This window comes from Adiantum capillus-veneris, chromosome 2, assembly GCF_014529385.1.
Source record: "Adiantum capillus-veneris isolate H3 chromosome 2, ASM1452938v2, whole genome shotgun sequence".
NCBI classification, from domain to species: domain Eukaryota; kingdom Viridiplantae; phylum Streptophyta; class Polypodiopsida; order Polypodiales; family Pteridaceae; genus Adiantum; species Adiantum capillus-veneris.
This window is the reverse complement of record NC_140932.1, coordinates 140,413,095-140,485,183: the sequence shown is the minus strand read 5'-3', so window position 1 is coordinate 140,485,183 and position 72,089 is coordinate 140,413,095. Positions and strand designations below refer to the sequence as shown.

General features: G+C 42.3%; 3 protein-coding genes across 3 annotated transcripts; all 3 read left to right on the top strand.

The window, feature by feature from the left end:
• The first annotated feature begins 31,715 nt into the window (after positions 1–31,715).
• Positions 31,716–34,438, top strand: LOC147463743 (heat shock cognate 70 kDa protein 2-like). Its single transcript, XM_086490588.1, has 2 exons — positions 31,716–32,016; positions 32,550–34,438. Exons 1-2 carry the CDS (start codon positions 31,809–31,811, stop codon positions 34,286–34,288), a joined length of 1,947 nt encoding a protein of 648 aa, XP_086346714.1. The 5' UTR covers positions 31,716–31,808; the 3' UTR covers positions 34,289–34,438.
• Positions 34,439–43,387: 8,949 nt separating this feature from the next.
• Positions 43,388–46,605, top strand: LOC147463742 (uncharacterized). The gene is made up of 6 exons (XM_086497342.1): positions 43,388–43,409; positions 43,521–43,611; positions 43,664–43,716; positions 43,821–43,967; positions 44,138–44,323; positions 45,017–46,605. Exons 1-6 carry the CDS (start codon positions 43,388–43,390, stop codon positions 45,052–45,054), a joined length of 537 nt encoding a protein of 178 aa, XP_086353468.1. The 3' UTR covers positions 45,055–46,605.
• Positions 46,606–48,237: 1,632 nt separating this feature from the next.
• On the top strand, positions 48,238–50,125 carry LOC147463741 (uncharacterized). The gene has a single exon (XM_086529475.1). It carries the CDS (start codon positions 48,854–48,856, stop codon positions 49,517–49,519), a length of 666 nt encoding a protein of 221 aa, XP_086385601.1. The 5' UTR covers positions 48,238–48,853; the 3' UTR covers positions 49,520–50,125.
• Positions 50,126–72,089: the final 21,964 nt, after the last annotated feature.

The following is a 72,089-nucleotide window of genomic DNA, read 5'->3' as shown; positions in this document are numbered from 1 at the left end:
TTAGGAGGTAGCTCACAAGGGATATCGTCAATAAAGACATATTGAAACCCCTTGAGAAAATTGGATAACTCTAATTCCTTTTGATCGTGTATATTTTCTTTTGCTAAAACATTAGGTTCATTTTGAGAATCTTTAACAAAAATCTTGTACATAGAAATAGAGCTCTTTATTGACTTGTTGAAAGCTTGTGTATGTACAATGGGTATAGTGTTACCCATTTCCTTAGCATCTATATACATATTTTTTTCCCTGAACATAAAAGAGATTCTCCTTTCAAGGAATTTAACATTGGCAGCCATGCGATCAAACCATGGTGCCCCTAGGATTACATCCCCATGCTTGAGAGGAGAGGTAAAGAAGTCCTCTTTGTCCACATAGCTTTGGACATGGAGCCTCAATTTCCCAATTAAGGGAGTGACTGAAGCTTCTTGCCCCTTGAAAGCACTGTCTGCGAGTAGGACATCTCCCATCTCGTAGGCTTTTATGCCTAGCTTGGTGGCCAACTCTATAGATATAAAATTGTGAGTAGCACCAGGGTCAAAGAGAATAAAAGCTTCATGTTCTCTTACCTTTCCCCAAGCATGACATAGAGGAGATCCTTTGTGGTAAATTTCCTCCTCTTGGATTTTGACCAAGGTAGCTCTAGGAGGTTCATGGTGGGTGTTATTTTGGGGACAAGTGCGGTACGTATGCCCATGCTCGCCGCACTTGAAACAGCGGTTATCCTTGCGATAATGCTCAAGCTCTTCAAGTGAGAGTTTATTTTTGCCTTTATAAACTCCCTTCTCTTTAGCTTTGTTGGAGTTGCCCTTAGGAGACTTTTGGACATTGTCCTTCCCCTTAGGCTCATTGGAACCTTTGTTTTCCGTGGGCTTAGAATTTTTTTTAGCGCTGGTTTGAAAATTGATTCGAGAGGCCACCAGAGTATGGTGTATAACCGCTGATATGGTGCGTGGCCTTTGGGAGTTGACATACTCCGCCATTTCTTCAATTAAGCCCGCACAAAATTGTTGCTTTTGCTCTCCAAAATCCAACTTTTTGAAGACAGTGGCTTTGAGTTGTAGGTCCCAAAACTTGTCTACATATTTGTGAATGGATTCGTAAGGAGAGAGCTTTAAGCTTCACCATTCGGTGAGTACTTTGTCTTTGGCATCGGTGGCCAAAAACTGCTTCATAATGGAAGCTCTTAAAGCTTTCCATGTTTGTGGAGCTTCACCGTTGGCCCATAGGCTAGACTACCATTGCCTAGCGGACTTTTGAAAGTGCATAGCTACATGGCATAGCTTAGAGGACTCCATGAATCCCTCATCTCCAAACGCCGCATTGAATTGTTGGATAAAGGTCAAGACTTTGTCCGTAGCACCAAAAGTGCCATCATAGGTAAGAAAAGAGATGCTCTTCCCTCCCTCTTTGAACTTCTTGAGCTTGGATGACCTCTTCCACGGGCATAGGATTTCCTATGGCCTCTTCTTTTTTATGGTTCAAAGGTTGCACCATCACTTTCTTCAGAAGATGAATAATTTGAGGAAGATGGAGAAGAGGGTGACCTCTTTCTTGCCTTTTTCTTGCCTTGATCTTTGTTGTCTTCACCATCACTTTCATAAGAGGAAGAGGATGAAGAACATGGAGAAGAGGGTGTCCTCTTTCTCGCCTTTTTCTTCTCTTGGTTTTTGTCATCCCTCTTTGAAGTATGGTGTGGAGAAGTATGCAATGGTCTTCTTCGTTTTGGAGGCGATGGAGAGAATTTAGCCCGCCGTCTTCGTGGAGCCATCTCCGCTGAGGTGGCGGGAGACTCACTTCTTTCTCGTTCCTTTGGTGGAGGCTCTTGATTTCTCCTTTGAGAAGGAGATGCGTCATCAAGGAGAAAATTTTTGAGCCCTTCATATGGATTCTCTTCTTCTTCACGAATTAGAGAGAGACCTCTTTTGGAAGTCTCGCAAGGAGGCTTCCTAGGTGCTCTCTCGTCATGGTGGGGAGCTTGGAGAATCCCATGAGCACGAAGCTGCCGTTGCACTTCACTTTGCAGGGATGGATTGCCCATGGCTTGTTGAAGCCTAGAAACAAGATAGTTAACAAGCATTGGGGCATCATTAGTAGCCTGCTCATTAGCAAAATCAAAGTTATCAACATTAATTTCACTCTCTTTACTATTGTCAGCCATTCTAACAACTTTTAGGTATAAACTTTTTAGGTGTACTTTGGCACTTCAAGCCCTAGTTGCTACTCCTCTTTACCCCTTTAGAAAAAGCACTCAAGCTATTGTACGCGTGGCTCGAATACCATTAATTGCAAGGAATAGAAGAGAGGGTCGTTCAACACCAAAACAACACCGGCTCCTGTCAAGCTTCTAATAGCTCAATAGTGGTTAAGCCGTAGGCAAAGCCACGTAGGACTCCACTATTAAGACCGTAGCTCTCGACAGTGATGCCCCGTTAACTGCACAAAGGCAGGCGCACTGCAAGGCTGAAAAAATCCCTATTCTACTTACTCACATGCAATTAATAGTACCAACCATTTATAGCTAGCTTGAGGACCTCCCTTCTTGAGCAAGAAAAGAGAAACCTTGTGCTTTGATACCAATGTAACATTTAATGGCCTAGTAACTTGTGTGTAGCGGAAAATAGCATGAACATAGTGAGCATTTCATTAGAATAGATTCCTAAATGAAATTAACAAGAGTGCTTGGGTGGAGAGAGCAACAAAAAGCATAACACCTAGTTAGATAGCATGAACAATACTTCAAAAGAGAGAGTAATTAAGCAATTGACAACAGTTGAGGACCGGATTTGCATGGAGCCGGTCCCCCCTCCAAAAGGCTTTGTATTATGGTTTCTCCCATCAAGAGAGACATTTTACAATACAATTCTTTGTGTTCCTTCAATACTAGCTAGTGCAATGAAGATGGAAACTTCATGCACTAAGCAAAACACTTATCAAACACAACATCAATTCCCTCATGGTCTCAGACCCAAGACCTCACACACCTTCGAAGATGGTGAGAGCTAGCAGGATATGAGAGTAGATTGAAAGGAAGAAGGAGTATTCTTACGAGAAAGATGTACATCTCCTCACATAATCGCTCATATTAGCATAGCTTAGCTTAGTAATTAGCATGGTAGAGGAGATGAGTATGCATTGAGGCTTGGCTCTTGGTTGGATTTGCATCACAAAGCCAAGAGTTGTTGGTGTAGGCATCCCTTCTCACAAGCTTGGAGTAGGTGGTAAGCTTTCCATTAAAGCTTGAGAAGGAGAGAGAGTCTTCTTTGCTTCACACATGAGATTGTGTGAGTGTGTGTGTGATAATGCCTTGCAAAAATCAGCCCCCTCTCTCTCTCTTGGTCGACCTCCCTTGCTAAATGCTCATGCTACAGCCCTATTGGACCTCCCCAGGCCTAGCCAATGGAAATTAAGCAGCATAAGTGATAGCCTTCTGGCATGTGTCCCCCTTTCCCCTTTTGTGAGAGCTTTAGGTAATTAATAAATGCAACTAAACTCTCATTGGACCCCTTTGCCTCCTGGCCAATAGGAATCAGGAAAGCCATTGGGGTCTTCTAGAGAGCTTAATTCTTATTGGTTCTTTTATTAAGTGTTTTTAAATTAATTAAACTAGATTTACTCTAGCCTAATTCTCATTGGTCCACCTCCATGGCCATCCAATAGGATTTGAGTACACCTTGTGGGCATCTGGCCTAGGGAGCTGACATGTGTCCCTCTTTCCCCTTGTGTACAAATGAAGCTTGTGAGTGTGTGTGTGTGGGTGTTTCTCTCTCATCCCCTACTTATTGGGCTCGCCCCCTCCTATGTAGGGCTTGACAAAGACTTTTTGGGACACACACAAAGCATCTAATTCCCCTAAAGTTTGACCTTTGGACACAACCTTTGGATTTTGGAACCTTAGCATTTTGGAAATCTTAATGGGCTGAACCTTAGGGTCTTTTGAGCCCATTGTTGCACATAGCTCTTTTGCAAATGGCCCCCCCTTTGGATCCCTACTGTGGCCGGTCTGCTAGCTTAACAACATTCTAGCTTTTTCTCCCCTGGCACTTCCCCATATTAAATGATCAGTTTAACATGAGAAAATCATTTAGGAGAATTAGATACTGATTATTATGACATTACCTCTCTCTTGAAATCATAGTCGTCCTGGACTATGGGGTAGAGAAGATAAAGCATATTCATTAGTCCTTTTCATAGTGGGTAGAGGATCCCTATGTTACCCTATGACATCGTTCCAGAATGGATGACTAGTCCATTTGGCGCTTGAGAGCCTACGCTGCCGCAAGCATGTCTGCACATTAGTCCTATCAGTCTTCCATAGTAGAGTGACAAGCTCTACTTGGTGTTTGGGAGACGTCGTCTCCGCAAACTTGATCTAAGCATGCATACTAATTCATTTTTGTAGCTGGACTTGATGGGATCGTGCTATAGCTTGGAGGATTTTTCATTTCTTCTCGTGGCATGCAAGTCGAGCATGGTGTCGTGCACTGTGAGCAACTCCATCTCCTACCATTGACTCCATGTTCTAGAGCTTGGTGTCTACCCACCAAGTAGTCTCAAAGCTTGGGCACCCTAGAATTTTTAAGCTTTAGGGTGGGTACACACCCACCAACCGGTGCAGCTTAAGCAATGAGCATGTGTGCCAAAAGATGGCACCAACAATAGAAAGGCATCGAACTCATCTTGTTGTGCAAAGAGCCCATAGTAATCTAAGTTGAGCATGCATAGTGCAGGGGTGTTGAGGCTCGAGAACAAGTAGGTATGGTTTCACATGCTTCAAATTGAATCAGGCAAGGCCCTTGGTAGAGCAAGAAGTAAGAAATTATGGTCATCAATTCAAAGTATACTTGAATTCTAGAAATTAATTTTGGCAAGGTGTCGATAATGCTTTATCATTTTAAGGTACGCTTGGTTGATAGGCACTCTGTGGGACGCATGTCTAACCTCACCACCTATCTTATTGCAGTATTAGCGAGAACCACGATTAATTTTTCAAACCATGGGACGAAGCTGACTCGACTAGTGCATAGAGGCTACAAGAGGTTGTCAATCTCTTGGAAAACAACTAACAACTCGCATCTAACTCAGGCTACACTCAAGTGACTGAAATCACCAAAAGCCAATCGCTCATCGGCAAGCAAATCACATCCGTTACAGCATCAAATGACATCCAAACGTAATGAAACTTCTAGGACAAGTTTATAAGACCTAAGCACACATGCCTATGGCCTCAAACCCCACTTTAGGTCAAGTTCCAAAATCACGATTATTAATAGCAATGGAATTTTGACCTAGTTGTTTTCGACCCAGAATGCATCTAAATGCTTAGCAATGATGCCCCAATACCCCACCTATGCTTAGTTTTTGATTTGGACATGTAAATTCCTAGTTATGATGAAATTAGGCCGCGGGCCGGTGACGCCAAAAGCTGCGAAATACTATGAATGGCTTATGTCAATGCGTAGAGCTCTTACCTGCGGTTGCAATGCAACAAACGCATTCGCAATGTGACAACCGGAGAGGGAGTAGGAAGCGCGAGAAGGAGAGAAGTGAGTGCCGTTAGCACGCGCTGTGTATTTCTTATCCAAAAACTTATAAAAAAACTTACAAAAATTGGCTTTTATACCCTAGCCAAGGTTTTTGGGTGGTCAAAAGTGATAATCTAGAGTTCTACCAAAGCTGGGAATTGAATGGTTGATACAATCTGTAAGCTTGTAGCCCCGGCTCATTAATTACAAGGTTTATCAAGAAAACAGGAGTTATAATATTCCCGATTTATCAAAATAATATTTTTTTTTACAAGGAGAACTTCGAAAAATGGTGTCCACGTTAGCTTGCTGCTAACATTTCCCCCCTCCTCGCCTGTGTCGTCCCTTGACACAGCTTTATGGACTGAGGTAATCTTCGGGTTGACGGCGGGCGAGGCAGTCCTTCAGTGCTTCTAGTGCTTTTCCATATCTGATTTTGCGTTCTTTGTCTGGCACCTGCAAAAACTGGATGGTGACTTTGTTTTTGAGTTCTACTGCCGAGTAGCCAACAAATCTGGCTGTGAGGTTGCTTCCAAAAATGAGAGCCATGGGGCTCCTGTCTGCTCATGATCATTGAAGACTTGTATACAAGTAAGTAGCATCCTACAGATTTTGTAAAGCATTGCGCAGGAGAGATCTGGCAGACTTTTGAAGAATTTCATGGCCCCCGTTAGGGTTTTCACCATGTATTCTTCTGTTGCTTGACCTCTCTCGGGAGCTGGCAGCCTGGGAAAGTGTAGCCATGTTGGCCTCTTCCTCTGCAGTGCTTCATGCGCTTGCCATGTCCTTACTCGAGGTACAAGACAAAATGTTGGATCTTTTTGTACGGCCACAGGTGCTCTCGTGAACAGAATCAAGTATCTTGGATTCTTGTTCAACCAGCTTAGCCCCCACTTCGGGTGGTCTTGATCTACGCCATCTTCTTGCATATCTCGGTATACTGCAAGAGTTCAACCTTGATGAGAGGGTATGGCAGGGATTGTTGGTGCCATTGGGCATTGATTTGATTGGGAGTGAGTTGTGTGACGTTGATAGAGTGTAAAACTCTCAACTCCCAATCTATAGCTGCCTTCCACTGCTCATCTACCTCCAAGAAAATCTTCTCTTTTAATGCATCTTCTTCAGCCTTTGACAGCTGGACCATCGGCATTGTGTCTTCTTCTGTGACTGGGATTTGAAAATCTTCTTCCCCACTCGTCTCTACTGTAGATTGTGTCTCAAAGTCAGCAAAAGAGACCGAGGGAATTTCCACGTGGGGCGGCTCTGAAGTGCCTGCCTCCTCCTATATATCTGGCTTTCCATCTCTGAGGAGTTGGTTTACTCTTTTCAATTCTGTAATCTCTTTAAGGAGCTTCTCCTCTCTTTGGAGAGCACCAAGTCTCTATGTTGTGACTGCTCTAGCTTCAACTCCAGCTCTAAATCTTTGTTTTTCTTTTCAAGTGCTTTATACACCTCATCTGTACCCTTGATCGAGGCCATGGTTGGATTTTCTCTTAATTGCCGCAAGAAAGTGGCCTGATCATTAATCTTCTGTTCCGAATACTGCAATGATGCGTTGGCTACATCTAATTGTACTTGAATCTTTTGAGCAGACAGAGAAGTGGTGAGAAGTTCATTTGTCACTTCTGTCAACTACTCATCTTTCAATTTGCAGGCATCAGATAGCTTAGTCAGGAGGTCACCCAACTCCTCCATTTCCTTCTGCTAGCTGTCTCGTGCTATCTGATGATGTTCTGCTTCAGTCTTGAGCTCCTGTACTTGCCTTTGGAGATCTGTAATTGTAGCCATTCTGTCGTCGAGCTCGCCTTGAAGAGCATCAATGACCATTTCTAACTCTTTGGCCTTAGTACTGTGGTTAAAGGTTGTTGAGCGGAGTTTCTCCGTCATGATTTGCATCTGCCTTGCATACTCGTTCACTTGTACAATGACTTCATCATTAGACTGCCACTCCTCTTGTCTTGCTAATTCGGATGTGCCGGCAGCTTCTTATGTTGTTTCTTGCTGTGTTGTTATTGATGGTGTTTCTTTAGAGGTGGTTGCTTCTCCTTTTCCATCTTGAGGGTTTGAAACCTCGGCAGTTTCTAGCTCAGTGGAGACATGCTGTGTGGTCTCAACCCTTACCGTTTCTTCAATTGTAGGCCTCCCTGCCTTCTCAATGTCGGTTTTTTTTTGCATGTGTAGTGGTTTGCTTCTTTCCTTTATCTTTCTCTTTATCAATTTCATCTGCCGGCTTGTGAGTTTCCTCGGCTGTCTGTTCTCGTTCTGGTTCGGCTTCCTTTTCTTTATGTTGTTCGGCGTGGTCAGTTTGCTGTTTAGCTTCAGTTTGGTTGGTGAACTCAAACTCTGGTGCCTTGTCAGTCTCGGCCTCTTCAGTGGTCTCTTGGCCTGGCGGTGATGATGGTGGAGTGGGCATGGGTTGATCCTGTTGTTCCGGCAACGGTGAGGTGGGTCGGGGAGATGGTTGGCTTTGCTCTCTAATTGCCGCGTCTTCAGCTTCCTTAGCCGCTTCTTCAGCTTTCTTAGTCGCTTCTTCAGCCTCTTTCAGCTTCAAGGCCTCTGCCTCTTCGTAGATTCTTTCTAAATGATCCTTAGGATCCTTGATGTCTTTCCTTGAATGATGTTTTGTTCGCGGTCCCTTCAAGCCGGTAGGTATCCACTTTTCTGGGTCTTTTCCTTGCGCTTGCCTAGTGCGCTGATATGCCTGTTTTTCTCTTTCAAATCTCGCTTGCTTTTGAGCTGGCTCCTCTTGGTGAGCAGCCACAGCTTTTCGCTTCATTTCTTCCCTCCTAGCTCTTTTCTCTTCGTTGTCAGAGCTTTCACTGCTATGCTACTCGGATGAACTGTCATCGGACTCATCACCTGATTTAAATGATCGTTTACCATGTCTTGTAGATCTTGGAGAGGGTGGAGCTGCCAAGATCGGGGCCAAGATCCATGTGTTCTGATCCGGGGCAGGCGAAAGATTTTCGACCATGCCGATGGCATGATAGGCTATTCTGGTCAAGACTTCAGGTGCGCCCAAGTAGGTTATCTTTCCCTCCTTCTTGGTGGCCTTCAGCATTGTCAACGCATATTGCACGTGGTCCACAGGTTGTCTGGTGGTTGACTTCAGAACTTGTGTAAAAGTGGTGGCCACGGCATGATTTGGTGTAGTGTACCTTGGTGGCCTTTTCGCCAGGAAATGGAAATTTTGATGGTACGGACGGGCTGGCTCTTCCACCTGCTTGTGGATGAGATCGGAAAATGTAGCCACAGCTGTTTCCTTTGTAAACGTGCCAGATGTTTTCCTATCTCTTCCCCGCATAGTCATCCCTTCAGTGGGCAATTTGAGTGCCTCTACCACTATTTCCTTTGTAATCACAACCTCTACCTTATTTCCTTGGTTGTCTGAGATTTGAGCAGTTCAGTCTTCCTTGATGGTGGACAGAAGCTCATAAGCCTTCTGAAAGTCTACTCCGCAGGGCTCTTGTTCATAGAAGTGTCGGAGTCCTAACCTGCGGTTAGCCTCTTTGGTTTCTGGCTTTGTTGCGACATCATAAACCTCTTTGGGCAAGATCTGCAACTCCACTGGATGCCCTTCTTCACTCTTAAATCTACCCGTAAAGACCGTGGTGTGGTGTTCTTCTAACTGCTCCTTAGAAAGATAAGATGCCTTTGCTGCCTTTATTGACACGGGGTCCAGTTGATACGGTGGCAGTTCTTGCAGTTTTTCCTTTTGGTTTAACTTCTTCTTGGACTTCTCCGCGGCTTGCATTGCTCCTGTTCAGTGAATAGAGTGCAAAGTTAGCGGAGTTGTCCGATTTTTCTCCAGAATGTCCTTTTATACAGAAATACTGATAATCTGGTCCAAATTGCTTCAAATCAATTTTTGAACAAGCACAGATGCATAAAATCATGCAAGGAACAAAACTGTATGGTCAAAACAAAAATTTGCATCCAAAGTAAATAATCGTGCTGTGTGCCTTTCTCTGCAACCCTAATTCCAACAATTGGTATCAGAGCAGGTTACGTCCTCCCGGGCTTAGTCGCTAGCGGCTCTAGCACGCGCCTGCTCACTTTCTCCGATTACAGTGAGGTTTGGCGAGCGTTTCGCAGGTCGACAAATATTTCGGATAAGCTCGTAGAGCTTAGTCTGCTCAGATTTCTGATTCGGGTTCATTTCGGCCTTCGGTTCCACTACAGGCAGGTCTACACAGGCAATTTTGTCATTTTGTGCAGAATTTTTGTCAGTGCCAATTTTTGCATAACATGTGCCTTACAGTCTTCTACAGTTTGTGCTATATAGCATGTGTTGTTCCCGCTCTATTTCTCCAATTTTTGGGGAGTTTTCACATTAGGTGCAGCATTTACCATGGCTGACAACAACACAGATGTCTTCAAGATGTTTGCTGCTGAGGACAGGTTGGATGGGGACAATTACCCTATGTGGGCTTATATGATGCAACACGTTCTTGTGTCAAAGGGCATCTAGAATATTGTGCAGGGCATTGATGTACGTCCTGGTTCTGAGGATGTAGGCAATGTTGAGGATGTTACAGGTCTTGCTGCAAGAATTGCTGCTGTTAGAGTTGTTTTGCCTATGACAGAACAAGCTCGTTGGAATGTAAAGGATGCGCAGGCTCATGCATTGATTGCGTTGTCCGTAAAGTACACCATTGTTTCTCACATCCGTTCAGCAAAATCTGCAAAACAGGCTTGGGATATTTTGGCTGGTCTTTATGCAAGTCGCAATGAGGCTAAAATTGCTTTGCTGCGTAAAGAGCTGGAGTCAAAGATTATGCATGAGGAAGATGATATGGACACTTTCCTTGCTAGTGTCAAGGATATCAATGAGCAACTTATTTCTGCAGGTGAAGTCATTTCAGACAGTTCCCTTGTGCAGACTGTTCTTGATGCCTTACCAAATTCTTACCAGACTTTTGCTAGTACTTGGAGACTTATGACCCAAGGAAATCCTGAAGTTGTCAAGTTTGATGCATTATACACATTGCTGTTGCAAGAGTCGCTTTCTAGAAAAAACAGGACTAGGCAGCATGCAGTTGAACAGGCTTTTATTGCTTCTCAAAGAAAGGGTGGTAACAGCAATACAGCCACTTCTTATGGTTCTGCTGCGAGTGGAAAAAATTATGTTCCTAATGCTTCTGCTGGTAGCAATTTTTCTGGAAATTCTGGTGATAAGGGAAAAAAGAAAATATGTTGCCATTATTGTAAAGCTAATGATCACTTGATCAAGTCGTTGAAGGCCAAAGAGGCTAAGAAGAAAGAGGGTGGTTCCACTGCATATGTTGGTTCCACTACAAATGCATCCAATGTTGAGTCTTCGCTGAAAGGAGACTGTGTTGCTGATGTTGATGCAAAATGGGCTTTTAGCGCAGAGTGCACTTACAATCCTGTTGTCCATGATGCATGCTTGTCAGTTGCAGCACATTCACATGTGTGGTATTTCGACAATGGTGCTACAAAGCACATTACCTCACATCGTGAATTGTTCACCTCGCTCGAGTTTGTCCCTCATGGGAATTCAATCACTTGTGCCAACAATGCCTCTTATCCGGTTCAGGGAGTTGGAAATATTGTGCTTACTGTTGCAAATGGTAGTTCCTTCACACTTGTTGATGCAATTTATGTACCTGAGATCAAGAACAATCTCTTGTTTGTATCCGCACTTGCTAGACTTGGACTTGTAGTCAAATTTGTGGATGACAGATGTACAGTTCATGATCTCAGTTTTGGTGATGAAATTGTTGCATCTGGCCTTTTGTGTCGTGGGCTGTATAAGCTCACTTTGTATGAAAAGTGTGGATAAAATTTTGCAAATGTTGCTGCAGATTCAAGGGCTATTTTAGATGCAAAACTTTGGCATGCATGTTTTGGTCATTGGAATTTTGCCAATTTGCTGCATTTGCAAAAATCTGATATGGTTGCTTCTTTGCCACATGAAGCACCTGTCAAACATGTTTTGTGAAGGCTATATTTTGGGTAAGATGCAGCGTTCTAAGTTTCCAAAGGATGGTTTAGTTCGAGCCACATGCAGGTTGCAGCTTGTGCATAGTGATGTTTGTGGGCCCATGCAAACTCCGTCCTTGGGCAATTACCTTTACTTCGTGACTTTCATTGATGATTACTCCAAGCATGCATGGGTATTTCCGCTTAAAGCGAAGTCCGAAGTTTTTATGTGCTTCAAACAATTTTTGGCTATGGCTGAAAATGTCTCGAAATTTACTATGGGCACCCTCCGTTCCGATCGAGGGGGGGAGTACATGTCTCATGAATTCAATGCATTTCTGGCTAGTCGTGGGATAAAACACCAATGTACAGTGCCTTATACACCTCAGCAAAATAGTGTTGTTGAGAGGAAAAACGGGTCACTTACGAAAATGGCATGATGTATGGTCAAAAGTCAAGCTTTGCCACATTCTTCTTGGCTTGAGGCCATCATGTGTGCCACTTATGTACTAAACAGGTGTCCTACGAAATCTTTGCAGTCTATTACTCCATATGAAGCATGGCATGATAGAAAGCCTTCTATTGAGCACATGCGTGTTTTTGGTTGTTTGTCATATGCTTTGGTGCCACAAACACAACGCAGAAAAATGGATGATAAGGCTGTCAAATGTATTTTTGTTGGTTATAGTGCTGAAAGCAAAGGTTACAGGTTGTATGATCCGCAAACAAAACGTATTCTGGTTTCACGGGATGTAGTGTTTGTGGAAGATTCTGTTCAGCCCTTGCTGTCATGTACTATAGACAATTATGTAAGCTCGCAAGACATTTATGACACTTTGTTGCCTATTTTCAGTGGTGGAAATTTGAATGAAAGTTCCAATGAGGCAAATGTACAGCCTATGGGGGTTTCTGACAATGTTACAGATCGGCCTATTACTCATGCAGATGTACATGATGTACTTGATGAGAAAAGGGCTGAAAATGAGCAGACTAGAGGTATGTCAAAATGGCTGGTGTACACTTTGCGTGACAGTGAATTGGATGTACCTTTGTCTAGTCGTACTCGTTCAAGCTCTCGCCATGCATCTTATGCATCAGATTGTTATACTTTGACTGTGTTTAGCTTACATGATGTTGAGGAGCCTCTGTCTTTTGATGAAGCACAGAATTCAGAAAATTGGATGGCTGCCATGCAATCAAAATATGATGCACTTATAGAAAATGACACATGGACTTTATGTGATTTGTCTCCTGGCAAAAAGGCCATTGGTACGAAATGGGTTTACAAGTTGAAACGCAAGCCGGATGGTGAGATCGATCGCCATAAGGCTCGACTTGTTGCAAAGGGTTATGCACAACAAAAAGGCATAGATTATGAAGAGACTTTTGCTCCCACTTGTCGTATGACTACTGTGCATTTTCTATGTGCATTGGCAGCTCATTTTGGTTGGGATGTACATCAATTGGACATTGTTACTGCTTTCTTGAATGGTGACATATTGAGGAAGTTTATGTAACGCAACCTTGCGGTTTTGTCATAAAAGGACAAGAGGACAAAGTGTGCAAATGTAAGAAGGCTTTGTATGGGTTGAAGCAATCTCCTCGTGCTTGGTATGAGAAAGCTGACACTCATTTGGTCAAACGAGACTTTCGTAACAGTCCAACAGAAAGCACATTGTATGTAAAGCGTGAGGGTGATGTACTTCTCATTGTGGTTCTTTATGTCAATGATTTGCTGATCATTGGACCAAATGAGAGACATATTGCTGAATTTAAGGCTGATTTGAATGCTACTTTCAAGATGAAAGATTTGGGGCTGTTGCATCATTACTTGGGTATACAGTTTAAGCGCAGTGTGATGGTGGTATTGCCTTGTGTCAGAAAAGTTACATAGAGACATTGCTATGTAAGTTTGGACGAGGATTGCAAACCTATTGCCACTCCCATGGAAACATGTTTGAAGTTGAGTCTACATGATGCTGGCGATCCTGCTGATGTCACTCTTTACCAAACTGCTGTTGGCTGCCTCATTTATGTATGCAACACGAGGCCGGATATTCAGTTTACAGTCTCACAGGTTAGCAGATTTATGCATAGCCCAAGGTCTAAGCATTGGCAGGCTGTCAAGAGGATTTTTTGCCACCTTAGTGGCACTTTACATCTTAGCTTGTTTTATCCCAAGGGGGGATCATTGCCGCCAGACTTACATGCTTTTTCGGACTCAGATTGGGCTGGTTGTTTTGACACGCGACTGTCCACAGGTGGTTTTTATTTCATGCTTGGCAGTTCATGTATATCATGGTTGAGCAAGAAGCAACCTACTGTGGCCACTTCAAGTTGTGAGGTTGAGTACAGGGCAGTCTTCACAGCTACGGTTGAGTGTGTATGGCTCATACGCCTTATGGTTGATTTGGGTGTTGGACAGGACACTACCAACACTATCTACATTGACAATCAGAGCGCATTGGCAGTTGCGAGGAACCCAGTTTTTCATGCTCGCACAAAGCACATTGAGGTGCATTACCACTATGTCAGGGAGAGGCTCTCAGCAGGAGAGATCAGCTTGGCTTATGTGCCAACACAGGACAACCTTGCAGATCTTTTCACACAAGGCATTGTCTCGTGAGAAGCTTGAAGCTTTCCACAAAGCTTTGGGATTACTCCCCTTTGTGAGCTGATCATGTCCTCAGGCATGGCACTTCCCTTCACTCATGTGTCGTCTCTCGTTCACCGCATCACTCCAAGGGGGATTTGTTACCATATACATGTGGTAGGGATGTGTGTGAACACACTAGGACCGCCAAGGCATTTTTTCCCTCTTTAGGAGGTTTGTTTCCCCGAGCATTGTTTACACGCCCATCACTCTAGGGCTATCTATCTTTCCATTGCACACTAAGTAACACACTCTCTATTGTGTGCCTTGAGCTTCCTTCGTCTTCTCCAAGCTGTGTGCGTTTCTCTGCAACCCTAATTCCAACATCAGTTTTTGTCAAGTTTTTTGTCTGTTTTGTGATCCAAACTCTATGAGCCTTTACAAAAGATGTTTGTACGCATGCATAGTCTCTGGTATCAACCTTGGTCACTTTTGAGTTAAAAGTAAATAATCACGATTATTTACTTTTGGCCCAAAATGAACACTTTTTTCAACTTTTTCAATGGGCAGTCTCTCTGAGTCAAGTCAAAACTTAATTTGGCATAAAATGTTAAGAAAAAATAAATAATCTAAGTTTTTTGCAAACTCTTGAAATTTACCTCAAATACGTCCTTAAACTTACCCACTGGTTCATACAACTTTTAAAGCATAATCCCCAGTCGGATTCAGTGGTGGTTGATAGCCTTTTGGTGCTATTTCTAGCCATAGACCTGAAATTATGCAACTTCACATAAACAACTCACAATTGATTCTTTTGAATAGAGCATTGTTTTGAAATCCCACCTCGGATTCTACTTACCCTACTCCTAGGTTCTACTGCAATGGGGAAAGTGTCCACAAACACTCGTTTTCTTGTTTTTTAATGGTTTTCTGAGCCTTGATCTTAAGACTTGTCTCGTCCATCAATCATTCTCAAAATCCTAATCTAATCCTACAATCCTGTAATCCTAAAGGTACTTAGCAAGTACAACCTGCTTCCAAGCTACCTCTACACAGCAAAAGACAACAATATTAAGCTATGCGGTTTTAAAAAGAAAGTTTTGACTCTAGGAGATCCTAGAGGTAGTTAAAGGATAACTTCACAAGACGCTCGTGTTTTTTCCTAGTTTAGGTCTCCAAATGTGGGACGGGTGTCTAACCTCACTCCGTTCTTATTACAGACATAGCAAGAACCACGAATATAATTGTCAATCCATGGGACTAAGCTGACTCGACTAGTGCATAGAGGCTACAAGAGGTTGTCAATCTCTTGGAAAACAATAGACAACTCGCATCTAACTCAAACTACACTCAAATGACCGAAATGACCAAAAGCTAATCGCTTATCGGAAAACAAATCATAACCTTTACAGTATCAAACGACATCCAAACGTTACGAAACTTCTAGGACATGTTTATAAGACCTAAGCGCACATGCTTATGGTCTCAAATTTCACTTTAGGTCAAGTGGAAAAATCGCAATATTAGTAGTGGTGAGTTTTTGACCTAGTCGTTTTCGACCCAGAATGCATCTAAATCCTTAGCAATGATGCCCCAATACCCCGCCTATACTTAGTTTATGATTTTGAAGCTTAAATTCCTACTTATGATGAAAATAGGCCGCGGGTCGGCGATGCCAAAAGCTATGGATTATCATGAAATGCTTACGTCAATGCGTAGAGCTCTTACCTGCAGTTGCAACGCAACAGACGACACTGCAATGTGACAACCGAGAAGGGAGTAGGAAGCGCAAGAAGTAGAGAAGTGAGCGCTGTTAGCTCATGCTGTGTTTCTATTATCCAAAGCTTAATCAAAACTTTACAAAGTTGGCTTTTAGACCTTAGCCAAGGTCTAAAATGTGTAATGTCCAGTGCCCAAGACCTTTGAGGCTCCACACTTATTGTATATGCAACTTAGGGACACTAATTGACCTATGCTTTACATCTTGGAACTCTTATTAAGCCTGTAACACGTTACAACAATGGCTAAATAAATTGAGAAATTACAATACATGGCCATTTTGGAAAAATGTGAAAAGTGTATAACTCCAATCTTCACTGCTTCTTTGATGTGCATTCATAAGGCTTCGATCTTCAGCAGCTCCTTTTAACTGACGTCGGCTCAGTTAACACGGTCTTTCTAGATGCATTGCATATTAGGCCTAAGATAGGACTAGGTAGGCCAAGGGCCAAGATGCTCATGCAGTTCAAGGGGTTATATTTAGCAAGCCAAGGGCCTATATATGGCATGGATGGGTGGAGAGTTGCATGCGTTAGTTCCCAATCTCTCATATTGGTATTCAAGCTCAGGGAGGCAGGGCAACCATGGACTCTCTCTCTCTCTCTCTCTCTCTCTCTCTCTCTCTCTCTCTCTCTCTCTCTCTCTCTCTCTCTCTCTCTCTCTCTCTCTCTCTCTCTCTCTCTCTCTCTGACGATGCAATGTATGGGCATGACCTCTTAGGAGGGAAAGGAGGCTGAGGTCAACGAACACAAAACTTCTTGTAGCTCGGCTTGATGGGATTGCGCTATAGCTGGGAGGAATTTTCATTTCTTCTCCTCGCATGCTGGTCGAGCATGGTGTTGAGCATTGTGAGAACTCCGTCTACTACCATCAACTCCATGTTTTGGAGCTTGGTGTATACCCACCAAGCTGCCTCATAGCTTTGACACCCTAGAATTTTTAAGCTTTAGGGTGGGTGCACACCCACCAGTCGGTGCAGCTTGAGAACCGAGCTTGGGTTCCAAAAGATGGCACCAACAATAGAAAGGCGTTAAATTCACGTTGTTGTGCAAAGAGTTCATAGTCGTTTAAACTGAGCATGCATAGTGTATGGGTGTTGAGGCACGAGGACAAGTAGGTATGGGTTTCACTAAGCAAGGCCCTCGGCAGTAGGAAGTAAGAAATTATGGTCATCAAATCGAAATATACTTGAATTCTACAAATTGCTCTTGGCTAGGTGCCAATAACGCTTTATCATTTTAAGGTACGCTTGGTTGATAGACACTCATGATAGGTATTTTTTTAGCTTCCATTACGGCATCTTACTAGACCAAGGTCAAGGATTAACCAGGTCAATCTTAATTTAACTCTACATATTTATGATTTTAAGCATGGAAGCAGGGTATCATATGGGTATATCGACAATGCAAGGACCATAATATCGGCCACAATATATTGGTTATGTTTGACTATGAAGCACGGCTCCGTACGACCAAGGTACATTGGTCATGTTTTGACAATAGAGTACTGCTCTGTACGAGGCTACCCACAAGCAAGGCAATTGAAATGATATCACTTTCAAAACATGTAAAGCTTGTGCCTCTAAAAAGGTTACAGGAACGAGCAAGTTTGTATCGTTTTCATGAGAACATTTCCATATCTATAGATGCATTGGGTGTGAGGTCACTCCATAGCATCTACACCTTGTTGGAGGGAAGGCAAAATAAATACACGAAGCATATTGGAAGCACATTGACACCCATGGCTATGAACTAAATCCAAAATCAACAATTATATCATAGGTGCTATGACTTCTGATGCCTAGGGCGGAGATTACAAAACATCACTAGTAGTTTAGTTTCAAATTTTGAACTTATTCAATCTTGCAAAAAAATTGACAATGTTAACTTGCCAAGCAAAGGTTGCTTCGATCAAGCAGAGTTGGTAGTTTGATGAAGTTTGATAGCTAAGCTTCCTGAGCTATCTCTTCCAATATTGGGCAATCTCATGATTCTCAATAAGATGCACGATTTGGCAAGGCCAATTTTCTATGAAAGCTCGACAAGGTCGATTTTATTTTTAGCATGATATTTGTATTTCACCAGGAGCATCCATTGGCTATGAGCACAAAGAGTCTGTAATGGAATTGGCCTATTTAATTGAGAGTAGCGGAAATTAATGAGAGTACTTTTGAGAAATGACTTTGTGAGCATAGCGGGTGGACATAATTGAAGATAGCAACATAATCATAGCAATTAGTGAACTTGGCATGAACAATACTTTTGCAAGAGAGAGAATTTAGAGAACATGGCAACAGTTGAGGACCGGATTTATGTGGAGCCAGTCCCCCCTCCAATAGGCATTTGTATTATGATTTCTCCCATTAAGAGAGGCTTGTTACAATACAATCTTTGTGTTCCTTGTATCCTAGGTGATGTAATGAAGATGGAAAGCTTCATGCATCACAAGCATAACATAAACTTGAAGAAAGCTTTAACTATCCCAAGCCTCAGTCCCAAGACCTCAAACACCTTTGAAGGTGGAGAGAGCTAGCAGGGAATAGGGTAGGGAAGAGGAAGAAGAAACATTTCATAGGAGAAAGAATTAGTTCCTCACTTATCATAACTCTTGTTGCTAGCATACATAATAGCATAGTAATGAAGAAGAAGGAGATGGCAAGCTTAAGCATTGAAGCATGGCTCTTGGTTGGATTTGCACTCCATATCCAAGAGTGTTGGTGTAGGCTCTCAACCTCTACTTGCTTGGAGAAGGAGAGGGAGCTCTTGCACTTTGCATAGCACACAATGAGAGTGTTTGCGAGTGTGTGTGGGTGAGTATACCCCCTAAGCAACCCCCTAGCTTGCTTGGGTCGACCCCCCCTTGTAGCTCATGCTTGAAGCTCATTGGACCCCTCCAGGCCTAGGCAATCATAAGCAGGAGGCATTACAAGCAGCAAGGGTAGCCTTGAGACAAGTGTCCCCCTTTCCCCTTTGAGAGAGAGGGCTAGATAAATGCTAAATCAATTAATTAAATCTTCTAAATTATTATTGGACCCCTTGGGTGGCCAACCAATAGGCTTCAGGCACACCATGAGGGCAACATGAGGAGGAACTTGACAAGTGTCCCTTTTGCTTTCTTTGTACCATGCATGCCTTGTGTGAGTGTGTGGGTGTTCTCTCTCATCCCCCCTCATGTAGGGCTCGCCCCCTCCTTGTAGGGATTGAATATTTGACTTTTTGACACCTCAAGCCCCTCATGCATAGGCCCAGCTCCCACCACAAGCTTGGCTCTTAAGCACTTTAAGCTTGGGCTGGGTTCTCACCTCAAGTGCAACCCTAGCATCTCAAGCATGTCAATCACCTCAAGAATCTCAATCATTAAGCACCTCAAGCATCTCAAGCACCTCAATCATCAAGCACCTCAAGCACCTTAGTCATCAAGCATGATAAGCAGGACAAGCACCTCGAGCTGGGTCGGGTTCCCTTGCCTCAAGGTCAGCCCTAGCTTACCTAAGGTCAAAGGACTTTTACACACATTATTGGAGGTCTTCAATGAAGCTAACCTTAAGGTCTTATGCTCCATTTGTCAGCCTTGCTCTTTGATAGACCATCTCTCATTTGGGCCCCTTTACCATTGGCCCCATGCTGAGATAGATCTATAAGCACATGTCTATATCTTAACACTTGTTCCCGTTTATTCTCCCACATTAAGTGATCAATTTAACATGAGAAAATCATTTGGGTTGTTTAGATATTAGATATTAGATTTTATGACAGACTCCATCCTATGTGATCTTTTTGATGTATTTATGCAAAGCAAGGCTTCAAATTTAGGCATATTTAATAAAAGTTTCCAAATTTTGGAATATGCTATCAACATACAAACTTGGGGGAAGATTTTGCAACAAGTCTGCATGATTCTTTATTGGGTGTCTATATGAGCAGAGCCAAGAGGGCATGCATGCTACATACGACAACTTTATACATGGCTATGGGCCAAATTCATTAGCCTAGATGGCTATGAGCCAGATTCATGTACGAATAACAAAAGCTACCTAAAATTCGCTCTCAACCAATAATTTATTTTTGTGTTTCAAAGACAATTGGACTTCGAGGGGCAACAAGGTTAGACAATTTGCAGTTTTTCTTGTTTTCTAGGGTTTTAACTTGTCATTTGAAAAAGATTTTTTGGTTGTGAAAAGCACAGTGATTGGGAAACTTAACGAGAAGTAAGGCTTCTCCTCGGTACCAAAGTACTATCCATTGACTTAAGATAATGGGATATGGCACACAAGTTTGGCAATCGGCAATATATAGATATAAGCTCACATTTATTGTTTGGCAACACCGAACTATGATGTATCCATGCCAAAACAAATAACACAAGGCACATATGGCATTGGCTCATACAATTGAGATTGTGGTTGAGGCTAGGGGCTTATCAATCTATTTGTTTTATATGCATGCATGGATGGCAGTACGATGGGATTCATTGCTCTCTAAATCATTTTTTACGCTTTTGCTATAACATCAGCTACTCTATTCAGGACGAGTTGAGACTGGTAAATTTTCTTGTGATCGTTGTATATGTCTACAATGGCAGGAACTTTCCATCATTGGCTCTATGCATGCACAAGGTGCAACCACTACGTGTTGGGGTAAAGGCAGTGGAACTTTGCTCAGGATCGGACGTCCAGTGTCCGGCCATATTCGTCATATATCAAAGAATAAGGGGCTCCTCTCATTCCTATAGGTTGCTCCACCCACAAAGCACGCTTCTCCTCTTCCCTTCCTGCACCGCACCGTGCACACACACACATCCACACTACGTGCACTTTCAACTGGTATCAGAGCTACGGCTTGGCAATCGACACACGTGCGTGTGACAACTTCTTGACTAGGCACAGAAGCGACGGAGCTTGGCTATGGAATCTTGAGCTTGGCAGCGGTAGATCCGGCACAGAAGATCGGATCGATGCTCAGTAGAAATCGATCATGAGAGCTTGAATCTTGCAGCTCAGGGATTTGACGTGTGCAGCTCCCCTAAAGCTCAAAAGGGGATCTGTAGGAATCGATATCTGAGAATGTAGCGAGTGGTGAAGCTCGCCACAAGGAATGAGCAAGTAAATGGGGCAGCTCGAGTGTGTGAAGCTCAAGCTTGAGCTTGAAAAACCTTTGAGCTAACGAGCAGCCCTGCAGGGAATCGACATCTATAGCAAGTAGAATTGTTTATGGAGGGAGAGGAGAAACAGGCTCCATCCAAGGAGCTTAGCAAGATTTACCTTCAAACCACAGGGGTATAGCTCAAAGTCGAAGGCACCGAGCAGGTGAAAATGAGTAGCAAATCGAGTAAGCAAGGAGCATAGTTTGGGAGCTTGTGTCATACACACACACACGCACGTAAGGAGAATTTCAGTTGAGAGCATTGGATGCTATGAGAAGGAGTAACTACAGTGAGAAACGGGCAGCTTGGGGCATCACGAGCAAGGCAAGTTCAAGCAGAACCATGAGAAGGAATCATGGGAGAATCCTGCAAATTTAGAGTCGAATGCGAAAATCGGGCATCTTTGCAGGGAATCGAGTTGTAGTAGAAATCGAGCAGAGCAGGTAATTGGGGCAGCGCTGGTAGATTACAACTCTTTAGCAGCTGGAATCACTGAACAAAACTACAAAGAGCAAAGGAGAATGTATGTGTATTACACAGTCTTCAAGGAATTGAACAGAGGCAGGCAATCAAATAGAAGAGAGCATTTTTTTTTCCTTCTCTAGGGGTGTGTTCACACACACCCACATATTAGGAGCGAAAATAGAGAGAGTGCAAAGAGCCGCGGCTTTAGAGATAGTATAGCCTTGCCAGCTCTTCATCGGCATGAAATTGAAAAGAAAGAGAAAGGGAGAGAGATTAGGAACTCTCTTGGTCACTGAGAGAAAGGAGAGAAAAAGTGTGCGCTTGGTGCATGCGTGCACACACATAGAGACGTGCGCAAGCTTCGATGGGTAAGCCCAAACATCCCTCGGCATCGACATGACATCTTCTGGTGGAGGCTTCTTCGTCCAATCAATTTTTGGCATTCTTCTCGGCATGGGTAGCTACGACATCGACCCTTCCATTCGGCGATAGAAGGTGACATTGAGCATTTTCTTGCGGGGTCACCGAGGAGACATTATAAAGACGAGCCACTCCAAATGTAGGCTAGAGGAGATCCGATGCTGCTCTTCCCCCCCCCTCTCAATGACATTTCGGCTTTGACTACTTTCCAGCTTTCGCCACACATATCGACACATACGGCTTTGAAGGACCATTCTGGGGCAAATTTCCCTCGAGCGCGTTTAGCTCTTGGATGGCATTTACGAGCAGAGGCTACTGGTTGTGCTATGTGTTTGGTTTTTGATCGACAAGTTTTTCGACCGACGAAGTAGTGTGTGCCAACTTCTAGGTGTTTTGCGCATAGGTTGCACATTCTTTTGAGTGCAAATTATGGGGCTTCGCTAATGCTCATATATGATTATGTGGGTCATTCCAAAGAGTTTTTATCATGGTTTTGTGTAGTCTCGTGCCATGTATGCATATGTGGATTGCTTGAGCTAGGTATAGCTTACAGGGAGCAGGTTCACAAGTTTACAATGTTTTTGGATAGGTATAGGTCCATAGAGTCGTGCGTTCAAGAGTGAGCTATTTTGCCATGATTTTTGGTAGTTGATGTATACCACATGTGGATTTTGCCATTGAGACACTGAAGTGTCTATTGATGCTTTATGCAGTTTTTGAGAGATTTTTGAGTTTTTACTCAATTTTGTTGGATTTTTCCTAGATTCTCGCCATGCTTTGGATGTATCTACAGTTTACTCTCTAATGGTTTAGTGGTCGAGTTTGATTCCCACTCTTGACAAGTTTTGTCAGTTGCATCGACTCGTGTGGCTATAGATTATAGACAGTCACACGTTCTATAGGTTATTGTAGATTTTTTGCAGGTAGTTTTCTTGTGGGATGCATTTTGAGCGTGTTTTCTCACTACTTGTGTATATGGTTTTGCACTTTACCCTCGATTGAGTTGTTTGTCCCAAATTGTATCCCACTTTGTTGCCAATTTGGCACGATTTATGGTGATTTTTCTTCAAGGTTTGCTCAGTTTGTAGGGGAGACTCTGCCAATTTTCTCCCAAGATTTCTCATCAGAGTTTCTCGACATCCATATGGAAGATATGTGTGACAGTTCAAAGTTGATGGTGATGACTCATGAGAGACGGCGGTCTCGTAGTTGTCGATATATGCGATGTTGGCTTTGTGGTCACTCAAGGCAATTTCAAATGTATGAGGCAGCCTGCATTCTTGTTGATTATATGTCTTCAAGAGGTGACACTTCTCCCTGGTGGTTGCTAGATGGAATGCAATTTTCCACGTCACTCCACATCGTGAGTGGTTTAGCACCTTCTGTAGTGGGAGATTTGGTTATCTACACTAGGCCGATGGTTCGGTGTTTGTTTCCGTGTTTGATAATGCAGGTGCAAGAGATGTTTGCTTATCATTGCCTAGTGGTGCATTATACACATTATGACATGTGTGTTATGTTCCTCAACTAAGACAATGAGGTAGCTAGCCAATTATGGATGTCAGACACTGTTTAGAGAGTAGTCTTTCCAGATGTCATTAGTGATTGTCAGGGGAGCCCGCAGTGGCTTGAGATATCATATGCATGTATCTAAGGAATGAGATGACATGGTCTCAATTTTGTTGTCGGTATGTGTTGAGTAAGAGACGAGATGTGTCTCCTTTGCGGGTGAGCTCCACCATGCTCACGAGACAAAGCATTTAGCTATGTAGGACATGCCAGTAGACTCTGTAGAGATAGAGGTAGAGCAACAATGCTCTAGTGAGACATAGTAGGTGTTGTTAGAGTTTGTGCAGATAGAGGTAGAGCGGGTCTGCTCCCTAGAGACACAAGCAGAGATGGCATACATGGAGTTCTTTGATATGCGCATGCAGAGGCTGATGAGTTGATACCAAGATGCATGTATCTAAGGTATGAGATGACATGGTCTCAGTTTTGTTGCTGACATGTGTTGAGCGAGAGACAAGACGTGTCTCCTTCGTGGGTGAGCTCCACCATGCTCACGAAGATAGAGAATTTAACTATGTAGGACGTGCTACTAGACTCTGTAGAGATCTCAAGGTAGAGATAGAGATAGAGCAACAATGCTCTAGTGAGACACAATAAGTGCTGTCAGAGTCCGTGCAGACAATGGTAGAGCGGGTTTTCTCCCTAGAGACACAAACAAAGATGATATGGAGTTCTTTGATATGCACATGCTAGAGACTGATGAGTTTATACCAAGATGCATGGTTCCGCCTATGGGTGAGAGGGATGTAGCCATCCCAGTGTCGATGATGAAACATTCATATGTGATGAGTAGTCATGATGATACAATGCATGGACATAGCACATGGGAGGCTAGTACAACTAGGCTTGTGCAGATTTCATTAGTGTTTTGACGTCTCATGTACGACCTAGTAGCTGTAGTGGGAGCATTTGCAATAGGTATTGTCACTCGTACAGTGACTGACACTAGCATGATGCATTGTGGAGCTTTGCAGACAATACATTATTTGCAGGATTTACATGCAGGCTTTAGCACGGATACGCATGCTCACATCACTAGAGCCAATACGGCTACATGTAGACCGATTGAGCGAGCCAGTGGGCATAGGTTGAGAGAGTTTTTCACTAGTTTCTTTGTATATACTAGTAGTTTAGCTAGTAACACTTACTTATCGACGCATCACCTTTAAGTAGGAGGTTGTGGGGTAAAGGCGTTGCACCTTTGCCTATGACAAAACATTCACCAGTGTCCGCATGCCCACTATGTGTACATACCTTATTCTTCATATATCAAAGAATAAGGGGCTTCTCTCATTCCTGGAGGTTGCTCCATCCACATAGCATGCTTCTCCTCTTTCCCTTTCTTGTACCGCACCGCGGGTGCACACACAAACACGCATCCGCACTACATGCACTTTCACTATGGATGATGCTTTCTATGGATAGAAGGTAGGTATGGCCTCGCTATCAAGAAACTTATTCATGGGATGATATGAATAGATCAAGAGAGCCTTAAAGAAGGTAATCTCTTGTTTGAACACCAAAGGAAATCTAGTATGACTACCTTCCTCGGAGTGTTGGGAATCTTTCTCTTCTTTTCGTGGGGAGAAAGATTATTTAAAGGTCTAGTTGTGAATAATATTGCAACTTGAGAAGATCTATTGCTTGGTTGTAGCATTGATTGTGTCTCTAGGAGTGGTATCTTCAGGGTTATGACCCAACTAATACACAATCACTGCATAGTTGTTGAGGATCATGGTTTGATCTATTCACAATTGTACTTTCAAGGAAAGCAGTTTGCAATCTACCAAGGGACAGTGGACAAGTTCAACTTCCCAAGTTGATTCCAATCACTATTGGACATGATAAATTGTGTTGGTCACAGTTGATTGATAGCTTGAGCAGCTTCCATGTAGAATCTAACCAAGGGGTTTGGCATTGCAGATTCTAACCAAGGGGTTTGGATTTCCAAGGCAAGACCGAAGGTTACCACTTCAATATTGCTCGATTCTCACTAATCTTTCATTTAGTGTTTAACAAGTCAAAGACATACTAGCTCTTTTGAGGCTAGCAAAGAATTTTGGGATAGTAACATACCATATACATTTCTGCACCTTACCTCCACACACAAGTACATCTCGTACTTGATGGATGTCCTAGTTCTTTACATCATTATATGAGACATATTCCACATGTGGAGAATATGAGTCTTTGGACTGACACTAGTGCATGTTATTCCAATTATATATCGTGATAGAGTTCTTTAGTTGTTGGTCAAATCCATTCCTTAGACCATTTTAAGCACATAGTATCATGAACAATTTTAGTGGCCAAAAATTTTCGTGTACTTAGAAAAACTTGTTTTAATGTTCCAAGTGCTGTTGAACAACATTAACGAATGGTTGTTTCTGGATATTGCAAGGCTATGTATTGTTAATGAAAATGTTTCATTGTTTGTACCTTTATGTGATTTCTTATTCACATTCTATTATGATTCAAACATGTTAACAAGGTTTGCAAGTGATTGCAATAGGAAGTATTTAGTTTCTTCTCAGAACTTTTTCCTTCCTCTCTCATGGATGATGCTATGATCATTACATCCGCCATAAAAATTGGCAATTATAGTCATGAAATTGTAGGTTTGGATCAAATTTTGCTAAATGCATGCACACTAAGTGTTATAAGCCCTAGTGTCTGGCAAAAGCTGATTCAAAATGACATGCAAATGTGTGAAATTGATAGCTTATGAAGCATTTCTCACTTTATGTGCAATATATATAGGAGATTAATTGTTGGTCTACTAATCACATCAAAAGTCGTGGCTTGGGGTAGGGTGCTTGTAGATAAGTTGATTAAACTTTTTGAAGTTTATCCAGTTCCCTTTTCAATCTCTACACTTAACCAAGTTGGTTGTTCATAACATTATTGACTACTTAACAATATTGCAGGTATTTGTGCCCAAGTTTACCAATCATTTTGGGAAGATTGTCAATAAATGATTGGGAAACGCACCTCAGTGTTTCCAGTCATCTAGAGGTGGATAAATAGTTTACAAGTGTTAATCTTGTGTTAAAGGATATGCTAAGCACGTACGTTAGCACAATGCAATCCAATTAGAAAGGTTATCTCTCTATTTGGAGTTTGCTTACCTTGAGGTAAAGCATGTTGTGACTAGGTTTAGTCCCTTCATGTTTTGGTCAGGTTCTTGACCTCGATCACCAGTTATGGTGGGGTTATTGACTGACGAGAAATGATAACATTCAAGGAATTAATCTTTGTTGATGAGTTATGTTAGCATGTTACTTTCATGGAAAGTGAAAAGAGGTATTTTTTATGACACCTTGTAACTGTGGGAACTCATTTAAAGTACTCCAGTGAGTTATAATAGAGTCTACACACTACCTTGGTTATAGGTCGGTTACACAAATGGTTGCAAAAGGACAAAAATGTGGACAAGCAAGATGTTTTCTTGGTTTTGTTGAACCTCGTATTGAATCGTGTATCAATCAAATGACAGCTGGATCCGTGAGGGATGTCATTGCGGAAAACATTAGTGTTCATATGAAGATATCACCACTTTTGTTTTTTGAGGATGAAAACGCTTGTCCGAGGAGGGAGTAATGTTAGGCCTAAGGTAGGAATGGGTAGGCCAGGAGTCAAGATGCTCATGCACTTTAGAGGGCTATATCTAGCAGGCCAATGATATATATATGGCATGGATGGGTGGAGAGTTGCATGCGTCAGTTCTCAGTCTTTTATGTGGTCAAAATGCTCATGTGATTTAGGGGCTATATTTAGCACGCCAAGGGTCTATATATGGCATGGGTGGGTGGAGAGTTGATGTGTCAGTTCCCAGTCTCTCATATTGTAGATCACTCGTGATTGCTAGGGGAGCCCACAATGGCTTGGTATACCCTATACATGTATTCGAGGTATGAGATGACATAGTCTTGATTTTGTTACTGGTATGTGATGAGCAAGGGACGAGACATATCTCATTTATGAGGAGTGAGCTCTAGTATGCTCAAAAGACAAAGCTTTTAGTTATCCAGGACATGTTAGTAGACTCTGTAGAGGTAGAGGTAGAGCAACATGCACTAGTGAGACATAACAATGTCATAGAGTGTGTGTGAACATAGGTAGAGCAGGTCTACTCCCCAGAGACACAAACAAAGATGGTCAACATGGAGTTCTTTGATATGCTCGTGTTGGATGTTGATGAGGTGATGCCAGGACACATAGTTCCACCTATGGTTGACAAGGACATGGCCATCCTAGTGTCGACGATGACGGCACATCCATACGTGATGAGTAGTCTTGATGATGCAATGTATATAGATACGCCGAGGAGGCTAGTACATCTAGGATTGTGCAAATATGATCGACGTTCGAGTGTTTCATGTACGACCTACTAGTGTTAAGGCTCGACCTTGCACCTGTAGTGGAAAAAATTATAGTAGGTATTGTTAGTTGTGCGATGATTGACACTAGCATGATGAATTGTGGAGCTATGAAAACCATACATAGATGTATGCAAGATTTGCATGCAGGATCTAGTATATAATTGCACACTCGCCTATCACTAAAGCCGATATGACTACATATAGATTGAGTGAGTGAGCTAGTGGGTGTAGGCTGAGAGAGTCTCTTGCCTATATTACTTGTATATATTAATACTTAGCTAGTAGGATCCACTTATCAACACATTCGTTTTTAAGTGGGAGCATGTTGGGGTAAATGTGGCATGTGCCTTGTCCTGGGGGCCGGACTTCCGGTGTTCGGCCACCCACTAACTTCATTGACCACCAACCTTATTCTTTCTACATAAAAGAATAAAGGGTTTCACTCATTAAGTAGTGAGTACTCCACCCACACACACCCTATCACTCTACACTCACCAAATGCACACCCACATCTCTTAGCTTCTACACTGGCGTACTCTTCAAATATTTTTTTCCAAAGCACTAGACATACTTACATACACACACATGAGAAACATGAGAAAAATATTTGGTCAGCACTAATGGACCTAATGGTTATGTTCTTGAGGCTAGTCTAACACTCCTAGACATTACCCAATTCTACAAGCACATTCCCCTTATTGGAGACTTTGGACTTATGAACATCCTATTGAATGCACACAAAGAGGGAGAAAATGAAGGAGGAGCTTAAGAGCACACAACATAGGAAGTAGTATTGTTGAGCATGCTAATACAAAGATAAGGCTTGCCCCTAGAGTGATGGGTGTATATACAGGCCGTGGGAAAAAATATTATAGCAAGAGGAAAATCCCAATGGTCCTAAGTGTGTTCATGTGTAATATGATAACAAATCCCCCATGGGAGTGATGCAGTTAACATCGTCGGCACTCACATCTAGGGAAGTTCAAGACTATGCAATTAGGCCACAAATGGGAGTAAAAAACCTTTGAAATTTCCACAAAGTAGAGCCTTTGTGAAAAGATTGACATAGTTGTCCTATGTAGGAACATGAGCCAAGCTAACCTCTCCTGCAGAGAGTCTCTCCCTACCATAATAATAATGCATCTTGATGTGTTTTATGTGAGCATAGAGCACTAGGTTAATCACAAATACTAAACCACTTTGAATGTTAGTGAAGATTGAGGTAGCCCAACACCCAAGTCAATCAAAAGGTGAGCCAAACATACTCACCCATAGTTGTGAAACACAACTAGAAATAGCCATTGTAGGCTGATTCTTGCTCTTGAGTTCTTGCTTGACCAAGATATGCATGAGCTTCCCAAGCATGAAATGAAAACCACTATTGAACACTCATTGTCATAGCAAAATACCCAACCCAAGTTTGATAGAGCATGTAAATATTGTGGTAATGATCCCCCTTACGATAGAATAACCTAGCATATATAGTGCCAGTCAAGTAGTGAAAGATCCACTTAATTTACTTCTAATACGTATACCTTGGGCTATGCATAAACCTGCTCACCTATGCGATTGCATACGAAACATCTGGCCTCATGATGCATATATAAAGCAGGCAACTAACAATTTGCTGATAGAGAATGACATCAAAGTATTCTCAAGTATTCTTAAGTTGCAAACTTGGCTCCATAGGAGTAGCAATACACTTGCAATCTTCAAAGCTAAATCTATGCAACAATGTCTTAATGTACTTTATATGACACAAATCAATACCTTCTTCAACTTTCTTAAATTGCATGCATAAATCATGGTGCAAAAGCCCCAAATTTGACACTTCAAAAGAGACATTCAAATCAGCCTTAAAATTTGCAAAGAAGGGGTTTTGTTGTAGAGTCTTGTGTGCTCTCATCTCAATGTGCACTTGTGCATGATTGTTGGGCTCTACACCATTCCACCATTGTATAACAGTAGACCTCAACTCTTATACTCACTAGCTAGCAACTGCAAAGGCTTTCCAAAGGACTACATTTCTTCGAATTTGAAAATAAATTGTAATTTACTCTTTGAATATGCAATGAGATTATTATTGATGTATAAAAATATATAATGTTAAATGTGTCGTTTGAAAGTTAATTGTGTAATATTATTTAATATATTGTCTATGCAATCTTCTTTCATGGTTCATTCAATGAAGGGATATTTATTGCAAACATACACTCGATAACTAAACTCTTCTAGCTTGAGCATAAGCCTATTAACTACAACACACATTACCTTATGACTCAAAGATTTTACAGCCAATGCTTTGCTCATTTAGTACCTTAGGAACCCAACTTTAACTATGCCAAAGGGTTTTATTTTCACCTAGGCGACTCGAATTTATTGCAAAGAGCTCTTACAATGGAGTAAGTTTGCAAAAGCAAAAGCTCAGCATTTAGACTTGGTGTGGAAGGTTGGCTAGCACCATATCCGCTTGTCACATGATTGACTTTTGATTATTATATTTATGAGTTGGAGATGACTTCAACCTTCTCCTTTGTAAAAGTTTGCCTCTTAAAGTATCCCTTCTACTTGATTTGAGGTATTGTGACTTGGATGTCATGGTGTGCTCATTGAAGATGAGGCTTTTGGTCTCGAAATTGTCTTCGACTTTGAGGGTTTGGCAATACTCTGAGCTTTAAGATCTCCTTGTTTTGTTGAAAATGATGAATTATGCCTTTATGGTCGTCGTTACTCAAATCTTTAAAGCACCTTTGTAGTATCTTGATTCCTCGTAAGCTCAAAATAATAACAAAAGGGTGCTCAAACAATCATGCACACAACCATTAGTGGAGGTGGAGACCACTAGAGAAAAAAAATTTGAAAAATTGCCCCATTAGATGGTCACATGAGCATTGAAAGCCCTAGGATGCAATAGCCACACTCTTGTAAGGAGTGTGGTCATTTTTGTGATAGGATTCTCCATTTATAGATTTCACATGGGGGGACCTGCAGCATTTTGCCAACAATGGTTACTGAAAATCTGTGCTGGTATGCTGGAAAAGTCGTTGCAACAATTTTGTTCTGAAAATGAGGCTTTGCCCAAGATGACTTTGCCAGAAATGGAGGAGTTGAGCTCTTAAGGGTGTTGTTCATTAGATTGAGCCAAAAAGGAACACACGGGGTTCTACACAAACGCCAAGATCTTAATGTCATCTTAATGATGCCAAGCATGCGTGCGAAAATCCTCGTAGGCCCGTGTCACACACGTGAGTTGGACAGGCTCAAAAAGAGCATGTGTGCGTGTGTGCAGTGTCGCACATAGGCGGATATTCAAATATACATAAAAATTTTCACATCAGTATGCACTAATAAGGCGTAGCGCACTAGCAAAGGCTGAGCGCAGTTAATGGGAATGTTTGCAGATTAAGTCTCTCATAGGCCCTCGCATGAATTTATTTTGCATGTCTGCTACTACTCTACAACGAGCGAGGGGGTCAACCCGGATGTCTTCACTCTCTGACGGACACTGCAATCCGTCAACGTTCTTTTCCCAGCTTACATGCACACACTTCCGGGTGGCATCCATGATGGGAATTATAAAATCCCGGTTAGATTTTGAGCTTGCCTTTAAGAAAATCGGCAAATTTACACAAGATTACCGGCGAAAGCTTCAAATTTTGACCTGTTTCCCCTTATTTTGATCGGTCAGGAAAAATGTTTTTTTTCTAGCCCTGCTTGACACCACTTTGGCATGCCAAGATTGGAAAAACGGCGCCATTGATTTAGTGCCGGCACTGATTGGACGGTCGATCGGCGATAAAATTCGTGTGATGCGAAGCCATCTAACGGCGGAGAAGCCCTGGAAATGAGGAAACCCTAAAAGTATTAATTGACAAGCTTCTTCTCTCTTACTCCTCTTTCACATCGTTTGCATTTGCAGATCGACTGCACGTCTCGGTGTATACACTCGTCCACAGGGCCTTCTGTTGCCCTGAAGATCTTGCTGCCATGGCCAAAGAAGGTCCCGCTATCGGCATTGACCTCGGCACTACGTACTCCTGCGTCGGGGTCTGGCAGCATGATAGAGTGGAGATCATTGCCAACGATCAGGGTAACCGAACAACCCCCTCCTACGTTGCCTTCACTGACACAGAGCGCCTCATCGGTGATGCAGCCAAGAACCAAGTTGCCATGAACCCCATCAACACTGTCTTCGGTTTGTGCTCTCCACCTCTTTTCATTCTTTGTATTGCACAGATCCTAGATGTAGAGGGCTGTCTGCTATGTCTGAACGTGGTACATTGCTTGCATAGACTGCACATGTTGTGTTGAAAGTGGTCTTGTCAGCGCTACAGACGAATGTAGTGCTAATTGTTGTCAGCACATTGGCCTTTTAGCTATTGCATCAAATTGGTGTTCTGATATAGCAGTCCTTTGCAATAGCTTCAACAGAGCTTGTTTAAGCTTGTGTAGCATTATGCACTGAAGCTGATTATTGCATAGTGCATGTGGACTTGTACTTGACGTTTTTGTTCATCACCGTGTCAATGAGTGTGTGCTGCATGAGGGCATGCACTTGAATATAGGGGTCCCTTATTATATTTCAAGGCAGCTTAAGATCTTGTGCAAGATCTCTATTTGAATCACTCATTGGGTTTGGTAAGTGTGCATGTCCCTAGTTGTGGTTGCTTCTAGTTTGCATACTGCGAATGGTTTGATAATACTGCTTAACTTTTGTGGCATCTCCAGATGCTAAACGTCTCATTGGTCGAAGGTTCACTGATGCTTCAGTCCAGAGTGACATCAAGTTGTGGCCATTCAAGGTGTTTGCTGGTCCTGGAGACAAGCCGATGATTTCTGTCCAGTACAAGGGTGAGGCAAAAGAGTTTGCCGCCGAGGAGATATCTTCAATGGTGCTGAATAAAATGAAGGAAATTGCGGAAGCTTACCTTGGAAGCACCATAAAGAATGCTGTTGTGACAGTGCCGGCATACTTTAATGACTCTCAAAGGCAAGCCACCAAGGATGCAGGAGTCATTTCTGGTCTGAACGTGATGCGCATTATCAATGAGCCTACAGCTGCTGCAATAGCTTATGGGCTTGACAAGAAGGCTACTAGTGTTGGTGAGAAGAATGTGCTCATCTTTGACCTGGGTGGAGGTACATTCGATGTCTCTCTCCTCACCATTGAGGAGGGTATTTTTGAAGTGAAGGCAACTGCTGGAGATACCCATTTGGGTGGTGAAGACTTTGACAACCGTATGGTCAATCACTTTGTTCAGGAGTTCAAGCGGAAATATAAGAAAGACATTACTGGAAATCCCAGGGCTCTCCGCAGGCTGAGAACTTCTTGTGAACGGGCCAAGAGGACCTTGTCATCCACTGCTCAGACAACCATTGAAATTGACTCCTTGTATGAAGGAATTGATTTCTATTCAACCATTACTAGAGCCAGGTTTGAGGAGTTGAACATGGATTTGTTCAGAAAGTGTATGGAGCCTGTTGAGAAGTGCTTAAGGGATGCCAAAATGGACAAGAGCTCTATCCATGATGTTGTCCTTGTGGGAGGCTCAACCAGAATTCCCAAAGTTCAACAGCTTCTTCAGGACTTCTTTAATGGCAAGGAGCTTTGCAAGAGCATTAACCCTGATGAAGCAGTGGCATATGGTGCTGCCGTCCAAGCTGCTATACTTAGTGGTGAGGGTAATGAGAAGGTACAAGATCTATTGCTGCTTGATGTCACTCCGTTGTCCCTTGGTCTGGAGACTGCTGGAGGTGTGATGACAGTATTGATTCCTCGAAACACAACAATTCCCACGAAGAAGGAACAGGTTTTCTCAACCTACTCTGACAATCAACCTGGAGTGCTTATTCAGGTTTACGAAGGAGAGAGAACGAGGACCCGAGACAACAACTTGCTTGGCAAGTTTGAGCTCTCTGGAATTCCTCCTGCACCTAGGGGTGTTCCGCAGATCACTGTCTGTTTTGACATTGATGCCAATGGCATTTTGAATGTATCTGCAGAGGATAAGACCACTGGGCAGAAGAACAAGATTACTATCACAAATGACAAGGGTCGGTTAAGTAAAGAAGAAATCGAGAAAATGGTGCAAGATGCTGAGAAATACAAGTCAGAAGATGAAGAGCACAAAAAGAAGGTGGAGTCAAAGAACTCTTTGGAGAATTATGCATACAACATGAGGAATACAATCAAGGATGAGAAGATTGCAGGTAAGTTGGACGCTGCGGACAAGAAGAAGATTGAGGATGCTGTGGAGGAGGCCATACAGTGGCTGGATCATAATCAGCTTGCAGAAGCTGATGAGTTTGACGATAAGATGAAGGAACTGGAGAGTGTGTGTAACCCCATTATTGCCAGGATGTATCAGGGGGGTGCTGGTCCTGATATGCCCCCTGGTGCATATAGCGACGAGGCTGGGCCTGGTGCTTCTTCTGGAGCAGGGCCCAAGATTGAAGAGGTTGATTAAGTAAATCTTTAAAATTGGCTTTGGGGCTGATCTTTTTGCAGTGAACACCGATATTGGTGATGGATGAAGTCCCTGAGAGCCACATCTGACAGCTTTTTGGTTTTGTTTATATCGATTTTAGTTGGGAAATAATTCAACTTTTTTCCAGCTTCTAAACTTCTTTTAGCTTTACTTTGGCTTGTGTGTTATGTTTGTAGCGATCTTAGCAGGGAAATAACTCTACTATTTTCCTGCTTTTTGGCTTGTGTGTTTTTTACTTAGAGTTGATTCGCTTCTTAGTTGATTCTGCAGTGCCTGAAGTGAGTCATATATAGGAGTTTTTCTAGTTGAGTGTGTACTGCAACCGTCTTGATCACAGAGGTGAGGGAATTCACCAATTTTAGTCAGTGCCTTTGCTGAAATCATTCATCACCTCGGTGTTGCCTAGATCGGCACGTGAGCGTGCCTTAAGACCAGAAGCAGGGGTAGAGCCTGGCCTCCACCTGGGTAGTTCCTGAACTTGACCAAACACATGCGGACCAGGTCCAAGCACACAAGGAAAGGAAAGTGAATAACTGCTTTGGTATAACATCTTATCAGGCTTTCCTGTCCTATGCAAAGCATTCCCTCTTTTACGTTTTGATCTGCAATTCAAAATGTTTGTGAACAATACGTTTCACTACTTCCCTTTGGATTTTTCAAAGGCATCACCTGGGCCTGTTTTTGAAATAGAAACTGTGTGTATGTAGGGTGTATTAATTATCTGCAATAGGCCGCCGAAGCTAAGTTTTGTTTCCCTGACAGAATTGTAATTGTTTCTATCGAGATGTGTGTCACTAATGGAGTGATCTCTCTAGACTGTTCTGGAAGCCCTGTAAGAAAGGACGTCATTGGGTATTTGATGACTGCTATATCTGCATCACATATGTTGTTCGTGTTTGTTTAAAGCTTGGAAGTATATTTTGAGAAACTGTTGTGGTTTGGATGAAGATGGCATTGAAAGAATAAGGAAGATTCTTAGTTGAATGGGTTTGTAACTTTGTTGTTAATGTCAGTGACAAGTATCTTGCATCTCAAACGAGTAGCTTGTCATTCTCTCAAGCATTGGAGATGTCTGCTATGCCTGTCGTACATAAGGTCTGGTAACAGTTGATGCCAGTTTGTCTGTCTCAGCTTACAGTCATGTCCCAGTGGCTATGAATCTCTTTCTGCTGCTGAATAATGGTTCGTCTCATTAGCTTTGACTTATGAAGGCAGGTCCAGTTCTCGTTACATTTGTGTGCTTGGCCTTGTGTCTCAGTGTTTACAGAAGTATAATGCTTTCAGCCTCAGACGGACAGAGCCTACAGCTGGCCGACCTTTCGGTTCACTTGCAACTGGCTGCTATTGTTGGTTCTCGATATACAAATGTTATGGGTCATGGCTCAGGCAGAATTGCCATTTCGGTTTTGTGTGTTCTCTATGGTGCTGTTGGTGAGCTCTTTAATATCTCGTTGATTCTCTTACTCCCTCCTTCAGTTTTTGGTATGGCCACTGTGAATTCATTTTCTATGTTTGACTAACTTGCCCTAATTCGTTAAAAGTGCTGGACTGTTGGGTTTGGGACAAGCTAGCCAAAGAAGTTAGAATTCATGTGATTCACTTTCCTATTGGTGAATGATGATTCCTTGTCTCTCTGGGCGAATGGAATCGGGCTTTATGTAGCCTGTGGACGATTGTGGCTCTGGGTATGAATTATACGCTAATCCAGTCCATTTCTCTGTTTGAAGATTATCGTCTTGGGTGGAGATACCTTTCCATGCAATATTCGCTTCTGGTTTGCCAGAGGGTGATACAAACTTAGTTCTTTGGTTTTATAGAGTACGTTAAAGTCGCGAATGAACTCGATACCTACTCATCCTTGTTGTTGAACGTTGAGTACTTGTTTCAAGTGTTAGTCAAGTAAGCTTCTTTAACTTATTTTGCTTATGAAAGCTTTTTAATCGAGCGATTTAGTTTGTCTTTCATTTGTTTTCTCGCGTCCCTTACTTTTGTGAGGGTTTTAGCCTCCCATAATTTGCAAGTTCAGACTTTTTGACCTTACGAAGGTATACATAGAAAAAACATTCTCAAACCCCCCCCCCCCCCCCCCACCCCCCCCCCCCAAAAAAAAAAAAAAAAGCAAGCAAGAAGGGGTACGTACATAGAGACAACATTTTCACCCAAAAAAAAGTTCAAAAACATTTTCACCCAAAAAAAAGTTCAAAACCATAAGCAGCAAGTCCTTTTTTTTTTCCCCCACCAAGCAACAATTTGTAAGCTCGCACGGCCAACCCAACATCCACTTGATTTTATCAAAGCAGTATGTGCCAACGATTTTAAGAAAATCGTTTATAGTCAGGGTCAAGTCCAATAGCGTTGCATGGGATTTGGTAGCGACTGGCAGCTCCATTGCATGGAACTTGAGTGCTCTACATTCTGGAGGCTTGTAATGTCTGCAGGGCGAGTTCTAGGAAGGCAAGTGGCATTGCTTGAAGGTGCTCTCTCTCTCTCTCTCTCTCATGCACACGGAGAGAGTGAATGGCTTTTCCCTTCCACTTGTATGTGCCAACCATTTTTTGAAAATCGTTAATAGCAACAATCTGGGCAAATGCCAGGGCGGAGTCTAGCAAAACGAAATCTGGATTTGCTAGCGCTGCATGGGATTTGATAGCAATTGGCAGCTCCACTTCATGGAACTTGAGTGCACTACATAACGGGAGGCTTGTAGTGTCTGCAGGGCGAGTTCCAAGAAGGCATGTGGCATCGCTTGAAGGTGCTCTCTCTCTCTCTCTCTCTCTCTCTCATGCACACACAAAGAGTGAATGGCTTTTCCCTTCCCCTTTAATGTGCCAACGATTTTTTTAAAATCGTTGATAGCAAGAATTTGGGCAAGTGTCAGGGCGTAGTCCAGCAAAACGAAATTTGGATTTGGTATGCAGCTCATGCACACGCAAAGAGTGACTGGCTTTTCCCTTCCCCTTGTATGTGCCAACGATTTTTGTAAAATCGTTGATAGCAGGAATCTGGGCAGATGCTAAGACAGAGTTCAGCAAAACGAAATCGGAGTCCAACAAAATGAAATCTGGATTTGGTAGTGCTGCATGGGATTTGGTAGCGACTGGCAGCTCCACTTCATGGAACTTGAGTGCACTACATAATGGAGGCTCGTAGTGTCTGCAGAGCAAGTTCGAGGAAGGCAGGTGGCATCGCTTGAAGGTGCACTCTCTCTCTCTCTCTCTCTCTCTCTCTCTCTCTGCCTGAAGGGATTTGGTAGCGACTGGCAGCTCCACTTCATGGAACTTGAGTGCACTACGTAATGGAGGCTCGTAGTGTCTGCAGGGTGAGTTCCAGGAAGGCAGGTGGCATCGCTTGAAGGTGCTCTCTCTCTCTCTCTCTCTCTCTCTCTCTCTCTCTGCTGCGTGCCGGCCTTGCCCGCCTTGCACCTGCTGCCGCCCCTGCTCTCCTGCTTTCGCTACCCCCCTGCTCCCCCTGCTTCCACGCGCTCCCTGCCCTGCTCGCCCTGCCGTCCTCGCTCCCCCCCCCCCCCCCCCCCCTTGTCGCCTCGTGCTGTGATCACCCCTGCTGCTCCGCCCCGTTCCCCTTGCTGTTGCGTTTCCTTTTTGTTGTGCGAGCTTAGAGAGAGTGGAAGGAAGAGGCATAGAGAGAGAAGCAAAAAGAGCGTAGAGAGAGAGAGAGAGAGAGAGAGAGAGAGAGAGAGAGAGAGAGAGAGAGAGAGAAAATGTTGCATAGAGAGAGAAAGGGGCATAGAGAAAGTTGGTCTTTCCACGCGTAGAGAGAGAGAGAGAGAGAGAGAGAAAATGTTGCATAGAGAGAGAAAGGGGCATAGAGAAAGTTGGTCTTTCCACGCGTAGAGAGAGAGAGAGAGAGAGAGAGAGAGAGAGAGAGGTGAGAAGCGTAGAGAGAGAAAGTTTGCGAGCGTAGAGAGGGTTTATTAAAAAAAAAATCCGTGCGTAGAGAGAGAAAGCTTTGTCGCATAGAAAGAGAGCCCCAAAAAAAAAACTCCCTTCTTCACTCGTCTCTCTCTCTCTCTCTCTCTCTCCCCTTTGGTGGCCCATCGACCATGAGGAAGCAGAATGGCAAGGATGACCTGGTGAAGGATGCCATCCAAAAATGCAAAGAAGAGTTGAGCGACTCCATCAGCTAGATCAACCGCCACCTCTTATATACTATGAACATTCTCGACGCGCGCGTGACAGCACAGGAAAGCACGATACATGCACTCGAGAATCGCGTGAAGGCTCAAGATGAAGAAATTGCACTACTCAAGAAAGAGCTCGCAGAGGTGCAATCGCAGAATGTCCTTGAAGAGGGAGAGCTTCAACCTTCAGTAATTGACAAGCTTAACACGATTAAGGAACAAGTGCGGGCCATCAAAGAAGATGGGGAGCAACAAAAGGAAATGACGACCTCGTGGGTAGATGTCATCACAAAGACCCAACGAAAAGCAGAAAAGGCAAAAAAATGGATCGAGATTGTCAAGAAAGGGAAAAGCAAGGAAATAACCCCCACCCCCACACCAACCATCATCAACTTGACACTAGAAGAGGAGCAAAGGAGACGTGTGCGGGCCTTACACGTAAGGATATGTGGCCTGAAAGACCAAGATAATGTGGATGAAGAGGTGAAAGAACTCATGACTCTCGTGGGGGTCAACGAGCAGACGCATACAAGGGCCTGGAGAGTGGGCACTAAGAAAAGCAGGAGTAGCGGAGAAACCTCGAAGGAAAGGGCACTCATTCTCCGCTTCCCCTCCATGGAAGCGAAGAAGGACTTCCTAAAGAAGAGACCGACCCTAAAATAGACTGGCATCTTTCTTGGAGATGACCTCACCCTCTCGCAGATTGCTCATATGCAAGAAGTAATACCGGAAATTAGAGCAACAAGGGAAAAGGGAAAGATTGCTTTTTATAGGGATCGAAAGGTGGTGATATTGGAGCGACGTCCCGCATGACGGTGCGAGACCTATGGGACCACACTAAAGATGGCAACCTGGAATTGTAACGGATCACTTCGTCTTGATATAGGGGTCTTTGAGGATAGCTTCACATGGAGAGACATCATCTTCTACTTTGAGACGCATCAAGCCCCTGGGCAATCCATGCCACAGGTGAGCGGATATAGATGGGAGACAGCCTGCAGACAGGAGACCAGATCGGAGCATCGAGGACGAGGCTTAGGGGGAGTGGCAATTCTATTCGGGGGGGGGGAGTTGCAACCACTGATATATATAGCGCGCAAGGATGAGCATGCTAGGTACATGTGGGTGAGGCTCAGGCCAGAGACGGGCAGATACCTCTATATTGCTATCTGTTACTTTCCTCCTAGTACGTGAGTATATGCATCACCTAGAGGACAATCCCCCTTTGCTATTTTGGATAATGACATATGGGAGTTTTCTAAGGACGGTAAATGCTAGGACTGCCCACCACCAGACAATATTTTATGATACTTCCGAGGAGATGCTTAGGGAGCTGGATGCTACAGAGATGGGTCTATCCAGATTATCACAAGATGAGGAATACATTGAGTATGGTAGATACTTGATAGCTATGGGAACCGCACATAGATTGTCCATTTTGAATGGCCTACAAAGATTTTTGACAGCTGGAGGTTTACTTGCTTTCCACACCGACATGGTGCCAGCACAGTGGATTATGTCATGGCCTAGCCAGGTCTCATTCCATTCTTTCAGGATTTCATGGCGGGCACTAGGCCAGTTGGAGTAGCAGTTGATCATGCTATCTTATCCTTCACCCTGACTTCTCAGTTTAGCACAACTCCATCAAGAGAGCCCCCCACACACATCCGGTATACCTTCATTAGGGAGACGGACTCTGTGTATATGGATGAGATATATAGGAAACTTTGCACCCAGGAGCCAGGACGGCCACTAGATGAACTCACTCAGATACTGCAGAGACGCTCCTTGATGCAGCATCAGAAGCATATCCCCACAGCCAGCCTACACGGAGACGATCTGAGAGCATGCCCTAGAACAGTTGGTACAATGAGGAGTGTAGAGAGATGAGGATCAAATTACAAAGGAAAGTGCTCATGGGGATTACCACACATAGACAGTCACGGATTATCTTTCGTCGCCTAGTGTATCGAAAGAAAAGGGCTTATCTATCCTAGCTAGAGCAGGATCTGTATCAGCTATTTATAAGTCAGGACTCAGGCGAAGCATGGAGGCTATTCCACGAACATTCACCACCACCAGCGGTCACCTCCACTGAGACATGGGGGGAATATGCCACATCTCTCTACACAGCTTCAGAACAACCACCTCTGCCGGACCCACTAGAGACATGCCTGGGGACGTGATCTTTCTTTACTACCAAGAGGGTAAGGAAAGCCATTGACAAGGAGGGTAAGGAAGACAAGGAGAGCACATGATTGAGGAGGGTAGACACCATGGCAAGAAGATCTATTGTAGCTTTGTGGATTTCCGCAAAGCTTTTGACACAGTGCCGGGAGCCAGACTTATATGCAGATTACAAGACATGGGTGTGCCTACAGAGCTGATATGGGGGATTCTGGCTCTCTACAAGACAGTGATGGGGCGGGTGCGCACCACTGGGAATGTCTGACATGGTCCTCTCCACTATTGGAGTAAAGCAGAGATGCCCCCTATCCCCGACTCTTTTTGGGATGTATGTGGATGAGTTTTAGGACTATGTAGAGCGTTAGGGAGACAGGGGGGCTCAACTAGCAGGGAAATGGATTCCGTTGTTACTATATGATGATGATATTGTGCTGATTTTCGACTCTCCAGAGGGGATGCAACGTCATTTGGATGCTTTGCATGCATTTGCTCGTGATAGTGGATTGTCTGTCAACCTGGGGAAAATCAAGGTTATGGTGTTCAACACCACACTACAGTGGTCAGGAGGTCAACGCCCTTTTTTACGTATGGCTAGGAGACTGTGGAGTACACAAATGCGTATACTTATCTGGGGGTAGTCTTCGCTGGACCGGTGTTTTTACTACGAAGAGCATCAGAGACCAGCCTGACGAGAGCATATGCAGCTTTGGGAGGGCTGGAGACAATGTGCTCGCAGGTTCAGTTTCAGGAACCGCGAACAAAGCTCTGGCTTTTTGACACTCTAGTGACTCCAGCTATGCTCTATGGAGTTCAGGTATGGGGACCCTCAGTAGACCACCATGGGAGATCTGGCAACACAAATGGATGGAGATGTATGGAGAGGCCTCTGGTCTCTATGATCGCTTGGATGATCCGGGCTAAGGCCTCAGTGTCGCATGAGATTATCCGAGCTGAGCTAGCCCCCCCCCCCCCCCCTCTCCCTCGTGGTGGAGGCATTGACTAGATCAATATCCTTTATGCACGGTCTATGGGATCTCCCCAGGGACAGATACGCTCGGCTCGCCCTGGAGTCATCTCGAAAACTAGCTCTACAAGGCGATACAGCTTGTTGGTATGGACAGATGACAAATGGTTTCTGTTGCATGGTTTCAACATGGATAGATTGCCTCCGTTTCAATACTCCCTGGATGCACCCTCCCTGTCTCTCACACGGACAGAGATCACCAAACTCATACGCCAAGATGATTTGATTCAGCTAGATACCAGGAGCACATGGATACAGCCGACACAGGAGTGGGGCACGAAGATGGCCTTCTACAGAGAGCATCTTCTCCAACTCACGGAGGACGATTTTGTGACTAGGCCTGCATACATGGATACGCACTTATCTCATGGGATAAGGTGTGCTATTGGGCAGATACGCACATCCTCACATCACCTCTAGATCGAGACTGGCCGATTTTGAGGGGTGCTGGCAGGGGCCAGGATATGTCACCTATGTAACTTGGAGCCAGAGACAGAGCTACACTACACATGTCATTGCCCAACTTACTATGAGATATGCGGCCGCTTCCACTGCTTGTTCAGAGAAGGCTTCGGACCTTTTTCTAGAGTCATGAGATACAAGGATCAAAGGTGTCTCGGATTGTTCCTACTAGAGTTGCGCAGACTTAGGGAGAGCTTGCCGAGGACATCAGGGGAAAGACAGTCTCAGAGACGGATCACAGATTTCTTTACACCGGCCAGGGGAGAGCCAGAGGAGCAATCAATATAGCAGATCTCAGAGCCCACCCATACCAGAGGTACGCTGCGTGATCGAGCCACTGAGCTAGGCAAATCCAGATGCCCACGACCTCGGGGGGTTTCTTACCATCGACGAAGGCTGCAACAGAAGATATATATCACTCTAGCTCGACATGCAAGACGCCCAACTAGAGTACTGACCATGGAGGAGGTTGATGAGATTTGACAGCAACCGATGAGAGATTTCATATGAACCCACCAACCCGTCCCCCCTGTATCTCGTCTCAATCTCGAATCAGCTTCAGATTTATTTCCTTCCTCAGTGTTCTAGTGTTTAGTTCTTAGTTAGTTTAGTTCTTTTAGTTTCGTACTCAGACATGATATCAGCTTCACCAGTTGTAACTTTTTGGTCTCATAGGTCATTTTGGCCTTTTGAAGACGTTAATATAACATTTCATTTCATTTCATTTCTCTCTCTCTCTCTCTCTCTCTCTCTTTGACTCATGCACACACTGAGAGTGAATGGATTTTCCCTTCCCCTTGTATGTGCCAACGATTTTTAAAAAAAATTGTTGATAGCAAGAATCTGGGCAGGTGCCAGGGCGGAGTCCAGCAAAACAAAATCTAGATATGGTAGCGCTGCATGGGATTCGGTAGCGACTGGCAGCTCCACTGCATGGAACTTGGGTGCACTACATAACGAAGGCTTGTAGTGTCTGCAGGGCGAGTTCCAGGATGGTAGGTAGCATCGCTTGAAGGTACTCTCTCTCTCTCTCTCTCATGCACACACAGAGAGTGAATGGCTTTTCCCTTCCCCTTGTATGTGCCAACGATTTTTTTTAAATCGTTGATAACAAGAATCTGGGCAGATTCCAGGGCGGAGTCCAGCAAAATGAAACTTGGATTTGGTAGCACTGCATGGGATTTGGTGCGACTGGCAGCTCAACTTCACGGAACTTGAGTGCACTACATTACGGAGGCTCGCAGTGTCTGTAGGGCGAGTTCCAGGAATGCAGGTGGCATCGCTTGAAGGTGCACTCTCTCTCTCTCTCTCTCTCTCTCTCTCATGCACACACAGAGAGTGAATGGATTTTCCCTTCCCCTTGTATGTACCAACGATTTTTTAAAAATGGTTGATAGCAGGAATTTGGGCAGATGCCAAGGCAGAGTCCAGCAAACGAAATCGGAGTCTAGCAAAACGAAATCTAGATTTGGTAGCGCTGCATGGGATTTGGTAGCGACTGGCAGCTCCACTTCATGGAACTTGAGTGCACTACATAACGGAGGCTCGTAGTCTCTACAGGGCGAGTTCCAAGAAGACAGGTAGCATCGCTTGAAGGTGCTCTCTCTCTCTCTCTCTCTCTCTCTCACATGCACACAAAGAGTGAATAACTTTTCCCTTCCTCTTGTATGTACTAACAATTTTTTTAAAATCGTTGATAGCAAGAATCTGGGCAGATGCCAGGGTAGAGTTCAACAAAACAAAATCGGAGTCCAGCAAAACGAAATCTGGATTTGGTAGCGCTGCATGGGATTTGGTAGCGTCTGGCAGCGCCACTTCATGGAACTTGAGTGCACTACGTAATGGAGGTTCGTAGTGTCTGCAGGGCGAGTTCCAGGAAGGCAAGTGGCATCGCTTGAAGGTGCTCTGTGTGTGTGCGTGTGTGTCTCATGCACACACAGAGAGTGAACGGCTTTTCCCTTCCCCTTGTATGTGCCAACGATTTTTTTAAAATAGTTGATAGCAAGAATCTGGGCAGGTGCCAGGGCGGAGTCCAGCGAAACAAAATCGGAGTCGAGCAAAACGAAATGTGGATTTGGTAGCGCTGCATGGGATTTGGTACCGACTGGCAGCTCCACTACATGGGACTTGAGTGCACTACATAAACGGAGGCTCGTAGTGTCTGCAGGGCGAGTTCCAGGAAGGCAAGTGGCATTGCTTGAAGGTTCTCTCTCTCTCTCTCTCTCTCTCTCTCTCTCTCATGCACACACAAAGAGTGAATGGCCTTTCCCTTCCCCTTGCGCTGCCCCCCGCCCCATCCGTCCCCCTTTTTCCTCTCTCGCAGCCTACCTGCATCTCCGGGCAATCTACCGCAATCGGACTGCCTCCACACCTGCAGTTGAGTGTGTGCATCCCTGGTGATGGTTTTCCAACTGAATGGAGTGATAGATCGATCGATAGAGAGAGAGAGAGAGAGAGAGAGAGAGAGATCAGGTGCGTTATAGAAAACTGACAGTAGAGAGAAGGAAGTACTCAAAATTTCCTGAGATTGTACATCATTTCCACCTCGCTCAAAATTGCGGAGAAGGATTAAAACGAGTTGCTCAATGAGCAGGTCCATTCATTAGCTCCATTGCAAAGTTGGCTGCAAGTTCTTCCGGGTAAATCGCAATCATTCAGCACATTTCTGTACATTTCTCGCCATCTGAAACGTCAGGGTTATTCCTTGAACACGGCACTTAATTTGTTGTTGCTCACAATTGCTATATTTTGTGTTTTAGGTTTGTTTTTTATGAGTCTCTGTAGAAGAGCACATAAGCTTGCCACATCAGACGGAGTGACACATTTCTTGCTTAAAGCTTTCTGTGTGGCACTAATGTTTTTTTTAATAAATGTGTCCATTTTTTGCTTTACTTAGAGAGAGCACGCATACGCAATGGCCTCATTGAAGAATAGTGCGAGAGGCGTGGGCAATAGCGCGAGCGAAGAAGGCATCTCCGTTAAGAAGAGGGGGCGTCCTCGAATGACCGTAAAGAAGAGATCTGCAAAGGAGTCGAAGAAACCAAAAAAGCTCATGGAGGCGAGTGTCACAATCTCTGTGCGAGGGGAGGACATAGATACACGTCTCCCTCCACGCGTGGACGAATTCCTGCAGAAAGAAACATTAGCAGGGATGTACGCCATGGAACGAGGAGGCAATGCGTTCCATCTTCATTTTTAGATGGTGGTTCGTATGCTGTTTCGTCTCTTATTGCCATCAACAAGAAGTTGAAGTCATACTTGGGTTGGGACAAGGAAGGGCCGCCAGGTGCGAACATCCTATGCAGAGCTCTAAAGCAAAAAAATATGCTACCTTCCAGGGGATGGTAGGCTACTCCATGAAGGACGAAGGGGAGGCGCACTTTCAGAAGCTGACTCACAATGTCACTGTTGACGACATCAACAAGGGTGTAGAGTTGTACACCCTTTACAGTATAGACGACCTCAAGAACAGGGTATGTCTAACACCGAACAATATTTTCGACCGCGTGGCAATGTGTTGGAAGTTCAAAATGCGACACCCTCTAGGGAACAATTTCTTGTACACCTTGCACATCATGGTGCGGACCGAAAAATACTACCCTTCATCGTCATGGATCATTCCTTACCAAGGTCGAGGAATGTACCTGAAGAAGACCAGAGCGATGTGGTGCTGCATTGCTTTTCCTTCAACCGTGACTGACCAGGACATAGTGAGCATTTTTGTGGCTGATGACTTGTACGCCAATGCACAACCAAGAATCGATTGGTTTAGGTCCCGATGGGATACTATAGAAAGGTTAGCATCATATTATTTTGCTTTGTTTCCCATGCGTTCATTGCTTTAGGTACTTGTCACTGTCTATGAATAGCAAGGAGCTTACCGATACGATCGCGTTTAAAGCAACCAATGTCGACGATCCAAAAGCCAATGTTATCATGATTTATGACAATTACAATGAAGACGAGGGTCCACAGATAGGCGATGATTTCATGCCTCTTGTGCATCGTACAAAGGCAATGCTTGTTGCATCTTGAAGGTTTTCAATCCATGTTTTCTTGAACCTCATTTTTTTGGCATTGGAGTCTAACTTGTTGGATTCTTTCTTATTTGTGCATATCGTAATGGAGGAGGGGGGTCATTTGAATGTTGAGGAGGCCACTGACATGCATGACACATTGGAGTGAGTGGAGGAAGCCCTTGTCAAAAGATTACAAGAAATCCTGCTGTTGCAGATTTTGACTGAGGTCAATGGCCATGATAATGGCACCCTTACGTCCTTCATAAAAGAGTCTGTAGAGTCAATAAAAAATGTAACTCAAGATTGTCAAAGAAATGTAACGGATATCCAGATAGCTCAGCTAGAGGAGCAAATATTGTCATTACGCAAGGAGGTTTCATCTTTAAAAATGCAACTAAATAAATTGAATGCACTTGTGATAAAATGTAATTGAACGTTTTCGCATGAATTTAATCTGATTGCTCTTCATTCTCTCTCGATGTCTCTTTATTTTTTGCAATTGTCGTTTGTGTTTACTCATTATATGTCTTACTAGAGTTTTACTAGTTATTGTTTATTACGGAGATCCTTTACCTCTTCACCTCCAAGATTCCTTGGCATCTTGAAAGAAATGAATTTCTTTTCAAGTCTACCAGTACGTACGAGTATGAAAAATAGGATGAAAAGAGCTACCCAACCTCTACTCTTGGGTCTTGTCTCCTTTTTGTTTGTTCTCTTTTAATTAATTGCCTTGTTCTGAAAAAAAAACAAGTGATAAAATCACAAGGCCTCCCATAATAAGATGGGCATAAAGCTCACACATTGAAGGTAGTTCAATTGGTGAATCTACTTGAAATGAATCAAATACCAAAGTTAGTGACACATTTCAAGCTATGGATAATTCTTGCTAGGATCAATAATTGTGAGTTCATAACTCGTGTATAAATTGATTCAAGAAATAAAACCATGATGTCTTCATTGCAATGATGTGCGTAAAAACATTTGCATATCACTTGTAGTGAAAATTTTGAAGATACAAATCTAAAAGCTCCAGATTCTTTGTTTACAAGATTGGCAATCATAAAATAATAAACCATGCAGCTTGGAATACAAACAAGACGTTTGCCCGCCATTTGAAATTTTGATTTTCTATAGCTTAAAGAATAAGACATGTGAAGGGTGGATTTATTTACACTATGAAAATTTGATCAAATATTGAATGTAGATTAACTTTCTCCGTTGCTTTAGGAAACTTTGGTTTAATTGCATGAATCAGGATATTTCATCAAAAGCATGCATCAGAGCTGACAATAAACATCAACCTTTATAATACTCAAAATTTAGAAATAACATCTCATTTTTATGTACCAAACCAAAGAGAAAAATAACTTATCATGTACCAAACTAGGGAGAAAAATAAAGCTAACCAAGACAATGTTGGATAACTCCATATCCGAGTTGTACAAGCACCGTACCGATCATAATCACTCTAAAATTGTGTATACTCTTGAGCCAATTTTTCCTATGCCCAAAAGCACTCTATATAGAGCTCACAAAATTAAAAAAATAATGTAAAAGATCTCATAAAATACATGGGCAATAGTAAAAAAACTGTTGCTTACTGCATTTGTGACCTGCAAAACTAGTCCCCTCTTTTTTATCCCGGCAACATTTGAACCTTGAGGCCTTGGTTGTCCAACAATGCCATGCATCTGATAGTACTAATGCTCTTTCCCTTTGGCATGAGAGCAATGCATCTATTTTCTTGGTTTCTTGATTATGTGGGCTTCATGCTAGCATTTGAAGGGTATGCCATCTTAGATGGGCTTGGTGTCCATAAATTTAATGAGGATTTGATACCTAGCGTAGAGGTAGTGATGTGTGCAATGTCGTATGGGTAAAATTGAGTTTTCCTACCCAAAAAAAAAGAAATCAATTAGTACAAATCCTTCACAATTTTGACTGCTGCAATATTATGGGCAACCACGAGTAACAAACATGGTTTACAAGTCAAAAATATATAGACATAATACATTGCAATAAAGGGTGAATACTTTAAGCCAATTGATATTCAGAAGCAAACAATCATGATGAGAATATAGCTGCAATGGTTGGGTGCACAAGACGAGTGCAATGGCACTCGCGCACTCGCGAAATGAAGGTAACCATGGCACTTCTAGAGATTTCCTGACAGAGGATGAGACATTGAAGAAAGCAATGTTTAGCATCCACAATATTGAAGATGTAACAACATTTAACACTACTTTCTTAAATTTTCAAAGCGGATTATCTCCTTCCCCCCCTCCCTTCAACTGGCTACTTTAATTTTCCAGTCAGTTTTGCAAGGCACACTTTTCCAGAACACTGCACCTGCCACTTTCAAACAAGGGAACACAAAAAAGCAAGGAAGTAAGCCTGCATCAGTCCTAATCAGAAGGAGATACAGCTATAGATGCTTTAACATGAGCACAAATAAAACAGATACAAAGGAACCTTGTAGACCAACTGGACACACTCTAGGCCAGCAAATAAATTATAATTATGAGGCTCGCTTGCATGTCAGCATGAAAGAAGCCTTTGTAAAAAGCCACAGAGAGCTACGGAGGAAGGTGATGATGCTAGCCTGAGAAATTTGATAGCAGTAAAGGAATCCCAGCCCTACTAATTAGAAGCTTGATGATGAGGCACTGAAGCAGTTAATGAGAGTCACTCTCTGAAGAAGAGGGCTCAACTTCATGCAGAGAGCAGTAAAAGCATTCATACGAGAGCAGCGCCCACAGCAACGAAGGATTGAGTGGCTCCGTCATGAGCCCCTTGCTTGCAATAGCAACAACACCCACATGGATGATAAGGGCAGAGATATTGTCCCCTTGAGTTCCTCCATTAATCTAAGCTTACAACCTTCCAATCCCCGATTACTCCCATCCTCGGGTCGCTTCCCAACCTCCATCACCTCATCGTCCAGCTATAACTTCTTGGCCTTACCTGCGAGGCTGTCCCGCCCAACACCCTTGTGTCCTTTACCGCTTGCTCTCCTAGCTACCATAGGTGCCTTGCAGGCATTTTTAGCCTCCCTGCATAGTGGGTCCTCGCCAGAGCAGTGCAGCAGACAAAATAGCTACAATGACTTTCGTGCAGTTTTTTTCAGCTGTCTAGTGGCGTCCATTTTGGTGTCATATCCGGATGTGGATGATGGCACTAGTGTCGCTCAACATTTGGAACATTGTCATCGTTGCCACCTCACTGAGGGTTACATCAGCATGTCTCAGTGCTGTGAGAAAAGGACAGTGAGGGCGGCGTTGTTGAAAGCAGCTTCTTCTTCGTTTCCGCATTCGATTCAATGTCTACGGTGGTGTCGATGGCCATCCCGTAGGCTGGCCTTTGCCAGCCTAGGCAAATAGCTGCACCGCCATAATCCTACCCCCCTGGAAAGTCTGCAACTCCGCCAAAAGGCTGCACCGCCAACAGGCTACCCCATGGAAAGTCTGCAACTCCGCCACCCACAACGCCCCCTTCAACCACCTCATCGTGCGCTGGTTCATCGCCTCCTCCACAATCTTCTTCATCTCTCTTGCCGTTGCTTTGCCCCTCTTCCTCATGCGCCTCCACCTCACACTGTAAGATTCATTGCCCCACACCCTTAGGCCACCCACTACCCTGCAACTGCTCCAGGTTTGTGATCCTGCCCGGCATTTCCCTTTAGCTCCTCTGCATCGTGATATCCGCTGCATCGATAGCTCCTCCTCATCGCCATTGCAGCCCCCGAGGCAGCTCCACCACTCTGCCTTCGCCTCCCCTAACCAGGCTCACCTACTCAATGTCTCATTCCATTTGCACCACTACCCAATAGCTCCCTGGGTCCTGCAGCAGCAGGAGCTCAAGTGGTAAACCCTATAACGCCCACAAATCAAGGCACTTTTTCTGGTAGCTCAAGGAGCAGGGTATCCACTAGCCGCTGGCAAATCGGCAATTGATGGCTAACGTCAAGAACACGCAACTCAAGGCATCCTCCCACCACCAAGAAACCAACTCGACAATTTTCAAATCCTCAATTTTTTGAACCAAATCCTCATCCACTTTCCAAAAAATGAAATCCCCACCACCTCACCACTATAATGCTTTTTTCAAAGAATTAAAAAAGAATTAAAAAATAGAACTGAAACTCTAAGATAAAACGTGTTGAAGGCTTGGAGCATCCTTAGGCAAGAGGGTATTTAATGAGTTGGTGTTTCAGAGAATATTTGACGACTATGTGCAATGATCTCAAAGACACATCTAATTTTCTACCTATAAAAACTAGAAAACAAGTGGCAGACCAAAAAGTCCAATAGAGTCTTGTCTTACCAATTTTAAGGGAGCCAGCCACCTATTATGCTAAATCTTTATCATTTAACCTCTAAAACTTTAACATGTTTCATGCTTTAAAAGGTATCCCAAAATCTTTTCCTCGGTAAAGAAGCATTCACTTTATATTTTCAAAACTAAAGACATTTCCATCATTAGATTTACACTCTTCGTTCAAATGACTGCCCACTATCTTATTTCAACTAATCAAAATTTTTGGCTTGAAAAAAATGCTTAAAAATATAACTTAATATTTTTTCTATTTTAGTCAACAAAAAGAGAAGGCATCTCTATAGCCTTTGCCCTTTGGGCATGCCAAAAAGGATGAAAATCATTCCTAAAAAGAGGGTGAAAGTGAGTCATCCTTCGCATTCGTCTGCAGTAGGCAGCTCTTGCACGCTCACCCTTATCTCCTCTGCATGCGACCCCTTGCGTCCCCCTCACCTCACCTAAAGCCTCACGCCTCCATGTCCGACCCCTCCCATCAATTAAGATTCTCCTCTTTTTTTTTGAGTTTCTCCTACTTGTTTGGATCAAGTTTTAATGTAAACATCTCTTATGCCTCGATTATGGTATGGATCAAGTTTACAATGAAGTGCAAACAACTGTTATCACAAGAAGTTTTGGACAAACTCTCACACTAATTCCCACATTGTGACTTACCTCAACATCATGAGCTTTTGTGAGGGAGGCACCACATACTTAGCTAGATACGATTGGGGGCAGGGACCGCCGGCCCGGTGGGGGGGGGGGACGGTGGTCCCCTGCCCCCAATCGTACCTAGCTAGGTATGTGGTGCCTCTCGAGCAGAAGCTCGTGATGTTATCCATTGTATGAAAAACATTGAAAAAGATTCCGTTTTCCTACATGAGAATATTTCTAAATCTTCTTCTCTATGCCTCAATACTACTCGTTTGGATCAATATTAAAATGTAGCAACACTCTTCCAAGGGGATATTACCCTTCTAGAGCAGGGTTAGGAAAATGCTATTATTTAAAAGAATCTTAACATTTTTGAAAAAGTAGTTGTAGGGGAGCTTCTTTACGGTCTTCAATATGAAAAGCAGAGTCACCCTTTAAAAATATGAGGGCTGGGCTACATATTGCATGTTTGATTTAGTAAAAAATGCAAGTTTTTTTTATAAAATAATAATTCTTGTTCATGCTCCAACTTTCATGGAATGCAAAGTATACATGTCGAAAATTGCTTATATGGTTCTTGAAGACTGATAAAGAGTTGAGTGCTCTTGTCTCTCGGAGGAAATTTCCTTTCCAGCCTATTGTCATCTTTGTCTACTTTGGCTTATCCCACCTTCATTATTATCCCGTCAGAGTCCAGGGGAGGGGGGCTGCAGATCGTGGCCCTCCGTTTACTGTCATTTCTAGGCCATAATCCTCAATTGCAGATCTTGGATGGGCGCCACATCAGCACGCATAACGATTGTTGAAGATGATGAAACAGGAAACAGAAGGAAGACAGCAACTCAGAGTAGGAAGAAGATGGAGAAGGAGAAGACACAGAGCTTGTGTACGAGATCTCTGTAGTCTGTCTCTCTGTATTGGAATAATTAATTTGTACAAACTTAGAGCTACAAAGCTTATATGAAACCCTAAGAGATAAGGTGTCCTTTCACACCAGATGTCCAGGGGGAAAAACCCAGTGGGAGAAAAGTGCCCCTGGTGAAGCGTGTATACACACTAACACTACTACATGTCTACAAATCCCCCCTGTAGTGATAGTGTGAATCCGTACAAGGTAGCAGATCATCATGTGTATGAGAGTAAGCCCAAAGCTTTTCGGAAAGCTTCAAACTTTTCTCGTGATAACGCCTTCGTAAATAGATCTGCAATGTTATCCTGTGTAGGACAGTAAGTTAGTGTGATCTCCCCTGCATGTAGCCTTTCCCTGACATAGTGGTAGTGAACCTCTATGTGCTTTGTTCTTGCATGAAATACTGGATTCCTTGCAACTGCAATAGCACTCTGACTGTCAGTGAAAATGGTAGTGGGTGCCTGTTGACACTCACAAAGATCTGCCAATAACCTGCGTATCCATACACAATCAACTGTTGCCATGAAAGCTGCCCTGTACTCAGCTTCACAAGTTGATGTAGCCACTGTGGGTTGCTTCTTGCTTAGCCAAGATATACATGCATTTCCCAAGAAAAAACAATTGCCACTTGTGGAATGTCGTGTGTCAAAATCACCAGCCCAATCTGAATCGCTGTAACCAAGAAGCTGCATAGAACTGTGCTTTCCATACATATCCCCCCTTGGAAAGAACATGGCAAGATTAGGGGTACCTGAAAGGTAACGAAGTATGCGCTTCACAGCCTGCCAATGATGCATACCTGGGCTGTGCATAAATCTGCTTGCTTGTGAAACCCCAAATTGAATGTCTGGACGAGTGTTGCCTGCCAAATATATCAAGCAACCAACCGCTGCTGCATAAGTATGTACATCAAAAGTTTCTCCAGCATCATGCATGCTCAACTTTGATCCAGTTTCTACGGGTGTAGAGATTGGCTTACAATTTTGCATACCAAACTTGTCCAAAATTTTATGCAAATATTTTGCCTGCAACATGTATATGCCATCTTCTGATTGCACAAACTGAATACCCAAGTAATAATGTAGCAAACCAAGATCAGACATCTCAAAGGTTTTTCTCAAAGCATCTTTAAACGCTTCAATTTCATCTGCATTATTGCCTGTAAGAAGCATATCATCCACATAAAGTGTTAGCATAATGAGAAATCCATCTCTCTTTTTGACATACAAAGTACTTTCTGTTGGACTATTTTGAAATCCTTGGCCAATCAAATAAGTATGTATCTTCTCATACCATGCTCTTGGAGCCTGTTTGAGACCATACAAAGCTTTACGCAATCTACATACCTTTTGCTCTTGACCTTTTACAACAAAACCACTTGGTTGACTTACATAAACTTCTTCCTGCAAATCACCATTCAAAAAAGCAGTTTTGATATCCAACTGATGCACTTTCCAACCATGATGAGCAGCAATTGCAACTAGTGATCTAACTGTGGACGCACGAGAAGTAGGAGCAAAGGTTTCATCATAATCTATGCCTTTCTGTTGCGCATAGCCTTTTGCCACAAGCCTTGCTTTGTACCTGTCAACAGTACCATCTTGTTTCCATTTTACCTTAAAAACCCACTTTGTACCAATAGGCTTTTTACCTGTAGGCAAGTCCACTAGATCCCATGTATGATTCTTATGAATAGAATCAATTTCTTGCTGCATAGCATCTTTCCACTGAACACACTCTAAAGCTTGTTCAAATGAATCAGGCTCATCTGCATCACAAAGAGTGCTAAAGCAAGCCAAATCTACTTGCTCTCTGCCAAAAGTAGTACCAGCACGTGTTTTTCGTGGTAACGGTGCATCCAACTTGCTATCCTGCAAAGTTTTCTGAACCCATTTAGGTAAGGTTCTTTCTTCCCTGAGAACTTCTTGCTCTTCACACACAATTTCCTCTACATCATGAGGTGTCACATGCTGATCAAAAGATTGATCAAGATTATCAACCTGTTGTGATTCTTGATTCTCCACAAAAGAAGGAAGCAAACCTTCAAATACATCATGTGTCTGCATATGAGGTACATCAAAAGCAACCATAGGTTGAGCAGTAGTTTCTGCAAAAATTACATCACGACTTTCAAAAATCTTGTTTGTAGCAGGATTGTAAAGTCTATAACCTTTACTTCCACTACTGTACCCCACAAATATACATTTGATTGCCTTATCATCAAGCTTCCCACGTAACTGCTGAGGGATGTGAGCATAAGCAAGACAACCAAAAACACGAAGATAACTGACTGAAGGTTTTCTGTCATACCAAGCTTCATATGCAGTAATGGTCTTCAAGGCACGAATAGGACACCTGTTCAAAACATGTGCTGCACAAGCAACTGCCTCCATCCATAGCTTATGAGGCAAACTCTTAGCCTTGAGCATACATCTAGCCGTCTCCATTAAAGACCTGTTCTTCCTTTCTGCAACACCATTCTGTTGTGGTGTGTATGGCATAGTGCATTGGTGTTTAATGCCTTTCTTTCCCAAAAAATCCTTAAATGCACCTGACATGTATTCACCTCCTCGATCGGTACGAAGAGTCTGTACTTTGCAACCTGTTTCATTTTCAACCATGGCGACATAATGTTGAAAAACTGCAAACACATCTGACTTTGCTTTGAGTGGATACACCCAACAAAACCTGGAAAAGTCATCAATGAAGGTCACAAAATAAAGGCTGTTTCCTATAGATGGCGTCCTCATAGGACCACATACATCACTGTGTACAAGCTGCAACTTTCGTGTCGCTCTAACTGAACCATCCTGCGAAAATGCAAATCTGTGCATCTTTCCAAGAACGCAACCTTCACATACATGTCTTGGTGGCATCTCCAATAAAGACAAATCATGCACCATATTATGACGTTGTAAAGTCATCAAACTGCCATAACTAACATGCCCAAATCTAGCATGCCACAACTCAGCATCCTGCATGGCCTGAGTCTTTGTTTCTGCAATACATACCTGAATCTGCTTTTCATAACAATCTAGCACAAATAGTCCATTGTCCAGCGTACCTGTAGTGATAAGAGAATAACCATTCTCTCGATCTCGTACAACACATTTGTCATCCTCAAAAATGACCCGAAGACCATTTTTTGCAAGAGAGGATACAGACAACAAATTCTTCTTGATCCCTGGAACATATAAGACATCTGGCAAGCATAAATCTGAACCATCTGAAATGGTAATCAAAATCTTACCAACGCCTTTGATTGGATAAGAAGCATTATTTGCACATGTCACCTTCTTTCCTGCTGGAGCTGCATCCAATGAACAAAACAAATCCTTCCTTGAAGTAATATGCCTGGATGCACCACTATCAAAGTACCAAATCATTTGTGTCTTGTCAACACTGTAAGCAGAAAAATCTGAACATACTACGAAAGCATAAGAATCCTGCACAAAGTTTGCAGACTCTTCTTTAGCTGTAGAAGAATCACCAGAAGCTGAAACAACCAAACTTGACTCTTTCTTCTTTTCTTTAGCAATTCGCTTTTTACACTCACTAATGTAGTGACCAGGTTTCTTGCAGTAGTGACATTTACCTTTCTTCTTGGACTTGTCGGAATCACCTTTAGACTTCTCTGAAGATTGTCCTGCACTAGACTTGGAGTAATGAGCACTCTCTTTACCCCTGTTTTTGTTCTGTACAACAAGAACATGATCCATACCATCCACCTGTAAAGACTTGTTCTTACGTGATTGATCCTCCTGCAATAGCAAAGCCACTAACTCTTCAAAATGAAGAGGGTCAGGATTAGCTCGCAAAGACAGAGTCAAAGAAGTCTGAAAAGTCAAATAAGATGGTGGTAGTGAATTGAGTGTTTTGGAAACCAAGTCCTTCTCTGGAATCACTTCATCAATGCTAAGCAATTGCTCTTTAAGATCCCTGATTTTTGTAAGATGCTCAACAATATCGTCACCTTCGTCCATCTGTATTTTGTCAAGTTGTTTCTTCAAAAACTCTATTCTGGCAGCGTTTCTTCCTCCAAACATAGCTTGCAGAGTGTTCCAAGCATCCTCAGAAGTTCTGCAAGATCTGATATGTGGTGTGATTGTCCTCTTTATGGTTAAGGCAATCACAGCCATAGCCTGTGCATCTTTAGTATCCCATCTCTTTTGCTCTGGAGTGACTTGTGAGGGTCCTGCACCACCAGCTGCACCACGACCAGGCGTGGCAGGTGCAATGCTACCTGGACGAACTTCATCTCCAGATACATAATCCCACAATCCTTTACCAACCAAAACATTTTTGGCCATAAAAGACCAAAGAGAATAGTTGGTACCATCCAATTTGTCTTCGGATGTAAACGCACCAAAAATCTCTTTCTCCGTAGATTGAGCCATACTGTAGATGCACACAAGAGAGCAAAAGAACCTCCAAGAGATTCACAAATCTCCTCTCCAATCCAAGCAAAACTCTACACAAAATCTCAGCACAAAGCTAAGACAAGCTGCTTCCCAAAAGAACTGTTTACCTGAAGAAAATCTGTCAAAAAGCACACCCTCTTGATCTAAACACCTCGGAAAAGTAACTTTTGCTACGCTGCTCAGAACGAAATTCTAAGGGCTCGAACGGCTTCGAAAGGGGGGTAAAACCCCAAGTTGCCTGGTCAGAATACTCCCGGAACGTCGAGGATGCTCCCGCGAACAAATTTTCCGAAAACTGCCTGAAAACTGCGATTACGTGCGCGGACGCGAAAACGCAAGTAGAGGCTCTGGAAATCACCTTGCTCTGATACCAATTGTTGAAGATGATGAAACAGGAAACAGAAGGAAGACAGCAACTCAGAGTAGGAAGAAGATGGAGAAGGAGAAGACACAGAGCTTGTGTACGAGATCTCTGTAGTCTGTCTCTCTATATTGGAATAATTAATTTGTACAAACTCAGAGCTACAAAGCTTATATGAAACCCTAAGAGATAAGGTGTCCTTTCACACCAGATGTCCAGGGGGAAAAACCCAGTGGGAGAAAAGTGCCCCTGGTGAAGCGCGTATACACACTAACACTACTACATGTCTACAACGATTTCAAGCTTTGCAAATCATTTGATTGCACGTGGAATATTAACGAACGTTCGCCACCTCAGCATGTGGAATGTCGGAGCCAGCCAGCCAATCATTGGCTTCGTAATTTCAGCGGCTCAACAACTGAGCGCAGTTCAACCCTGTGTGTCACCTGCCCTCTGTGTTGTCTGCGCAGCTGTTGGCCCCCCTCCCTAGACATTTGACGGTCGAGAATGGTCCCTTGTTGACCATTCCCTGTTTTAAGGGCTCCCGCCATCCGCCGATCGCCATGCGGTCACCCTGAAAACAGGGAATGGTCAGCAGGGGATTATTCCCTACGCCTTAAGTTTTCTATTGGCTTGTAGTCTATTTTATATAAGCCAAATACTATCCTCCTCTAATTTTCCACTTTTTGGCCCCCAAAGGGGCACATGAAGTATTTTGGTATATACATGTTCATGATAACTCAAATCATATTTAATACTTGTAAACGTTTCATGTAAGTTTGAAAGCTTCTCAACCACAGAGCAACAATAGATTATTAGTGTGTGTATGCTAGCTAGTGCACAATCTATCAGATAGGGGTGGCTAAACACTATAGTATGTTTAAAAATTTATGAGAACACATAGTAGTGACATTTCTGTCATGCATGACATGGTTTACGAAAGAAAATCTAGGGTAGAGTTTGCATCATAAAATTAATCATTAGTTTGCTCTGATTTCTCTAGAAGGGTTAAATTACCTTAGAACCACACTTTGTAGCATTCGAGGCGATCGTGACGGATGAGGGCACCTTGGTGTTGGATTAAAACAATTAAATTAGGGTAGATAAGGAGGCCGTGGCACGCGAGGGCACTTGGTGGTGGACTACACAGGGTAGCCAATCATACATAGGTATTAAAAAAATCTTAGATTTTTATTCTAGGATCTCCAAAATACATGTAAGGGTGTCATCTAAAGTGGTTATCCATAGATGGATACAAAAAGGATACTTTTTGTTTCGGGTCTCAATCAAGTCTTGAACACAAGTGCCATTAAGGTTTACATATAGTGAACTCCTCCATGCAATGACCATTTTAGGCTACAATTAAATTTGTGTGCACAAGTAGGCAAATAGGCAGCCACCATAAAGCTTGGCCTTGTCTTGTTGTTTTCATTTTATCTTATCATCAATACCTTTGCCCTCTATGGATGGGTGGCAATCTTGAGATCTTTCTTTGCTTTATTTTCTATAGTCCATGCTAATATTGCCGAATTGTAATATAATATCACAATGTTCCAAGGATGTATGTTCTCTAAATATGATTTTATGTTCAAATTTCACCTTTATTGTGTACTAGAATTTAACATTTGTATGCGCCTTTTCGAGATATGCGCAAATTAAACTTAACATGTGCATGTAGAGATTCTTAATTGTCTCTTAACCTTTACGAGAATAGTGATGAGTAGATACGATTGTTGCCTATGGTGACAAAAAGAAAAATTTTCTTCGACCAATTTATATATGTCAATGCCAACCTTGGAACCAAACCTTAATTTTAAGAATCACACTAAGCACACATTTACTTTCAGCACATTTCAAAGCGGGCTTATATTGTTCCCTTGAAAAATACAACCATTATAATACTAAATAGATTGCTTGAAAGGGAAATTTCCTCTCATGAGTGTAATATGTGGTTTCAATCTAGAAATTTCTTGTTGAAATAGAAAATATCAATGAGAAACTTATTGCTACACTGCACAGGGCAATGATAATGTTGTTAAGTTTGATGGGTTGGTCCCTTTGCTGTCACAAGAGACTATGTTAAGAAAAAGAAAATGGGACTAAGCAATGTATTGTTGATTAGGATTTTGTTGCTGCATAAAGAAGAGGTAGCAATAACAACGCTACTACTTCCAATTTTACTTATATTAGCTGGTGAACCATCTGCAATAAATGCCTCCTGTAATATATAATAGCACTTCTTTATGAAAATTCTTAAGATCGAAAAGAATGTAATAGGTCATATCTTTCGTTGAGCACGATTTGAAAGATTGTTGAATAGTCTATTAGATAGAGGTTATATAAATATTGAGGGAGAAAATGTGTTCGTTTCTTTTTAAATAGTACACTAAAGATATATTTGATAAAAATTAATGAATAACAGATAGTATGTCTATGATGAATAGTACAATAAAACGTAGTTAAAATTGATATATTTATTAATATCAATGTTTTATTTTTGTATGTTTTAGCTTAAAATACATGGGTAAGCTTAAAATAAGTTTTAAAAATCATGGAGATAAAAAAATAGAGGTTTTATGAGTCACGAACTGAAAGTTGCGTTTTTAACCCAAGAAGAATTTTTTTGCAATTCTGTCTACGCGGCTTGTTAGACCAAATCTGTTTCCATCGTTTTAAGTACCTGAAAGTCAATATTCAGAGTTTGCATGACAAAGTTATGGCATAAACAAATTGCCAGCAGTAGCAGGGTAACTTACAAGCAGCAACATGTTAGCTTACAAACAGATATACACAGATAATATCTCTTTTGTTTGATCCAATCAACAAGTGATTATACTCTTTTATGATGATACACAATTATATTTTCTAATTTGATTATCATGTTGAATTGGTTGCACGAGTATGTTCTTTTGGCTATTTTGTAGAAGTTGCAGAAACCAATGTGTGAAATGGGATCTGTGCAAGCTGTCATGACATGAGATTGTGATCGTGTTACGATTCGGATTATGATTGTTGTTGCCATCCAGAGATTGAGAGTGTGATTGTGATTGAGATTGAGAGTGAGAGTGTGATTGAGATTGAGAGTGCGACTGTGATCGAGATTGAGATTGAGATAGCTCGAGGGTGGTCGGGAGGTTATGAAACGAGCTAAGCTCTTCGTGTAATCATTATCTTATATCCATACAGACTCTTTATTTCATCTACATATTCGAAATACTCTGTATTTTTCTTGTTCATCAACGTATTACGCTCTCCCGTGTCATGTCACACGTAACAAGAATACATCTGGTAAATTTGTTGAAAGAGGAAAGAAAAAATTGTATTGCAGCTATTGGAGAGCTATTGATCATCTGATAAAGCAATGTCCTAACCTAAAGGATAAAGAGGCACAAAGAAAAAAAGTGAATTTTCTTCAAATGTAACCATTGTAGAATCCACAAATTTTGTTGTAGATGCAAAATGTGCTTTTAGTGTGCAATGTTAGTATGACCCTTCCATCCATGATGCATGTGTGATTGAGAGTGTAGATTCACACGTGTGGTATTTTGACATTGGTTCTACAAAGCACAGTACATCTATTGTGACTTATTCACTTCTTTTGATGCTATCTCCAATGGGAATACTGTCACTTGTGCCAATGCCTCTTATCTAGTTCAGAGAATCGAAAAGATTTTGCTCATTAAAATTAAAGGTAGTTCCTTCACACTTTCTTATGTACTTTTTGTGCTTGGATCAAGAATAATCTTTTGTTTATTTCTGCATTAGCAAGCCTCAGTCTTGTTGTAAAGTTTATGGATGATAGATGCATTGTTCACAATTTTACTTCTAGTGATACTATTGTGGCATCATGTACCTTGTCTCATGGTCTATACAAGATCAATTCTTATGACAAGTGTATGCAAAGCTTTGAAAATGTAGTTATAGATTCTAAGCTATTTGGATACTAAACTATGGCATGCATGTTTTGGGCATCTAAATTTTTCCAGTTTGATGCATTTGCAAAAATATGATAGGGTTGCCTCATTTATTGTATCCTTTGGAGGCATCATTTAAGCATGTTTGTGAAGGCTGTATTTTGGAAAGAATAGGGCATTTTAGGTTTTTGAAAGATGGTTCACTACAACTACTCGTAGGTTGCAGCTTGTTCACAATGATTTTTGTGGCCCAATGAACACTCTCTCTTTTAGTAATAATTTTTGCTTCATGAATTTCAATGATGATTACCCATGGCATACATGGGTATATCTACTTAAGGATAATTCCAAAGTGTTTATGTGCTTCAAGCAGTTTTTATTGTTGACTAAAAATGTATCCATTTGTACTGTGGGCACCCTCCGTTTTGATTGAGGAGGGGAGTAAATGTCAAGAATTTGATGCATTTTTGTTTGGTCGTGGGATAAAACACCAATGTAAAATGCCTTATAAACCTCAACAAAATGGTGTTGCTGAGAGGAAAAATAGGTCACTTGTGGATATGGCAGGATGTATGGTCAAAAGCCAAGCTTTGCCACATGCTTTCTGGCTAGAATCTATCGTGTGTGTTGTCTACATACTTAGCAAGTGTCCCACCAAAGTTTTACAATTTATGACTCCATATAAGGCATGTCATTTTTTGAAGCCATCTATTGGTCACTTTCATGTTTCTATTTATGTCGCTTATACTCTTGTGCCACAACAACAACATATGAAATTGGATGATAAGGTCGGTATCTTTGCTAGTTATTACAGTGATGAAAGCAAGGGTTACAAGTTATATCATCCATAGTCAAAACGTATCTTGACTTTTGGAGATGTTGTTTTGGTGCAAGATGCACTTTAGCCCTTGTTATCACACATACTAAAGAGAGGTGTGGAAGCTCATAGGACATTTTTGATACGTGGTTGCCTCTTTCAATGGTGGGAATAAAAATGTAAGTCCAAATGAGGCAAATATTCAACCTATAAAGGTTTTAAGAAATGCCATAGATCAGTCTATTTCTGATGTAGATATACATGATGCACGTGGTGAGGACAACCTTTAGCGATATGGATAAACTAAAAATGAGGAACCTAGAGAATGGTTGGTGTATACTTTGTGTGGTCATAAATTGGATGCACCTTTGTCTAGTCTTACTTGTACGGGTTCTCATCATCATGATTTTTATGCATCAGATTGTTATGTTTTAGGTGTGTCAAGTATGTGTGATGAGGATGAACATCTTATGTTTGATAAAGCACAAAATTCAAAGAACTGGATGGTTGCTATGTATGATGAATGTGATGCACTTTTGAAGAACAATACTTGGTCTCTATGTAACGTGCCTCTTGGCAAGAAGGCCATTGGTACAAAGTGGATTTATAAGATGAAATGTAAGGTAGATGGTAGTATTGATTGCTACAAAGCAAGGCTTGTTGCAAAAGGTTATTCTCATAAAAAAGGCATTGATTATGAAGAAAATTATTCTCCCACTTGTTGTATGAATACTGTTCATTTTAGATGTGCATTGGTAGCTTATTTTGGATGGGATGTATATCAATTTGACAGTAAAACCGCTTTACTGAATGGCGACTTGTATAAGGAAGTGTATGTATGTAATGCATCCTCGTGGTTTTTTCAAGAAAGGACTTAAAAATAAAGTGTGCATATGTAATAAAGGATTGTATGGTTTACAATAATCTTCTTGTGCTTGGTATGAGAAAATGGATAACCATTTGATTACCCATGGCTTTTGAAATAGTCCAACTAAGAGCATTCTGTATGTAAAACATGCAGATGATGTATATCTTATTGTTGTTGTGTATGTGAATGATTTACTTCTCATTGGGCCAAATGAAACACATATCTGCATAAAAAACATCCCAAAACTTCCTTGGTGCACTCTTGCTGGGCACACCTTCTTATTATATGTCTTCTAAGGGACTACCATTGGAGAGAACGCCTTACACCACACACTCTAAAGATAGCCAAATGTCTCCTCACCCTACCCTAGATGATGGGCACAACCTCTACAGACAATGAAGTTTTGTATAGGAAGCTTGCTAATGGTTTTTGTGCTTTTGAAGTACCAACACCTTTAGCATACACTTTAGTCAAAGTATTGCCCAATAAGATGTTATCTTCTAGGAGCCCTCACTAACCATTTGATCATGAATTTGAGGCATCAAATTCTTGCATAATTCCCCACCCTAAGAAGAGCATCAAGAATTACTTGGATTCCATGCTCAACAAAGCATTTCCAAGCTCAATGGATTTTTTCCAAGAACATTTGACTAATGATAACACCATCAAATTGTTTGACCAAGTCAACTTCTTCTATAAATGCCACATGCCTTCAAAATAAAATCATAGGTGACCACTGACTACATCTAGAGAGAGGACCCTCTTCACATCCTTTATAACAACTTAGATCTTCTTTGCCATTCTCATGTTGGTAATTTTACAATAATGAGTTCCAAGAAACAATGTTCCAAGAAACAATGTTCCAAAGCACAATAAAATCAATCATGCAAGGGTATAATGGGATCTTTTTTCTTTTGGTGCAATGGCTGAATTTCCCCTCGAGTTGTCAAAGTGAATTTGGCTTGATCGAATGACTACTAGTGGCACATTCTTGCTCATCTTTCATAGGAAAATGATAGATGAAGTGAACCACAAAGAGAGAGAGAGAGAGAGAGAGAGAGAGAGAGAGAGAGAGAGAGAGAGAGAGAGAGAGAGAGAGAGAGAGAGAGAGAGAGAGAGAGAGAGTCATGTAGGCCACTAGGTGGAGTGTGAGCATAGGCTTTTGAGACATGGAAGATTTATAAAGAACTCGCAACCACAATTTGGATTGCCTTCATTATATAGAATAGAGGAAAGAATTCAATTTCATGTACATTATACTTGTGTGAAATAAATAGAGGAAAGAAATTTATTTCATGTACATAATACTTGTGTAAAATAAATAGAGAAAAGAAATCAATTTCATGTACATAATACTTATGTGAAAAGTGACTTAGACCCCTTAGAGTCCATGTGGACCCCATGTGAATGAGCCTTTAAGATGTAACTATCTCAAATCAAATGGTAGCATGTTTCATAATCATCTTTAAAATTCTCTCTATCTTCTTCCATCTTTGATTATTTTCTATCCATGATAAGTCATTCTGCCCAATCTTGATAATAACGCTTCTAACTATCTAGTTATGTTGAAAACACTTGAAAATTGCATCAAAACCCTAGCACATTTGAGTAAAGCGTAAATAATTTTTAAACAACTTAAAAACTGTCATGCTTTTCATAGGAGTATCAAAGAATCCATTAACTGAAATGTTTTATAAGACTTTGTAATTGAAATCATATGTCAAAGAAAGAAAACCTTTGATACATTGATTGATATGATCACTGTGCACATGTGAATGAGGGCTATAATAACGTCATCAAAATTATTGTAGGTTTTAAATAAAGAATGTGTTGAGAAAATCCAAGAAGAGCTAAGATAGGCGGACAACCTTCCTGGTTTGTGCAAAGTCCATGGTGACTACATTGATATGTAATTATAAGCTAGAATCACTACAAAGTAAGAATCAAATTTTGGAAATCTCTCTCTTATGAGAGGTAGAAGAATTTTATGACGAGAGATGCTTCCAATTTTTGATATCCATTTCATCATCTACTAGATATGCAAACAAACTACATACTCTACCTTGCTCAATGCAGCTAGAATCTTTTTTTTAATATACCTAATATATATATTTTGATGAAGAAGTGATGCTCATGTTCCCACATTGAGGTGATTTTTGGTGAGATTTAGCAGGGCAACATAACCTATGGGCAAAATCTTTGAGCTTGGTATTGGTAGAATTCGTATTTGGGGTCATTTTTGCCTCCGTTTCAATTATCAAAAGTACTTCACAAGAAATTTTGTCCTTTTGTGCATGTTTTTTGACAATGCGGATATATGCAAAACAAGCACTGCATAGTCTTTAATGGGTTGTAATATATAGCACTGGTTAGTTTTGTATAGTTTTTCTTTTACGGGGGCAATTTTTGGATCGGATGTAGTCAACGACCATGGCTCACAACAATGATGCTTTTTGCATGCTCTCTCATAAGGATAAAGTGGACGGGAACAACTATCCACTTTGGGTGTACATGATGCAACATCTCCTTGTTGCAAAGGGTGTGTGGTGTTATGATGTAAGACAAGGTTATACAAGTTCTATGCATGCTAGTGTAGGTTCTATCTAGCAGTTCTATTGCTAGAGCTATTTTACCTGCTGCTAAGCTCGCATGTTGAGGCATGTTAAGGATGTGCAAGATCATACATTGATTGTGATTTTTTATGAGCGTTCCATTCCTCCTAAACACAAACAAAAAAAAAGGGCATGGGATTGACTAGTTTATTTTTATGCATCTCCTAATTTGGCAAAAATTGCTTACCTACATAAGGAGCTAGGGTCCATGCTATGGACGTATTTCTTGCATAGATTGAAGATATTAATAAGGCGCTTATTGATGTTGATGAGCTCATTCACTATACATAATCTTGTGCAGATAGTTCTTGATACTTTGCTAGATTCTTGTCACACTTTTAACTCCACCTTTTGGGCTTTGACAGAGAGTAGACTTGATGATTTGAAGATTGATGGTCTTACCCATGTATTCTTGGAAGAGGCCCATTCTATTAAAGGAAGGGCTAAGCAACGTGCTGTTGCATTTGTGGATATGCACTAAAGGAAGAAACCCAATGTTGCCAACTCCAAGGCTTCCATAGGTGGCAGCAATGGCCCCTAGCTGCTGCTTGTTCAAATAGTAATAGATTTAAGAAGTTTGGTGATAAAGGCAAGGGGAAGATAAAACATCATTTTTAGACAAACGATTAAGTCATCACAAAATTTCCTAGGATTAAGGCTAAAGGCTTGTAGGAAAGAGGCAAATGCAGCCAATGTGAATGCTTCTTCAAATGCAAATTCGATAACGTAGTGCAGGATACAGAATGGGATTATAGTGCGCAATGTCAGTATGACCCATCTGTTCATGTTTGTGGATCCTGTGTGGTGTTTTGACAGTCGTGCAATGATGTACATTATGAAGGAGTACGAGCGGAAGTGCGACGCGAGAGAGTGCGAGAAGAAGAGCACGACGATATGGTGAACTCGCTCTACTGTAATGTGTAGAGCATAGTGAGTTCTTATTAGGTTTTTACAAAAGAATATGTGTACATACCTGGCGGCCCGCCCACTTACCTGGGCGACCACATTGGGCTTTATACCCCAACAACCTCCCACTTAAAGTCCAATGTGGTACTTTAAGTGTGAGAGAAGCTACTAGACAAGCTAATATACAAGAGATGTAGAGAAGTGATGTACTACCCTACACCTAACTGCTTGCGAAAATGCGCAAAGCTCTCTGAGGGAAGTCCTTTTGTAAGTAGATCAGCAGGATTTTCTATGGTGTGAACTTTGACAAGCTGAAGTTGCTTATCCTCGAGCATTTCCCTGATGAAATGATACTTCACATCCACATGCTTTGTCTTTGAGTGATAAACTGGATTGCGAGCCAATTGTATAGCACTTTGACTATCACAATATAACACAGGCATCTCTTCTTTGATTCCCAAATCTGTTACTAGTCGATTAAGCCAAATTGATTCTTTGCATGCCTCTGATGCTGCAACATATTCAGCCTTTGTAGTAGACTGAGTAACACAATCTTGTAATCTAGAACGCCATGATACTGCTCCACCAGCCAATGTAAAGACATACCGTGACGTAGACCTTCGGTTGTCTAAGTCACCTGCATAATCTGAGTCTGTAAAACCCTTTACACTTAGCTCCTGACTCCCATAGCATATACGCATACTCTTTGTAGCTTTCAGGTATCTCAATATTCCTTTCACTGCCTCCCAATGTTTCTTGCATGGGTTTGACATGTATCGACTTACTACTCCCACTGCAAATGCAATGTCTGGGCGAGTAGCAATCATTGCATACATCAAACTACCCACTGCAGACGCATATGGAATCTTATCCATTTCAGCCTTTTCTTCCTCAGACACAGGACAATCTTGTTTGCTAAGTTTCACATATGGTGGCAATGGAACACTCAATGCCTTTCCCTTCTCCATATTGAAACGTTGCAAAACCTTGTCAATATACTCTGTTTGAGATAACCAAATCAACTTCTTTGATCTGTCTCTCTCAATGCGCATACCAAGTATATGACTTGCCTCACCCATGTCTTTCATGTCAAACGATTTTGCCATCTTTGACTTCAAAGCTGAAATTTCTTCCAAGTTCTTGCCAGCAATCAACATGTCATCCACATACAAAATAAGGATCAGCCAACTGCCATCCTTAGCCTTCTTTGTATATAGACAGTGATCGAACTCACTACGTTTGTAGCTTTGAGAAAGCATAAACTTGTGGAATTTATGGTACCATGCCCTCGGTGATTGTTTTAAGCCATAAAGACTCTTTAACAACTGGCATACCCAATCTTCCTTGCCTTTCTCAACAAACCCTTCTGGCTGCTGCATGTAAATTTCCACATCTAAATCACCATGCAAGAACGCTGTCTTGACATCCATTTGGTGCAACACCAAATCTAATATGGCAACCAATGCAAGAAAGCATCTCAATGTAGTCATCTTGACCACCGGAGAGAAGACTTCCTCAAAGTCAATTCCTTGTTCTTGCTTAAAGCCCTTGGCAACAAGCCTTGCTTTGTACTTTGGCTGACTATCATGAGCGGTGATCTTATACTTATAAACCCATTTACAGGGTAGAGCCTTTTTGCCCCGTGGTTATTTAACTAGCTTCCATGTCTGGTTTTTATGCAGAGCTGTCATCTCTGACTGCATGGCCAATTGCCAATTCCCGGAGTCCTTCATTTGCACTGCTTCCTTGTAACATGAAGGCTCATTGCAATCAGTCAACATGACATAGTTCATAGATGGAACAAACCTATCAGGAGGTCGCGCGACACGTCCAGATCTACGCACAATAGGTGGCTCAGGCTCTCAACCACAACCTGTGGTTCCACTCTATCCTGCCCTTGCTCCTCTTGAGCCCTGACATTTTGTCTTGCATGTGCAGGTCCATCTTCTTGGAAGAAAACTCTTCTAATCTCCTCAACCCTCTCTGGTTTAGAATGATATTTGGATTCATTAAAGTGAACATCATTGCTGCGGACAACCTTTCTGGATTCGGGATCCCAAAGTCTGTACCCATCTCACCAGAATTACCATAGCCTAGAAAGATGCACTTTCTACTATTTGGCTCAAGTTTGTTCCTAAATTCCTTTGGAACGTGAGTATATGCCTCACAGCCAAAGACTCTGAGATGCTTGTATGAGGGCATTTTGCCTGACCATACCATCTCTAGCACTGAATCCTTCTGCAAAACCTTGCTAGGAGATCTATTTACAAGATGAACAGCTGTTGATACAGCTTCAACCCAAAACCCATTTGGCAGCTGTGCATTAGACAACATACTTCTGACCTTCTCTTGTATGGTCCTATTCATCCTCTCAGCAACACCATTTTGAGGAGGATTGTAAGGAGCAGTAAGTTCACGTTTTATACCTTTTGACTCACAAATGTCCTGAAAGGCCTTTGAAACATAATCTCCACCATTGTCAGTGCGTAAGCATTTAAGCTTCTTGCCACTCTGATTCTCCACAAGTGTCACAAACGTTTTGAAAACACTCAACGCTTCATCCTTGTGCTTGAGAAAGTAAACCCATACTTTCCTCGAGTAATCATCTATAAATGTCATAAAGTAAGAAGCTCCCCCTAGAGATAGGTTAGGCATAGGTCCACACAAATCACTATGAACAAGTGCCAACTGTGTATCTCTTCTATTGCTTCTATGCTTATGTGTCTGCTGTGTTTGCTTACCATACAGACAATGTTCACAGAATTCAAAATCATTAAATGAAAAGCCAGCAAATAACCAGAACGAGACAAGATTTCCATTCCCTTCTTGGACATATGTCCTAACCGGCTATGCCACAAAGAAACGTTCGGCTGCTCGGTTACATTGATTACATTTTTAGAGACATTTGATACATAAATCATGTAAAGTCCTCCAGACTTTACTCCATGTGCTACTGTCATAGAACCCTTGGATATCGTCCACATGTTCTGTCCAAAAGTGGTGACGTAGCCAGCATCATCAAGTAAACCTGTGCTGATCAAGCTCTTTGTAATTGCGGGAACATGTCTCACATTCTTCAGCGTGAAAGAAGAGCCATTCTAAAACTTCAATTGAACATCTCCAACACCTAAGATCTCACATGTCTGCCCATTGCCTAGCCGAACATGATCTTTAGTGGTCACATAAGAGGTAAACCACTCCTTGTTTGGAGAGACATGAAGTGATGCCCCTGAGTCTATAATCCAATCACTCAGTGCATTTCCATCAGATGCTGTAAGAAGAGCTGAGTCCATTGTATTCTTCAAGAAGTAGATGTCTCCTGACACTAGACTGTCATCCTCTGCAACAGTGTTTGTCACATTTATTTCTTGAATCTTCACTGAGGACTTGTTCTTCTCACCATGGGCTTTCTCTTTGCCTTTTTCTGCTTTCCATTCTCTGCAGTCTCTTTTCATGTGACCCTTCTTGCCACAATGGTAGCATTCTATGTCACTCTTGCCTTTAGCACTGCGGGACTTGCTATGAGACTGATTCCTCTTTCCACCTTTGTACTTTTCTTTGGTCCTTCCCCTGACAACTAAGGCTGTTCCTTTGCCTTTGTCCATTGTCTTTCTATTGGTTTCTTCAGTAAGCAGACTTCCTTCTACACTTGCTATGTTCAAACCATCTGGAGGTGAAGAATTACTCAAAGCTGTGCGAAAAGTGTCCCAACTTTCCGGAAATGTGATCAACAAGAATATAGCTCTAACAGGTTCATCAAACTTGACACCTTGAGCTGACAACTGACTATAGATTGTGTTGAATTCATTCAGATGATTGGACATAGGTGTCCCTTCTTTCATCTTCAAGTCAACAAGCTTCTTAAGCCAGTATACCTGTGAAGCTGCACTCTGCTTCTCATAAAGATCACTCAGCTTTAACCATGCTTGATAAGCCGACATCTCGTCTGCTACATTGAAGTAAACGCTTTCTGCCAAAGTCAGCATAATGGTAGAAAGTACCAATTCATCCATTTCGCTCCATTCATCTTCGTCCATATCTTCTGGTTTTATCCCCTTGAGCTTTATAGGTTTTATCTGCTTCTTTTGTACCAACACGTGCCAAATCTGCTGCTTCCACAATGGAAAATTGGTTCCATCCAGCTTCTTGATATTGTAAAGAGCAGTGTCCTGTGATCCAGCCATAGCTACGCTTCACAGTAGTTTACTTTCCTGGGAAAAATTCGGCAGAGTTTCCCCTATAAAATGACCTCTGAACCAATATCAACCTGTCAAATGAACCAAGAAAGCTTCAGATTCTGCAGAAATTTTGGCAGAGTCTCCTTTGTAAAATGGCTCTGGTGTACTAAAAAACAGACCAAAAACAGCTAAAAAACACTGTCTCTCTGACACTGTAAGCTGTGGGTAAACCTGTCCTGCACCTGTACTGTCTCTGACTGTCCTTTCTCTGTCCTATAAGCATAGACTGCGACAATCCCTCAACGGCAGTTATGCAAAGATGCAATCCCAACTGTCTAACTCACAGTCAATACATCCTAGTTGCCTATCTAAGGGTGCTCGAGGGATCGCTCCAAGACCTGTATCACCGAAAGGATCTCAACATTCGAGAATCCCCCAGCTCAATAAAAACTCACTCGACCCTCAACAAAGGCTGCAGTAAATCTGACAGTACATAGACTTCCCACAAAGTCATATATCCACAAATTTCCCACTGTATGCTGTAACCGCTGCGGCGGTTGTTTGCTGCGTGACTCACAGCCAGCAAACCCTCAACAGACATACATCATCTGTGACAATACATCCCATGTGGAAGTACCTGCAATGTCAGGATGAAATCTGGAATATCAAGCAGCAAACACAAGCTACTTGATGAACTAGTGGATGTCGCCTACAATCTGTGTGTAGATGCGCCCGTGTCGTATGTGACACGCCTCCAAGAACTGTGAGCCGTCCTTCGATGTGTAGACAGCCACAAATCAACACTCTGGTAGTGTTGATATCCTCAACACCTGCAGTCGTAGGCCGAAAACCCCAAATTTGCAGAGTCGGAGCTGCACCCGCTGAGACCACGTAGTCGAAAATGGCCTGCGCAGACCTTTGTCGAAGCCGAACGGTGGCCAAGATGACCTCAGAATGAAATTATGACAACACCAAGCCCTTAGGGCTTTCCCACGAGATTTGGGGCCCTGTCTTCGCCTGTCAAATTTCACTCCAATCTGAGCTGGTGACTCTAGCCTCCTGCAGTGCTGCCCCGAGCCTCGATCTGAGCTCTGATACTAGTTGAAGGAGTACGAGCGGAAGTGCGACGCGAGAGAGTGCCAGAAGAAGAGCACGATGATATGGTGAACTCGCTCTACTGTAATGTGTAGAGCATAGTGAGTTCTTATTAGGTTTTTACAAAAGAATATGTGTACATACCTGGCGGCCCACCCACTTACCTGGGCGACCACATTGGGCTTTATACCCCAACACATTATGCTTAATCGTTCTTTGTTCACTGCTCTTAACACTGTCCCATGGGAATAATGTTGCTTGTGCCATTAATGCCTCTTAGCCAGTTAAGTGAAGTAGAAAGATTGTGCTTACTATTGCAGATGGTAGTTGTTTCACACGTTTGGATGCTTTGTATGTACTTGGAATGAAGGAGAACCTTTTTTCTATCTGCACTTGCAAAACTTGGTCTTGTAGTCAATTTTGTGGATGATAGATGTACTATTCATGACCTAAGTGTTGGTGATACTATTATGTTTTTTTTGTGGGTTATATAAGCTCAATGCTTATAAGAGATGTGCAATTTATAATTCGAAGGTTGTTTCAAATGCAAAACTTTCACATGTATGTTTTGGTCATTTGAATTTTGCTAGTTTTCTACTTTTGTAGAAATTTAATTTGGTCGCTTCATTGCTCGCTCTTGAGGTACCACTGAAACATTGGAAAAAATGAAGTGTTCTAAGTTTGCTAAGGATGGTTTTGTGTGGGTTTCTTGCAAATTGCAGCTTTTGAATTAGTGACATTTGTGGTCTGATGCACACATGTTTTGGGAATGATTTGTACTTCATGCCTATTATTGATGATTACTCTAGGCATGTATAGTTATATCTACTTAAAGAAAATATTGAAGTGTTTATGTGCTTCAAAAAACTTCCTCTCATAGGTTGAAAATTTATCTAACTATAT

Coding starts and splice junctions, on each gene's coding strand:
- LOC147463743 (XM_086490588.1), top strand. CDS start 31,809: ATGGCCAAAGAAGGTCCCGCTATCGGCATTGACCTCGGCACTACGTAC. Junction 32,017..32,549: donor CCCCATCAACACTGTCTTCG/GTTTGTGCTCTC, acceptor TGGCATCTCCAG/ATGCTAAACGTCTCATTGGT.
- LOC147463742 (XM_086497342.1), top strand. CDS start 43,388: ATGCAGGTGGCATCGCTTGAAG. Junction 43,410..43,520: donor GCAGGTGGCATCGCTTGAAG/GTGCACTCTCTC, acceptor GGTTGATAGCAG/GAATTTGGGCAGATGCCAAG. Junction 43,717..43,820: donor ACAGGTAGCATCGCTTGAAG/GTGCTCTCTCTC, acceptor AATCGTTGATAG/CAAGAATCTGGGCAGATGCC.
- LOC147463741 (XM_086529475.1), top strand. CDS start 48,854: ATGCAGAGAGCAGTAAAAGCATTCATACGAGAGCAGCGCCCACAGCAA.